This window comes from Lissotriton vulgaris, chromosome 2_1, assembly GCF_964263255.1.
Source record: "Lissotriton vulgaris chromosome 2_1, aLisVul1.2, whole genome shotgun sequence".
Lineage (NCBI taxonomy): Eukaryota > Metazoa > Chordata > Amphibia > Caudata > Salamandridae > Lissotriton > Lissotriton vulgaris.
The window spans coordinates 1,502,064,505-1,502,136,593 of record NC_141687.1 but is presented as its reverse complement, the minus strand read 5'-3'; positions in this window follow the sequence as shown (position 1 = coordinate 1,502,136,593).

Sequence of the window (72,089 nt, the reverse complement as noted above, 5' to 3'; positions counted from 1 at the left end):
TCTTTTCCAAAACTCTCCTTTTTATTAGGAACAAAAGGAGGCTTCTTAAAACTATGAGAATCTTTTACCAGAGCTACTTCAGGAACAAATTCTTTACTTTTAGTATCTTTTCCTCTAATTTCATTTACAAAGATTTCAGATTGCTCAATCCCTTTAGCAATATTTAATACTGCACTAAGGGAAGATTCTGTGCCCATCCATAAACGTTCTTGGATTTTTTTACTCTTAGTCTTCATCATAATTTGATCCCTCAACACTTGTTCAAAATTAATGGTTTCAAACGCACATGAACCAGCTAAAGTACGAAGAGCAGCTACATAATTTTCAATAGATTCATCTTCTTTTTGAGCTCGGGAATAAAACTTAAATCTTTCCATCACTGTATTAATTTTCCTACCAAATCTAGTACTCATTTGTTTAATTACTACTTCAAATATATTAAAATCACCCCTACCTTCTATTGCAGGTAAATTTTCTAATTCTTTTAAACAAGCTCCCCCCAAACAATTTTTAAGTAGAGCTAATTTCCTTCTAGGAGAACACCCATCTTCTTCAATTACATCGACATAAGCCAAAAACATGGGATACCATAAATCCCATTCCATTTTAGGCTCTCCTGCAGAGGGTAGAAAGTGAGGAGGACTATTTATATTATTAGACATCTTAGTACAATGCTTAATACAATTCTGTGGTAAGTAAAACAATAAAAAAAATGTCTAATGGAAGAAAAAGAATGAATTAAAATAATAAAGGTAGTCACCGATGTCTGTAGCAGGCAGGCGTTTCTTGAGTAATGTAGATAAATAACACAGTTTGTTTAAAAAGAAATGAAGTTCCTTGGCACCGGTAAAAGTAAGCACACTGTTTCTTTAAAAGATTCCAAAGCAATGATGAAATGTCTGTCGTGCGTTTGACATCACACAAACGTAACGTGGAGACGCAGTGTTGAGAACGTCAACACGCGATGCTGTCAGAAGGGTCAGAATCGAGCACGAGTGAAGAGCGCGAGTGAAGAGTGCAAGTGAAGAGAAGGAACATTCGTGGCACGCTCCTCTCATAGCACGCTCCGACAACAGGTAGAAATTAAAAAATGCAGCGAAAATTCTTTTGTTGATGTAACGCCTCAAATGCTTTGAAATGAAGTGATCGATTTCCTCATAAACTCCGCAGAAGTAAGTACACGGTTCACCAAAGGCATACACAGATACCTGCGCTCAAACTTAAACACAGCGCAGAGAAACAGCCATGGATTTAAACAGGCTCCCTGCGCTCAAACTTAAACACAGCGCAGAGAGACAGCCATGGATTTAAACGGGCTCTTAAGCATTTAGTAGTAAAGGAACTCTCGCTGGTGCAGTCCACGCACATATGAAACAATCAGCCGCGGGTGCAATCAACACACAATAAATACCTTTTACCAAGTGAACGCTGTCTTGAGAAACTGGATTAAAAAAAATAATTCTTCTCCACCTTTTGGGTTCTTCAAAGTAGTAGATCCCAATCGTCGCCAAATTGTAAAGTAATCCAGTAGATCTGTGACCAGTAGAAAGTAGTTTATTCAGATCAGACAGCTTGAACATCCACAACATTCAGTAGTCAAGGTCTCTCTAACTAACCACCACTGTTAGAACACTCAGTGGCATAGAAACCATAACAATTCCAGAATGGTGTTCTAAGAGGGAATACTACAGTCCTGGCATTACTTTTCTAATTATTTTATGTTATTGTATAGTGTGTGATGTGTGACTAGAGTTGTTTTAGTTTCATCCCTGATTGCTGATCCAGTTGAAGTTGTAGTCATATGATGTAAGCTTGGAGCCAGTGCCTGTGTTACACATGACTAAGTAAATGTTGAATGGATGTCTATGTAGGATGAACTCCAATTGTAACTGACATCGGTGCTTAATTTGTAAAATAAGAAGTGCAGGTGCTAAAATGTTTTCTCAGTAGGCCACCACCCACTTTCCTGGCCCCATCCACATCCTCCATTGGCTCCACCCACTTCCACCATTGACTTCAGTGACATCTACCCCATCAAATATTCCCACTTGGCCCCCGTCTCGGCGATGGGTTTAGGTCCCACAATGTAAAGCTGCAAAAATAAAAACAATTAAAGTGGTACTCAAACAGAAGAAGCTAGCTGATTACAAGTCATGAGGGACAGGCCTTTTTGCCTGCACCGCAGTGAGCATAAGGACTGTAATAAGGGCTCATGTACCTTCATACTTTATTGTTGGACATGCGTTCCTCTTGTTGCAAGTAGCATCAGCCTGAGCAGAAGGGCAATTGTGCCCTCACCAGTGTATCTTCCATCCCCCCTCTCCTCCAGCACTGTGATGTATACGTGTTCCCTGAAGCTCACACAGAAGGCAGGGGAAGGGGGTGTGCTGGTACCGACGGGACCCGGACAGTTCACTTTTCCCTTCCATCATGATTCCCGTGAGCCACCACCCCTGAATGAAACATGAAACTGTAAACTATGCTCAACAGAAACAGACACTGTGCGCTGTCAATATCCTCTGTGCTGGAATTGTAACTTAATTTGTCTTTAAGGGAAAAAAACAGAAATAGTTACACAACACCCACAGAACGTATCCAAGAGTAGTTATTTATGCAACAAGTGCTATGCCCTGCCTAGTGCCACGTTGAACATTGTGATACATTCTGTTCTGTTCTAGAACGCTATGATGTCACTGTAAGAGTGGAATGTTAGTAGTTAAACCGGGGACATTTCAGGAGGCTTCACAGTCTCAAGCTTAGTCCTTGATGAAAGGACCTAGTTACCTTCTGCGGTCTGCCATATTAAAGATGTTATTCTTGCCTCTTGCCTCTGTGGTCCCTGTGTCATCCCTAAAGTGAATTTAATAAACAAAAATGATACCTGTATTGATTGTAGGCGCCATCGCTCATATATATTCAGTATTTCACTCATGCTGGACAGGACGTTGTATATTTTTAAGTGTCTTTTGGCAGTGTGGCAGTCCTGCTGCACACTTCCAGCTGGACGTGCCCCCAGCGCAGCCAAAAGCCCGCTCTCAAGCAGTCTTCAACACAAATGAAATAACAATCCGTGAAAGGCAGGCGTGATCTGCTCACGATGTTACATCACTAACGTGATGAGGACACTCTTCAACTATGCCTGGACAAGGGTGGGACTTCCTATGAGACATACCAGGCAGCAGCCATAGAAGGAGAGCCGCACAGCAAATTATTTTAAGTGCTGATGCTGGGCACCGGAAAGCTCTGGCTCAAATAAAGCACTGGCTGACATTGCATTGGGTGGTATTTGATATGTAATGTGATATAATGTAAATATGCTTTTATATAGTGCATCTATCACTCCAAGGAGCATCTTGGCGCTAGAAGAAAAACAGATTTGATGGAAGATCTGGTCAACTGCTCTTATCAGCAAGGCCGAGCATTCAAATTAAGGCTTTACACAGAGTATCGGGAGAACTGTAAATCCAGGTGTTAAGTATTTTCCTGAAAACTGATTCGGAGGCAATTTGGCGAAGATGGAGGGGAAGTTGATTCCAAGCCTTAGATCCTATGACTGCCAAAGATTTCCATCCCTTTGAGATCAGTCTAAAGGTAGGGATGGACAGCAAGTTTACATTGGAAGATCTTAAGTTACGGGATGGAAGATAACGCATGAAGCTCTTTTGAAGATATTTAGGACCTCAAGAGTGGAAGGCCCTAAACATGATGATTAGGACCTTAAACAGCACACGTTTATGAATTGGCAGCCAGTGGAGGACATCCAATGCAGCTGAGGCAGAGTATTTCCTGGGCCACCTCAGCACCAGCTGGGCAGCTGCGTGCTGGACCATCTGCAACTTATGCATGACTGCTTTGTTGCTTTGTGATAAGGGGGGGGGGGTTGTAGTATATGACACGGCAAACTACATAACGAAAATGGAAGAAATGTTAGACGACACAAGGTTTTTTTTACACATTATCAAGGACACTACATCTCAAACGTTGACTAAGATTAAGAAACTAACTGACAAGGCGTTAAGAGATGGGGAAATCTGCAAAAAAGAACACGAGTATCTGAACGTAAAAAATCCTAAGTTAGCAAGTATCTATGGGATACCAAAAGTTCATAAAAATGCCCTAAATCCTCCACTGAGGCCTATAGTTACAACAATAGGCTCAGTAACTGAACCTTTGGCTAAATATATAGATGCCATTCTTTGTCCGCACATCTCTCGTATACCAGTACATGTCAAAGATACCAGACATATTATAAATTTAGTAGAAAATGTTAGTTTTTGTGACACCTCTCAGCTATTAGTAACAATGGACATAGAGGCCTTATATAGTAACATCCCAATCATGGGGGCCTTAGAAGCGGTCCATTGGTTTATGCAAAAATATAACATAAGATGCCCAACTGTATTTATTCTAGAATGTCTAAAAATTGTCCTTTGTGACAATATATTTGAGTTCAACGGTAAACAATTCAAACAGCAACAGGGAGTAAGTATGGGGGCATCGGGTGCGCCCCCCATAGCTAATATTTATATGTCCCAGTTTGAGAACCGTTTGGTCTTTAATAAAGTTGTGCCGTTCTATGAGTCAGTGACCTCCTGGTCATGATACATAGACGATGTTTTCTTCATCTGGAATGATAACATAGACAACCTCCACCAATTTCTTGAATGGATCAATTTATGTGATGCAAATATCAGATTTACTAACCACATTGATGACAAGCAAGTTGAGTATTTGGATGTCATTATTAAACATCAAAATGGTATTCTCGCAGTGGACTTATTCGTTAAGCCCACCGCGAGGAATAAGCATGTGCGGAAAATCCGTTCCGCTCGTGGATTTTGCGGATTTTTGGTAAATTCGCAATCAGAGAATTTACCGAAAATTCTCACGCAGCGGATTTTTTTGCTTGGTTATACAATATTGCGGCGTGCAGTGTTCACTTAAAGTCATTCAGCGTTTGCCGAGTTGTTTTTCTCGATATTTTGCAAGTGCTGTACCATTTTGGATCTTGCTGTGGGATCCTGCGGGAGTTTGGCGACGCATCGCGAGAGTTCGCAATTGCGAACATGTAGATGCGGCAGGCAAAAACAATCTCGCACTCGCGAAATTACAAAATTTGCAATTCTGCACAAGAAATCCACCAGCAAGCAGCATAAACCTTGTGAAAATGATGATTTTTATCAGAAGAACTCCTCAGGTTGACATTTGCCTGCACTTTTTGGGATTTGAGGCCTTTTTGACTTTCTTTGGATCACTTTTGGATTAGAAATCAACTTTCACAAGTAAGTTTGTTTGGGGTATTACAGTTGCTGTTCTGCAGAAAAACTAGTTTTGCAAAACTGAAAGCACTCAGCAGATGCAAAAGTTCACTCATCATTAGTAACCATTCCCTGTAGTGCTTCCTGAGGGGCCCCTCCAGAGTTCAGTTGCCTACGTACAGTTGCTGTTCTGCAGAAAAACGAGTTTTGCAAAACTGAAAGCACTCAGCAGGTACAAAAGTTCAAACTCATCATTAGTAACCATTCCCTGTAGTGCTTCCTGAGGGGCCCCTCCAGAGTTCAGTTGCCTACTTGCAACTATTCTATGACCCTGCTTTGACCCTCCCAACAGGCTCATAGAATAGCTACAAGTAGGCCACAAAGGTCCTGGGAAAAAAATTGCACTTCAACAGAAAGCAAATTACAGATAAGGAAGCAGGTGCCAGACAGGAAATTTAAATTCAGTGACACATTAATCAACCCCAAATTAATTCATGTCAGTTGAAGCAGGGCAGGTGTGCTTTCTTTCCCCCCCCATAATCTACAGTGATGAATCAGAGGGTGCCAGTGATGTACCAGAGGGTGGCATGGGTGAATCAGAGGGCGGCAGTGGTGAAACAGAGGGTGCTGTGAACCTGTGATGATGAACCAGACGTAGAAACAACAAAGTCGCGACTGTTGCGAGCCGACAAGTAAGTTCACAATTGCGAACTGGTACAAAACCCTCGCGAACTGGCAGAAACTCTTGCAAACACACAAAAAAATAAAAAAACCGCAAATTTGCGAGTGTTTGCAGATTTTGCGGATTGCGAGTTCGCAAATACGCAAATTCGCGAATGCCAGATTCGCAAAATTCGCCCATGCTTAGCGAGGAATACGTTGCTGCATTATGACAGCTTTCACCCCACCATGCAAAAAAATAGTGTCCCATTCGGGGAGTTCTTACGTCTACGACGTAATTACACAAGTATTGGCGACTACGATGAGAAATCAGCAATGATGAAAGCAAAATTCCTTACACGAGGATATCTGAAAAAAATAGTGCGCGACTCATACAAGCGGGCTCGCTTCTATGACCGGCAGCACCTCCTGGAAGCCATGAAAGACAAGAAAGATCCAGGTCTGGTCTTCATCACTAAGCATTCAGTCCTGAATGAAAGAATCAGACAAACTGTATGTGCCAATTGGCACATACTGAATGTAAATATGCCCAGAGAAACCCAGTTGCTGAAGCCTATGTTTGCTTATCGGCGGAATAAATCACTAAAAGATCATATTGTAAGATCAAGAATGACCCAACAAACGGTATCCGTCCAACACACGCTCACTAATACACAGCCAGTGCTAGGAACATATAAATGTTTAAATTGTAAATCGTGTGACACAGCAATACAGGGTCAATCCCTGGAATTTAATAAGCAGACAATTAAACCTAAGGATCTAAACAATTGTATAGGTACTAATGTGATATATCTGATCATATACCCCTGCCAAAAAGGGTATGTTGGTCAAACAGGAAGTGCAATGAATGTCAGACTGACCGAACATCGTTCAGCCATTAGGACACGCAAAATGACGGCCCCTTTGATCTGCCATTTCACAGAACTAAATCACGCACCAGAAGACTTTATATTTTAGAACGTATAAAGCACAACGAGGACTAGACCAAGAAAAAATTAAAAAGATGCGTGAAGTATACTGGATATTCATTCTGGACACAGCAATCAGTGGCCTGAACATGGAAATTTCATGGAACCAGGCAATACTTTAATCCATATATGTTTTCCCTAATTAGTCCAAGCGGACTCTGAGCAAAAAGGGATAAGTAATAATCATGAGAGACATTATAGCAGTGTTCTTCCTTTATAGTAAAGCATTATGCGAACTATAGTCACACATAACAGATAGTTATTATTTGCCTCTAGTATATTATCTGGCTCAAGTATTAGGCTCTAGGATACATGATATGACCAACAGGGTTGCCTAAAACATGTTTCCCACATTGTTTGAAATGTTTGATCAGTTATTATCTGGAAACAGACATCTAATCATATAATCGAAAAAAACAAAGAAATACACCAAATATAATTCACCTTGGGTGTAATCAAATAACAAATCTTGATGGGGACTTATTAACACATTACACTGTCGGATGGCTGGGCCATGAGTCCCAATTGATACTATACCATTACGGGATATTAGCGAAACCTGATAGAGTGCCTTAATAAATGATTTAACACAAGTAAGAGGCTCTAAAATATAAGATATGACCCATGTGGTTACCTGGCTCATATTTCCCACAGTATCATCTCATTATTAAACACATAACGCTAGTGAACAACAGCCTAAAAATGTTATGTATATTTGAAAGATTTGAAAAATTAATACTGGAAAATAAGCTTTCCACTATATATTGGAACGTATGAAGTAACATAGTAAAATAGACAAAAAACCCTTGATTTTGGATATAAATAAAATAAGCGATCCGGAAAGCTATGAGGAAACTTCAATGTGGACTGAATGACTCACACCATCCCAAGATGGCGAAGCCGTTAGTCCTAATGACATTACGCCTTTGTTGAGCCTTAAATATCGCGAGACTTGGATATAATGGCGCGCAAAAGATTAGACTTAAAAAGCTCGACTAGTTATGAACGCCACAAACGAGGTGGGATTAGACAGGGCGACTACAGTACGCTATCTACCGAGAATCAAGTAAGTGATGAAGACACTCTCCGGGACTGAGGAAGTTAGAATCGTGACGTGAATAGGCGTTGGGGATTGCCGTACGTTTAAGTTCCCACTCTGTTACCGAATTAGATTAGGCACCGCATCTGTGAGCACATAAGTGTCATTATGAGCATATTAAGTTAAGCACGTTGATAGAAAACAGGAGCTTTAGTTATAACGACAACTATTTGCGTGCTTTACCGTTATGGATAGTTGCAAGTAGAACTTACTGTATGGGCACATTATCAGATTAGGCACGTACGAGACTGCACAGAAATAACATCATCGGTAATTGTTTGGATGAATATTGGATTGAAGCAGCCTTCTATCACAGAAGTCGATAGCGGGCATAGTAAAAGACACAGTTGGGAGGATAAACGTAGGGATTATGTTCTATAGTTAAGTTACCTCTAGCAACAAACAATGCTTAGAAGACGAGTGCATATTTAAGATAGGGTTAAAACTCAGAGTTTATGAGAGTGTCTATAGCATATACCCATTATATATTTCCCCGCAGGTGCATGACGTCTCTTTAGAGTGACAGGCTGCGATCTTGGATCATCCCTACATCTTTGGATTGCTGGCCTTCTCTACATAAACTATCAGGTAAGATGCATACAAAACATGGGGGCATAGGAAAGAACTTAAACTACTAGGAAAGATCTGATTAACTATTGCGATCCATCTTGCCTTGTAGATGGAATTTTTTCAAAGTGACAGGCTACAATTTTAGAACAGCAATATACCCCGGGATTTCTGACCTTGACCACAGATACTAACAGGTATGAGGCAAAATAAATATGGGGACATAGGAAAGGGTTTAAATAACTATGAAGCACCTGATAAATACTGTAATCTACCTTTGTCTTGTAGATTAAATAATGGAACAAAGGCAACAGGAAATTTAAAATATCTGCCCTTGGTTTTGTCAATCCATACGTCATATAGAGGAATCTATACGTACAAACATTAGGTATGTACAGAGGAGGTCATTGAATAAATTCTATCACTGTGTCGATCAAATGTCATATCTAAATAGGACCCCATCTTTTGCTTTACTCATTAGATTTGGGTATGTTTTTATTTTGTTTGGGGACCCTCATGGAAGAAGGCTGAGTGTTATAGAAAGACATAATTTGCATGTAATTCAACCCGCCTCTGGTTCCGGTCTCCTTGAATCCAATACAGGTAATACTATATGAAGGGACACATAAATTAACCGATAGTGTTAAGCTAGTGATGCTGCTGATTTATAATCCCGGCCTCACACAGTTATAGCTTAATCACTTTAAGTATACATAAACCCCAGTAAACCCATGTATAGAAGAGCTATTTATTGAGTTTAATATGAGGCAAATATTAAAACATAAAACTCTCTAACTAATGTGGTGAGGCGTAAGTGGAAATAATCGCTCTACACTATTTGTATGAAAGATATAAAACTCACAATAGGAAATACATGATAAGATCTAGGATATGGATAAAGTAAGCATTAGGTACCTTAAAGACCTAAGGGATTGCTTAATGCTGCATGAACATCTTTAGCTACAACCATAGGCTCTCCGGAATACCTATGTCTATGTATAGGCCCATTTGTAAATATGTATAGTTTGTAAATATGAAATGAAATGTATATATATATAATGTAAAAAGGTAGGAATGTTTTTATAGTAATGTATTAGGAATAAGGGTGAGCTAAGTAACCGTCCCCAGCCCTGTAAGTGTGTTTTAATGTCTTGTGGGATAATGTAGTATAAATGGTTTAGAAATAAATGAGAGTAATCAATTAGACGCTGATAAACTGTGAGAAATCAATAAACTAATTGCAATAATTTCTTATTTCATAGTCATCACCTATGAAAAATATACAGAATTCCTGAAGAAGGCATAGCCAAAATGCGTTGAATGGATTTATTCTGTATACGATCATGAAAAACAGTATTGTATCTTATGAATTTTGTATCATCAATGTACTGTTAGAAGCAATTTAAAAAAATTGAATTGAAATTAGATTTATTGTATATATATATATATTATAAAAGGAAGGAAGTGTTTCCTCATCTAAAGAAGAAAAAATAACATAAAAAGAAAAAAATATAAAAAGAATTTAATAATAAAGAAATTTGAATCACAAGCAATAGTGTTATCTGAGTTACATTAGCTATTGTTAAAGCATCTATTTAATGTTTAAAAGCATGCACAAAGCCCAGTGCTAATTCTACTTTTTCTAAAAACAGTTGTTTCCTTGCCAGGGTTTATCCTTTAAGGCAGCGGCCCCTAATCTTTCTAAAACATGCTTTGTTGGTTCTGGCATAAAGGCTGTTGCAGTAGTCCAGCCGAGATGTTATAAGGGCAACCGCTACCATTTTTCTGGCGGAGAGTGGTAATAGGTCAAAGAATTTTCTCAGAGATTTTATTATGTTAAAGCAGGTGCCTGCCACTACCAGAGCCTGTTATTTAAACAACAGAGTAGTATCAAACTTGAGTCCTAATTTCCTGGCAGCATTTATTGTGTTAGGGGGTGTGGTGGCATCTTCAGGCCACCACCATTTAGGAATGAAGAGATTTTGTTGTCCAAAAGGCAAAATTTCAGTTTTTTCCGAATTGCACCTCAGGTGGTTGTTGCTCATCCATTCAAAGGTGGCTGAAAGGCAGTTTTTGAGATTTTCTTCTGCATCTGTCGTATCATTGTCCAGGACCAGAATAAGCTGCGTATCGTCTGCATAAGACATCGGTATCTCACAATTTACTATATGGTCAATTTATGGATCAAATGTGGATGAAGCAGATGTTTTGGAGAGCTTGAATATTAAATTAGCAGCTTGGGCTACACCCTTGATAGTATGTGGGGATATGAATATCAATTTGAATACCAAGGAGCTAATAGGAGGACCGGAAAACTATAGGGGGCGCAAGCCCCGTGTGTTTAAAGCTCTTTATAATCAAATAACAGATCACGGCTTAGTTGATACATGGAGTAATTTGAATTCGGCGTTACCAGGGTATACTTACTATTCGTTTCCCCATAAGAAAATGGCCCGATTAGATTGATTACTTTTTTGCTTCTCTATTGTTATTAACTGGTGCCAATGTACAACTATTCCCAAAAATAACATCTGATCATGCCCCAATCTTAATAGAAATACCTGATCTAAAGATTAATCATACACGTAGAAGCTTCACCTTTGATAGAAAACTTTGTTTAGATGATCAATTTAAAACGTATATGTCAAACTGGATATTGGAATTCTTAATTTCAATTTGCACTCTGCCAGTATTGACATAGTATGGGAATCATTTAAAGCATGTTTCAGAGGTGAGGTGCTGAGTTATGGCAATTACCATCAGAAAAAGTTAAGGGCTGAAATACGAGATCTTTATACTGTACCAAAGATTGCGGAGGAGAATTTAATGAAGGAAATACAAAAAGTTAATAATCAAGGGAACATTGTAGAAGCTGAGGACTTAGTGGCCCGATGTCGGGCTAGGATATCAGGGATTTGGAGTAAAGAGATTGCTAGAAAGTCTTTGGTACATAAGCGACAATCTCATGAATATTGGAAGTCAATTGGGAGATCTTTGGCTTTACGTTTAAAGATGCAGGAAATGTCAATATCCATTGTTAATTTGAAGGATCAGTTTGGTAATTTACATCATGATCCAAATAAAATTCTTGATATTTTGCATCAATTTTATACAGAATTATACACGCAACAGAAAGCTGCGGGAGTAGATTCTTCATTAGATCTAGGGAATTTTATACAACTATGTGAAAGTGACAAGGAGTGGCTGGATCGCCCTTTTACTATGGAAGAATTAGAACAGGCTATAAAATGTTTGGCAAATGGTAAGGCTGCAGGGCCAGACTATATTCCTGGAGAAGTTTATAAACTCTTTTTTGACCAACTAAAATATATAATGCTTGATACCTTTAGAGCAGCACAACTTGGTAAAACCCAAAATGATGGGATGACGCCACTATTGTTGTCTTTAGTAAAAAGGGTAAGCCTCCATACCGCCCGATTTCCCTACTCAACTGTGATAGCAAACTTTACTCAAAAATCTTAGCTAATCGTATCTCTAAAGTCATTACTCCGCTAATTTCTTTAAATCAACACGGATTCATTCCTAATAGAGGCACTGTTACACATATGAATAAAGTCATTAGCCTATTTGATATCGCTCAAGCTGAAAAACGAGAATTAGCATTAATCTTACTAGACGCTGAGAAAGCGTTTGACCACGTAGAATGGCATTATTTATGGGAGATCATGCATAGAGCAGGTTTTGGGAAAACTTTTTAACTGCAATCCAGGTGCTATACTCCGCTCCGAATGCAAGAATAGCAGCAATGGGTATTAAATCGGCAATGATTAAAATTACAAGAGGGACTAGGCAAGGATGCCCTTGCTCCCCGTTGCTTTTTGCTTTGTTTATTAATCCCTTCTTAAATAGATTATCTAATAGTCCACATATTAAACCATTTATTGTCCAAAATATTTCACATACAGTATTCGTCTATGCGGATGATGTTGCGGTGGCGACGGTGAATCCAGTTGAGGCTTTAGTGGAGATTGAGCGGTTAGCCCATGAATTTCGTTTAGTATCATGATAAAAATTAAACTCTTCAAAAACCCAAGTCTTGTGTACTGGTAATATTCAAATCACTGACCCTAGAGTTGTATCGGAAGTAACGTACTTGAATATTATAATAAAGACATGAACGATATAGTTGATGCCAACTGGGCTTCCACACTACAACATATTAAGCAATCGCTAGACAGATGGGGACGTTTACAATTAACAATATTTGGAAGAGGGAACATCATTAAAATGAGCATTTTATCAAAAGCCTTATATTTGTTTAGAGCCATACCTCTGGAGATTCCTTTAAACTACTTGTAACAGTTACAATCTATATGTGCGAGATTTCTTTGGGCACCGGGGAAATCGTGCCGTGCGATGAGATTGATGACACTTCCTGTCAAAAGAGGTGGTCATGCTATTCAAGATTTTTTGCTATATTTTTATGTATGCTTTTTGCAAAGTGTGCGTTTATTACTAACTGGCGTGCAGGTAGAGGATGTGGATGAGCCACCATCTATATTTTACTTGGTTTTGGGGATTCAAGCTAGGCGTAGTCTATTTAAAGAACTTGAAGGCAATTACTATAAAAGAACACATTTTAAAGTTTTGGAATCAGCCTTTAAAGTGTGGAGGAAGGTATCCAGAATGATAAAAATAGGGAAGTTTACATATTATACACCATTTAACGCGGATAAAATACACCCTACTGTGTTATGGGACTGGGTGGCTAGAGATTGGTTGCATAGAGGTATAACGCAAACTGGAGATTTGTTTGAATCAAATGGGCTTATAGCAACATATGAAAGGTTAGTACTAAAATATCAATTGACCAACACTTCCTTTTTCAAATATCTTCAAGTTCAGGATTTTTTAACCCAAAGGCACATTCAGCCAGTTCCTTATTCATTAGTCGAAGCAATCCGATCTCGGAAAAATATTGATCGGTTATAGACCTGATGATGTACAGAAGCACAATATATATTGCCAGGCTCAGCTGGGGGAACTGGATTTGTCAATAGAGGATGCGATTTTGTTGTCCAAAGAAGCTTTTCTGCCTGCTAACTTAAAGGTTCAATTCTTTAAGACTTTATTTAGATTATATTACACTCCAGAGCAGATGATTAAATGGGGCACACAATATGATGGTAAATGCTTCCGATGTGGGAGTGATAGTGCTGACAGCATTCATATATTTTTTAGTTGTACTAAATTGCATCAATTTTTGACTAATATAGAAAAGTTTCTTACTATGATTACTCACACTACTGTGAAGATTTCCCCAGCACTAATGGTATTAGGTAAAGGGAAAAATGTGGGCAATGGAACTGCTTTATATAAATACAGGTATTTTTTATTTGTAGCTATGACTGCAGCTCGTCCGTGTATCGCATCAGATTGGTAACAAGAGGAACCTCCAGCTTTTGAATTCTGGCGAGCCAAATTATATAATCTCTATGAATTAGAATGGAGTCTTTATGCTTTAAAAGGGGTTAAAAAGCGGAGACTTGGCATGTTAATCTGGGGTGTAATTAATGAAGATTTAGAGTCTTGATACATTGAATTGTTACTAGCACAAATTGTGTTAATTTCAATCATATGATTTGTTGAATATTTGTTCTGTTTGTGTTGTCAACTTGCTTCAACTGTAGAATAACAAATAAAAAAAATTAAAAAAAGAGATTGTATTAATCTTAGAGGACGATATTAATTGAATCAAGGGGGACATATATACATTGAAAAGAGTCGGGCTCAGGCTGGATCCCTGAGGGACCCCTGACGTAAACGCTTTATCTTCCGAGCTGAACTACCCTAGAGTGATCACTTGGCGCCTGTTTTGCAGAAAGTTCTTGATCCACTCCAGTACGTTTCCCGCTATGCCAGATGTTGCTAGACGGTCTATGAGGATGGCATGTGAGACCGTATCAAAGGCGGTGGACAGGTCTAGTAATTCCAGAACTGCCTTCTTGCCCTGATCCATAGCGGTACGCAGGGTTTCCACGGTGAACAGGAGGGCAGATTCTGTGGAGTGTTGGGCTCTAAAACCCGATTCATTGGGGTGCCAGACATTTTTGTCCTCTAAAAAAGTAGTGAGTTGCCTGTTGAAAAATATTTCAGTAAGCCTGCAGAGGGCGGGTAAGAGCGAAATAGACCGTAGATTGGAAAGGGTTGTGGGATCAGCCAATTGCTTCTTCTGGAGTGGCTTTACGGCCGCGAGTTTCCATTCTATAGAAATCTTTGCTGTGCAGAGTGAGGAGTTTATTGTATTATTAATGATGGCGTTGACAATGTCAACAAGGGCTTGTAATAAAATGGGGGGTAGGGATCAGAAGGAGAACCTGATGTAATGGACATTATGGCCTGGCGAGTTTCCTCCAGGTTGATGGGCAGGAAGGTGGTCATGCAGGCTGTATTAGTGCCTGCAGAGATCCCATCATCTGAGATCGATGGGACCGGATGGGGAAAATCTTTGATAAGAGTCAGCACTTTTTCTTCAAAAAAGTCAGCTATGGTGTTACAAAGGCTTTAGGAGGGGGGATTTCTTGCAGCAGATTTTTAGGGTTCCTAAATAGATTTACTATCTTGAAAATCTCTTTCAGCTAGATTCTTCAAGCATTTTTGCGGGTGCAAACGGTGCAAATCGCTAAATTCGTCCGTTTGCGCCCGCAAAAATGGCATTTGGAATTCATCAATGGGTCATGAACTCGCAATTTGAAAAATCGGAAATAATTGCGATTTTTCAAATTGCGATCGCATTTAAGGAATCTCAATTTGAGATTCCTTAAATGCTATTCATGAACCTTTGAAAAATTGCAATTTCGCTATTTTTTGCCGCTATTTACAGCGAAGTCTGACTTCGTGGTAAATAGCGAAAACTGAGAAAAATGCACTTTTGTGCATTTTTCTCAGTTGTATGTTACACACACACATGTCCTTTGGACTTGTGTGTGCGCAACATCAGTCTACATTTTCATTTCAGGGGTGCTACAGGGTGTCCTTTGGACACCCCTGGCACCCTTGAAATCGCATCCTTATTTGCGATTAGCAAATTGCTAATCGCAAATAAGGAATAACTCCCCATTCATTCCTATGGGCCTTTAGGCCCATAGGAATGAATGGGGAGTTATTCCTTATTTGCAATTAGCAATTTGCTAATCGCAAATAAGGAATGTGTAGGAATCGCAATTTATTTAGCAATTCCTACATGAATCCAGTTTTGCAAGTCCTTAATAGTGATTCCTTAATAATCGCTATTAAGGACTCGCAAAACGGGACTATGATGAATCTGGCTGCTTCTGTTTATTATTAGTGGTTTTTATGGCTTCCGTATAATAGTTTATTTTAGCGGTCTTGATCAGGGCATGATATTTTCTCTGTGTGGATTTATAGATGCTAAGATCATTGCTTTAATAATTTTGCCGCCACCTACGTTCCAGTGCCCTTAAATCACCTTGCTTTTCTTTTAAAAGCTGTGAAAACCAAGGTGCGGACCGTTTCTTTTTAAGTGGCCTATGACTAGAAACTGTGGGACCCGACTGATTACTTAATCCAAGCATCCAGTCCCCGAAAAGTTGGTTATCCGTTATCGGATTTCCCGTCGTATTGGGTCTGCTTTCGAGGGCTTTGGTAATAAGATCAGGGAGTCCAATGATTGTTTTGCAGCAGGGTTTAACCTGCTGGGAAATTGTCACTTTTTCTTTGCCTGTAAGACTATCTTTAATCAAAAGTTCAAAGGGGATTAATTTATGATCCAACCATGTTTGCGTACGTGCGAGCTTTACTTTGAGAGTTTCCAGATTAGAGCAGATGCAGTCCAGAATATGGCCTGCCCTGTGTGTGATATCCAGGATGAGTCGTGGTAGGCCAAGAACATTCATTATATTCTTGAAACAGGTTGCACCCGGATCTGTGGGAGAGTCAAGGTGAAGATTTAAATCACCTAATAGCGAAAAATTAGAGAACCTGAGAGCCAGGTTGCTGACCTCCTCCCCAAGGCTATCTAGGAATTCATTGTGCTGTCCTGGAGGCCTGTAGACTAATGCCACTGCAAAGGTGAAAGAATCGTGGACCTGAAAGCAAAGACAATACTTTTAGCTCCTTTAAGATCAGGAAGCTGATTTATTGTGCATTATAGGGTATCAGGATAAATTATTGAGAGGCCACCTCCACGTTGTTCTAATCTATCTGCCCTTTGAAATAAATAACCGGGGGGAGGGTGTTCACAATATCTGGGTTACACCAGGTTTGTAACCATGTCTCAGTTATAAAGAAACAGTCTAGTTCACCCTCAATTATTAGATCAAAGATATGCAGTGAATGTTTGCACATTGATCTAGCATTAATGAGCTCCTCCCCATGTAGGCCTTTGAAGGCACCCTTTTCCAGTGGTTCTTGAGTAAAATTGAAAGGCCTTTTGCAGTGGTTACAGCTAATCGGCCCATCCCAGGTGGCCACATTGAAGGCCTGATGGCATTTATTTGGACCGTTAGTTAAAGATAATATAAGGTCCCTAGAGAGGGATTATTTTGGGCCTGGAGAGGCAGCATGCTTGGCCCTAGGCCCGGCCGTGGCGTGGACAGGCTTGCCTTTGGCGCGCCTTCGTCGCACCAGCGGTGCGCCTGCTGCACGCCTCGGCGCCATCAGTGCTTTAAATAGGATGCTGAGATTGGTCCTACCGTCACCTCAGCCAAAATGGCCTCCTCTAATGAACCCAAGGAAGTGAGTATTATTCACTCACAGTGGATCGCGCTTTCAGCCTCCCTCTACGCAAACAGCACAAGCTGCGGTTTTTCAAATTGGCCTCTCAACAATCACCATAATTTAGGTTGCACTTCTCCCTAGGATGTAGGTTGGATATGTGTTTGATGTGTTCAAATTAGATATTTGTTCATCCACACATGGAGGATTTATTTTTTCATACCTTTGTTGATATTTATATGAACATGAATCCATTTTCCTGTGAGTACCGTACACCTACTTTAGTGAGATGTATGACAAATGCTGTGTGTGCTTTCATGGCTTGCAATAACACATTACCTACACATGCATAGCATCTGCTTATTTTATTGGTTTTCCCTGATAGACTTCAATCCACAGTCCTGTGCACATTGAGGTTTTCAGGCATGTGCCAAATGGACTGGACCCCAGTGCCCCAGACTTTTAGAGATCCCCCTGGCAGAGGCATATCTATTCTGCAGAGAGAGTTTACATTGTGCCCTTTTAATGCTTCTCACATTCATTATTTGTATGCTCATTACTGACATTAACTTAATATGCGTGATGGTGAGAGTCGAATGCAGAGTTGTAGCAGAGCAGGTGTGTTTGACACATCCATACAGCTGTCTATTTGAAATCAGAAAATAACCTAGGATGCAGGGTAAGGGTGTTAGGGAGGTTGATACGTGTGATATTGAAGAAGAGGTGCTGTTGTGTGATATAATTATATGCACACATAAATTATAAACACATATCCATTTGTGTACAGTGTGCCTGTGCATTGTCAGTAACTTGGCCAAGGAGGGCATCATACAGATGAATTTAGGTTACACATTTCAAACATTTCCAAACTGAATCCCACATAATGTTTCACGAAGGGAACCCAATCCCCTTGCCAAGTCCATGATGTAGCATTGATTTGCTGAAGGGGCTATGGAAACAGGTAAGAGTATGACTTACCACAAGGTGTGTCTCTGACAGTGTCAGTTTTTAATGTGATCAAGCAGGTACAACAGCAGCAGTACATGTACGATCAGCTCCATGGCAGCACAGGACATGTAGAGGTGAGTACAGGTGAATTTCGGCCTTATATCCCTCCCTTTCTGCCAGCTCAGATGTGGTGGGTGGACTGTCATGTTCACGCCTGCTGTAAGGCAGCTTGCAATTAGGCTGGCGGTTAGACTGGTAGTCCACACTCCTATGGACTCATTGGCCTATTCTGATGCTGCTACAGTTAGGATTTCATAGTTGGCGGTGGGACGTGGTGGTCTTTGATCTATATATAAACTCTTATCTCATAGTATAGCGTAGGGACTGCCAGCGGTGCGGTGGAAGATCCGACATCGGCGCCACGGCAGTCCTAAGACCACTAAACATGTAATCAGATCCTAAGTTTACAAAGAAAATGTTAAAATAATTGCTCTTTTTCATTGCCTTTCTGAATTCTTTGTATTTACTATTGATGTTTGAATTACTCACTTTTGTCTTAGTGATTTTCTTTTAGTGATAGTTGATGAATTTTCAGTTTTTCTTTTTGGTTTATAGTAATTTTTCACGCTTAAGTTGCTTTGGAGTTTGTTTTTATGCACTAAGGACAAAAAAAGGTAAGTATGTTTTGGAATAGTCATTTTGCCCCACTGCCACTGTCCAGCACCTTCCCTGAGGCAAGTACTTGGCGGAGTCTGAATAGTAATTTTGCCCCTCAGTCACTGTCCAGCGCCTTCCCTGAGGCAAGTACTTGTTGGTGTTGAATTGTATTTTTGCCCCCACCCGTCACTGTCCATCACCTTCCCTGAGTAGATTTCACGTTTTCATTTATTTAAATATTCCTATCAATTATTTTGCACAAAAAAGGCTGTTTTTTAACTCACAGTAATGTAAAATTTGAATACCTTCTCAAACTTTGACTGGTCATAAACTTGACAATGTGTAAACACTATAAACGTTTGTGCTACTGTTATCAATTTTTGAATGTGTTAAATCTTTAGTTTATCCTTACTTTACTAGTTAGATGGCAGTATTTTGAAATGCCTCTGATTCACTCTCTTGGTTTGTCTGGTGCATATGGTCACATCAGAAGGCAGTGTACCAATGGCTGCAAAATTGTGACCCCTGTTTTATATGTTTTTAAAGTCTATTCAGAAAAATAGAATAAGAGTTGAAAACAACTTTTTTACTGGATTTTAATGTGATTAGTCACATTAAAATCAAGAAAAAAATATTTTTGTAGAGAAAAATAACATGTTTTTGACCTTCTCAGAATGGGACAGCCACCTGGGTTGGGGACAAGTGTGTTTGCATATGTAGAAATGAAAGAAAGACTTATGTTTATTCTGTTTACCTACTCTATACAATATTTGTACCATGTTGAGATATGTTGGTTTATTTTTTTACGTTTGGGAATGCAAATTATTTTGTTTGAGGTTTGCCATATTTTGCATTGCGTGATTTCATTTTCAAAAGATGTATACAAAATGTGTCTACTGGTGCGCATTTTTGAGTTGAGTTGCGCGCTAACATCATGTTGATAAAATGTGACTGCGTGGTAAAGGCATGCATGTTAAAGGCATGCGTTGCAACATTATACATCCAGCTAGAGAAGCCACTAGGGCCATGGACCTCTGCCCACAGCCACCAACATTTTAAGTTGTTGGGTGCCCCAACTGGGATTGTGGCACCCACATATAAAAATAGGTTGTTATTTTAAAGCTGTGAAATTAGTGCAGTGTTCCCTCATTTCACAATCCCTGCCCCTGCTAAGGAGTGTCCCATAATGCCCTGTGAGGGGTGAATGTTTAATTAATTTGATCCTCTTGGTGCCCCTAAAAAGGGGTAGGGACACCCCTGACTTATGTTTAAATGTTGTGGGGAGCTGTAGGCAGTGCAGCAGCCCTACAGAAACATATATAAAGCTACAGTAAGAATCCTCAGTCATTAAAAACATGACCCCAGGAGATTTGACCATATAGTTTAAAGCATTCCTAGCTGGAGCTGTATATTCTTCAGCTTAAATGCAGGGACTCCTTGTGGATAGTTCTGTGGCTCCAAACTTTCTTCTGCAGCGTGAGAATCACTGGATTAAGGTTTTGCAATCTTTCAAGCCTTTTGGTTTAAATGATCAGATGGAATTTTCTTGTTATTTATGATGAACAGTTTTTATTTCACTGAATCTGATTGTTGTTACTTCAATGCCGATTTTTTATTTGGATACATTTTTTTCTCACTTTATATTTTGTTTACTCAAGAGTTTGTTGCAATTCTCGTTGCACTTCACCTCAAAACTAAAAACACTGTATTTACGTTTCTCGCACCATACACCACTTTAATATGGCCGCCACACTTTGTCCTCTTTCTATGCGCATGTTTTACTTATCTTTTTTCCTCACACGCGACACTAACACTTACGCGTAGCGATGGACGCACGATGCAATTGGGTTACTCTATGTTGAATAACTAGTAAGTTTTTTATTGAATGCTGACACTTCGCTTTGGGCATTAATTTCACCACGTTATTGTTAAACTCACCGTGGCTATCTAGTTTTTGGCAATTTCGTCAACGTAATGTTGGGCAGCGTGATTTCTTTCGGTATTTGGGATTTTTTCATTGACTACTTAAGCGCCTATACGCTCACAGTTACTTTGAGTCTCTTGTTGCTTTACAACCGCAATGGCACCCTCTCGCTCTTGACTTACTCACTCTATACGTTCATTTTCATTTTGGCACCCTTTTTGTTTTTACATTTCCTTCTGTCATGAATGTCGAGTTTGATGTTAATGATTTTGTGATGTAGACACTTCGGCAGTTCTGACAAAGACTATATTTGTATTGTTTGCAGACTACCCCTGATGAAGGACTTTGTCCGAAATGCATTGGGTGATGTGATCGGTTAAATATGAACTGAATGCATTGTATCTGGGAATATTACTTGGTTTAAATCAACCATGATTCTATGAACTTTCAAATACATGTGAAGAATACCATGGAATAAATCACTGTGATAATCAAGGATATCATCGATTGAACTAAACTTATTGAATTAATTTCTGTCAAAACGTTTTGTTCGTTTCTATTGGTTGTGCCTAGAGAGTCGACACTTACCCTAAGTGTCGCGGACTGCATATTGATGACTACACCTTTGTCGGGGAGTGATATCTCTGGTGCACGCCACAAATTATACAATTTGTTTATCAGCGGTGTGTGTAATCTAAATATTTTCCATGTATGTTGTGGCATGAACAGTGTTATGAAAAGACTCAGAGACAAGTTTATGGCTTTTTTTGTAAAAAATGTTTTCTTTAAATTGGTTTTGTAATAATACCTGTTTTTAATCATTGTCTTGGTAGGCAAATACATTTGATGATAGCTGATAATACATTATTGTGGTAATTTAATGACAAAGGGAATAGGCCTGGTTTATATATGTTGACGTAATGACTGCCTGATAAAGCCAACATTCCAGACTTTTAGATTTCGGAATGATTACCATTTAACAAAGTCAGTAAGTCTGTCTTACTTAAAATTACAGTCTTGATATTGCTACTTTAAATTAAAAAAACTCAGAAATACACCAAAAAACTAAAGTTGGAGGGCCAGATGTAGGTAGGCAAATACCGATCGTGAACGACCGAAATTCGGTAATTTTGTCCGTTTCCGAACGGTATTTCGAATTGGAGATGTAGGTGCCAAAAATTGTCCGATTTGGTAAATAAGAGTTGGTAATTTTCCGAATCTGAATTCTCCGATTCCTTATTTACCGAGTTCTTATTTACCGAATCGGTAAATAAGAAATGGTAAAAAAGGCCCATCGAGATGTAGCAATGGGAAAAAATACCGAACTCAATGAAATTCGGTATTTAAGAGTCAGTATTTACCATGGATTTAAAGCAGGTGGTAACCAGTTGCAGCCTTTAAAAAAGGGCCCAAAATGCAACAGTTTTTCAAGAAAGGCGGCATTCTATGTGATTGCGAGGCGGCAACGGCTACAGGCAGCAGGAGAGAGGGTTTGGAGAAGGGAGGAGCAGGTCTACAGGCAGAGGATCACCATATTCAAACTGACTGAGCCAGAGATTCTGCAGAGGTACAGGCTACACCCCAGAACCATCCTGGACTTGATTAGGGACCTCCACCCATACATGGATCACCCAACACCCAGGGCTCACGCCATCCCACCCCATGTGCAGGTGCTCTGTAGCCTACACCTGCTTGCCTCTTGGAGCTACCAGAGTGTGATTGCTGCAGTTGGTGGTGTGTCTCAGAGCTGCCTATCAAGATTCTTCCGGAAGTTCCTGGAGGCCATGACGCAGAGAATGGAGCATTACATCCAGTTCCCTGACACACCTGTAGAACTTGCTAAAACAAAAACTGATTTCTATCAACTGGCACACTTCCCTCACGTGATAGGCTGCATAGATGGCACCCACATTCCACTCTGTCCACCTGCAGCGACTGAACACATCTACAGAAACCGTAAGTCAACGCACTCCATCAATGTACAGGTGATATGCAATGCTGCCAACATCATCACAGACATAGTGGCCAAATTTCCAGGTAGTTCCCATGCCTCCTACATCTTCCAGAATAGTGGGATATACATACGTCTTGTTGCTGGAGATTTTGGCGATGGATATCTGCTAGGTAAATAACAGTGACACACCCTGATAGTCATGGCAGATGTATGTGTGATGCATATGTAACTAATGGCGCTCTCTTTTTCCCCATAGGCAATAGTGCATATGCCCTTCGTTCCTTTGTGCTCACACCCTACCTCAATCCAACTACCATGAGTGAGAGGCTTTATAATGTGGCTCACAGGTCAACTCGCAACGTAGTGGAGCGCACATTTGGACTACTCAAAAGCAGGGTCCGCTGCCTTCACAAGAGTGGAGGTGCACGGCAGTACACCCCCATCCTGTGTTGCAAGATAATAGTGACCTGTGCCACGTTGCACAATCTTGCCACCAAAGAAGGCACAGAGGTGGAGGTGACACATCACGAGGACATTGAAGATGACCAAGAACAGGCAGAGCCGCAAGCAACAGGAGCAGCAGCAACAGATGGTAGATTGAGACGGCAGAGATCACACGTCGTTATTTCTAAGCCTAGGCGAAGAACTACGCTCTGTTCGCGGAGTTTGCGGAGTTTCGGCAACTCCGCGCTCCACGGTGAATGCCTAGTTGTCGAATACACCACAATCGGCAGCAGACCATAGTTCTCGCGAGCTAAATAGCGTTCTCGCGCGCGCGACAATGTCTTACCTTGGCTCTGCGTTCGCTTTCTCTATGTTCTTTCCCGGTTGCGTGTGCCACGATGTTTGTAAACCCTGCCGCACAATCGAGTGCGACTGTGCAAACGCAATAACGTCATTTGGATGCGCGATCAGGTCATTAGGACGCGCAAGGATGCTTGTCGGTAAGATCGAGTTGCAGAACACGCAGAACTGCAATCTGGCACAGAATAACTTGCGAGCATGGGCGGGACAATTGAAAAAACAAGATGGCCGCGCCCATAGCCCGCCTCATGGGTAACTTCGCACGCTACACATCCCGAGCATGCAGGCAGCGCCCCGAACACGCGCACCGCGCTCCCGAAGAAGAAAAACTGCTCGCGAACGGGTCGAGCAAGCTACTAGGCAAGCTCGCGGAGCTACGCGTAGCTCGGGGAGTGCAAGAGCAACTTCGTGTAGCTCCGCGGAGTGCGGCTACATGAACTACACCCACCCTTAGTTATTTCTAGGTAATTAATGAGACACAGACAGGTGTAGTGTATGAAGAATGTGGTTTAAATTTCAGTACAGCATGCAAATTAACAAACGCCATTTTCCTACAATGTCTGTGTCCATGACTGCGTGTGCACAGTTACCCTCACTGTGAGCAGTCCTGTTGGGTTAAGGCATTGTTTAATGTTTACGGCCAAGCACTACATTGCGGGATTTACGAGGCTGGGTATCCATATGTTGGCTGGGGGCTGACTCAGCATTGCTTTGCCTGACGCTCCTGCGCATCTCTGGTAAGCATGGGGAAAATTTGAGAATTTGCGATCCGCGAATTGGTGCGAAAGCGAATTCGCAATTCGCAAAATTCACGAATTCGTGCAAATTAGCGAATTTGCTGTTTTTGCCAGTTCGCAAGGGTTTTGCACAAGTTCGGGAACGCAAACTTACTTGTGTGGTCGCAACGGTCGTGACCATGTTGTTTCTATGTGTCCAGCCTGTTTGCGACCCTGTGGTTCATCGCGGCCACCCTCCGGTTCATCACTGCCACCCTCTGGTTCACCAATGCCACCCTCTGGATCATCACTGTCCCCCTCTGGTTTATCACAGCACCCTCTGGTTCATCACTGTCCCCCTCTGGTTTATCACAGCACCCTCTGGTTCATCACTGTCACCCTCTGGTTGATCACTGCCATCCTCTGGTTCATCCCTGCCACCCTCTGGTTCATTCCTGCCACCCTCTGGTTCATCCCAGCCACCCTCTGGTTCGTCCCTGCCACCCTCTGGTTCATCACTGCCACCCTCTGGTTTGCTACTGCCACCCTCCGGTTCATCACTGTCCCCCTCTGGTTTATCACAGCACCCTCTGGTTCATCACTGCCACCCTCTGGTTGGTCTCTGCCATCCTCTGTTCATCCCTGCCACAACCTGGGTCATCACTGCCACCCCCTGCTTCACCAGTGCCACCCTCTGGTTCATCGCTGTCACCCTCTGGTTGATCACTGACACCCTCTGGTTCAAGGCTGTGGATTGGGGCAGGGAGGGCTGAATGAAACTAGACACTGCCTGGGGCACACAAGGTGTCCCATTCAAGGTCCAGTTCAAACTGGTGCTGCGGCTCTCCAGCCCCAGCTCTGGTGTGAAACTGGACAAAGGGAAAGGGGTATAACCACCCCCTTCCTCGGTCCTACCCATAGGAGGGACCTAGCAGGAGATACAGCCCCTAGATTTGGAATAATGGTAGGAGCTGTGCCAATACAAACCAGATCATCCTGACTGAAACTTTGAAATTAAACTCTGGACCCTTCGACATCCCACTCGACGTGGAAGACTGAAGAATCTCCTTTGTGGTCAAGGAGTGGCCACCCTGTGCAAGCAGGCACCATCAGCGCATCAAGACTTTCTTTGCCATTGCTCCCGCCAGAGATCGAACAACAGAGATCAACAAGACCCAGACTCCCAGACATCCAACAGTCCTGGCAAAGCTGAGACCCGTGGAGGCGACGAGAGATGTGGGACCGGCCATCTTGAAGAGTCGACAAAGTGCTTCCTGTGCAGATCCCGAGGCACCTTAGATGCTGTGCTTTGGGGTTTGAGAAGCCCCAGCCCCAAGCAGCCTGTGCCTCAAAGATCACCCATTCACACTCACCGAGTGCTGCGTGGGGCCCTTTTGCACTTTTCCTGCTTGCCGCATTGTCCGGTTGGTTGCCCGTTGGCTAGTGGCCTCTGTGAAAATGATCCATCAAAATTACACTGCTGGTCTGGTTGCTCCAGACTGGCCCTTGCTCCCCTGAAAAGGAGCCATCGATCTGACCTTCCCGGTCCGATCCAGAAGACACCTTCGAGTCCTGCTTGGGTTGCATTTGCCAAGGTTTGGTGACTCCAATTCGAGAACCGACACCGCCGATAGCAAGAACCTTTGTGGGACAGCTTGTGTCCACAATCTGGTCATCTTCGATCCTTCCTGGTCCACGTGGCAGCAGAGACAACTACTCAACAGCACCTGATCGCAACCCGACACTGCCTGGTTCCGTCCTGGTTCCATCCTGGTCACTGGCTAGTGACCTAGACTCTGTCCCCTTTCCTTTCAGGTACTCTACATCTTCGATCCATCCTTGGCTCCAACCGGACTCTTCTCTCCTGGCCGCATGCAGCATCTTTACCTCCAGGCTCCATAGAACTCCACGAAGAAACCCGACGCACTATGGCACCTATGCAGCCGCTTCCTATGGGTGAGGTAACGAGATTACACCGGTGCTCCTATAGTGATTTACACCTCTAGTGTCCTACCTTTTAGTGGCTAAGTTCTAGTCCAGTCGGAAGACTCCTAAACCTATAACTTTCAGATTTTTACGCACCATTGACTTGTATGGTAAACACGTTTGCCTATAGACACTGCACCCGCATCCTGTGGGCATCCTATGTCCTAACCTTCATTAGTCCAGTGTAGGCCCAGCGATTCCCTAGGCCCTAGGCCTGTTCATTGTTTGTGACGTGGTACTTATACCACTTTCTTAATATATGGTTTGAGTGGCCACCCTGCCTATCCATAATTGTGCATCTTATTGTATGTTATACTGTGTTCTTTGTTTAACGCTTGTGCTCCTGTGCTCATAAAGAGTCAAGGGGATTATTCTAGAAATAAATACATATACTTTATAATATATAATTTGTGTGGTGTTCTTTCATTTGGGATTTAAAGGATTGCATATGGTAAAAAGCTGGCTTCACATGCCCTCTTGAGTTTAGCCTAAGACTGCTTTTGTCCATACTACCACTAGGATAGCTGGTCTATAAGGTTGACTTACAACCAATCACCATAAGGGTCGTTTGGACTGGTGCAAGGTGCTCACTAGAATAGTGATCATCATATACCAGGCCAACTTCTCAGACACAGCACCCTCTAGTTCGCCACTGCCACCCTCTGGTTGATCACTGCCATCCTCTGGTTCATCCCTGCCACCCTCTGGTTTGCCGCTGCCACCCTCTGGTTTGCCACTGCCACCCTCTGGATCATCACTGTCCCCCTCTGGTTTATCACAGCACCCTCTGGTTCATCACTGCCACCCTCTGCTTGATCACTGACATCCTCTGGTTCATCCCTGCCACCCTCTGGTTCATCACTGCCACCCTCTGGTTTGCCACTGCCAACCTCTGGATCATCACTGTCCCCCTCTGGTTTATCACAGCACCCTCTGGTTCTTTACTGTCACCCTCTGGTTGATCACAGTAGATTATGGGGGGAAAGCAAAGCACACCTTCTCAGCCTCAACTGAGATGAATGAACTTGGGGCTGGTTAATGTGTCACTGAATTTGTGCTTCAAATCTGGCACCTGCTTCCTTAGCTGTAAGACATTCCTGTTGCAGTTATTTTTTTTACAGGAGCATTGTGCTATACTTGTAACTATTCTCTGACCTTGCTTTGAGGGTCAGAGAATAGTTGAAAGTAGGCAACTGAACTCTGGAGGGGGCCCTCAGGAATCACTACAGGGAATGGTTACAAATTAGCTTTAACTTTTACACCTGCTAAGTGCTTTCAGTTTTCCAAAATTTTAACTTTTTTTTCTTTGCTTATTATCTCTCTCTTCAATTTCCTAGATCTATATTTTGTGTTTTTTTAAACTTTTTGTATCTTTATTACCTACTTTATTTCTTTCGCTCTCTCTCTTATTTTTTTTTCACACCTATTCTTCTTTCCTTCTTCTTGTGCCCAGGACCATGGCTAAGGGAGGCAACAAGGGCAAGGGGAAGGGCCCAGCACCACGTACCCGGATCCCTTGCGGGCGTTGGAGGGGGGAGGAAGGGCAGCCCAGGGAGATCTTCTCTGCGGTGGAGGTGGCCGCCCTGATGGTTTTTGTCCAGGTCCACCTCCCTAAGACCGTGGCAGCAGGTGGGCGGATTGCTTCCGGTTACATCCTCCGGGAGCATCGCCAGCTGTGGGAGAAGGTGTGCCGACGCATGTGTAAGGAGTCTGGGGTCCGGCGCACCTACCACCAAGTGACGCACCGGTGGAGTGACATTTTGCACCAGGAGCATGACGTGCTCGACCTGCTCGGTGTGGAGATCCCTGGGCTTGGTAAGTAGCTATTTAATAACTACTTTTTTTCCTTCTGCTCTGTTATATTGCTTATCTATTTTTTTCCTGAAGAGTACGAATGCTGATGATTAGATTACATTGCAGGTAAATTCATGTTTAAATAGCTTCTGTCATTGCAGGTGCTCGCCTGGTTATTGGCGTTGCTACTATGCTTACTTGTTTGCAACTTTTTAGTCATTTGAGAGCATTACCACGTAATGCTAGAGACAGTAGACTCAAGTCTAGTCCTTCTTTGTACTCCTGCTGCTGCCACTTTGAAGAGATAGTGGTGGATTGATACGTTGAGTATATTATTTATTACTTGTTCTAGGACATTTGTTAGTGGTCTGCAATCATGATGACGGACTGTGTCTGTCACGCGACGTCTCGTGCTGCTGAGTGATGGCAGTCATAGTAGAACCTTTTTGTTGTTGATGTAGTTAGTGAATTACATAACTTTCCTATTAGACGGTCTGCGAATCCTGCAATACTGTACTGCTATCCTCTTAGTGGACCAGATCAGATGCAATTGATGTTAATTTGTTTCCCCGACATAATTTTAGATTGAGTACAAAGAAATCAAATATTTCCCAAAAAACAATCATCCATGTTGTGTTTCTTTTTATGACTTTTAACATACCTCAGTCCGAACAGAAGTTGAACCCTCAATCCCCTGACCGATTATCTAGAATGTCTGACCAATGATTTTACGACCCAGAAGAACAGAAGAAGACTACCTCCAAGTCCCGGTCTATCTGAGTCACTGAAACATGACTGCCAAGTGCAGTAGTTCAAACCTTTCCGCTCACTCACTCGTAAACAAAAACCACACAGTGTTTGTTAGTTTTAAAGTTTTATTTTCAATTAAGAAATGAAAACACTATTTCTTTATTTTTAATAGCGTAGTATTCGGATGGATGAAGATGACGTTAAAGTTGCAACAACATTCCCATGAATGAAATTAGTATGACTCAAAATTAATAATAGTTAACAGACACATGAAATTATTAGAATAACTGTGCGGGAGCCCCCACCTTCTTTAAAGTACTTAAAGTACTGCTGGTGATGGCTTAGCAGTAGTTGGTGAATTGTCTGGCAAAAGGGCAATGGAATCTTCTTTCTGTAATGAGAAAATTGGTGCCTGTTAAGCAAGCATTCATCAGTTGTCATAAGAAGAAGTGTAGCATTTAATGGAATAAGCATATAAAAGGTTAACACCCTCCCCAAAACCGTTACTTTTTTCAATCCCAGTAATAAAAAAATTGTTTTGTAACATTTTCTTCCGTTACGAGACAAAATAGGGGGTTGTGTATGGCATCTGAAAATATGACATGTTTTTCCTAGACGTCACAACATCTGATGCGGCACAGATGACCACCGGTGCCGGGGCCAGCAGTGCGGAGGGGTCCACTCAGGATGCGGCGGCGCCAACAGGAGGAGCTGGGGGAAGACTCAGCGGCGGCGGACGGTGGTAAGTTATCATACTCCTTACTTATTGAAATTTTTTTGAGTAGCCTCGCAAAGGAGTGTATGATGTACTGTACAGTAGTACACAGTACACTAGTATAAGTACACTGTACTGTCAAGAAAATTTACTAATTTAGAACTACTTTTTGGGCTATCACGGAGAAGGCAGTCAACCTTGACTTTTAATAGCATTAGCGGCGGTACTTCTCTGATAACCAATGGCCCCCTCTATTTCACTTCAACTCAGCTGGCAAATTTTTATTGTGAAGCCAAGTCATATCAGATGAAGTTTAGGGATGTGAAGAACGAAAAGTTAAAGAAGGGTGAAACGAAGGACGAGCGAGTCTTAATATTTATGACTGTAAAGAATGGTGTTAGTTGGTTTTTGACAAAAATAAATTTTGGTACATTTGAGACATTAAGAAGAATCATAGACGTACTTTCGAAGCCTGGATGTTATCTTCTTTATCCTCCTCATCGATTGCAGAGGTGTATGATGAAGTAGAGCTGACGCTGAGTGGAAGAAGTATGGCCAGTGGCAGTGCCACCCCTATAGAAAATTAAGACATTCAGATCCCCACTTGCATGTACTGCTTAAAGTACTGCGAGTCTGCATCATCATGGCCTGTGTCTGTATTTCTTGGGTGAAAGCTGAGTGAGCTGCCATTATGGCGGCTAGCACAAGTTAACGTACCAGTGATTTCTTTTGCAACCCAAGAGAAAAAAAGTAAAAAAAGGCCTTTTTTTAGGACTCTCTGACTATGTATGTAGTAGTGAGCCCATTCATAGTGCTGCTAGTCGTCCGTGTGATGGTTAATACCAAAGATGCAACACACCATAAGAGTATCCGTGTGAGCGGCAGGTTAAGCCGTACTGCTTTCCAGCGTCTCCGCGTGTAAATGCGGAAGTCATTTACAGTTTACACGCGGAGACGCTGGAAAGCTGAGACGGCTGAGATGAATCAGCAAGAACCTCCACAGTACCCGGTAGCCGGGTTGGAATTGGAAGCGGCTGAGAGCACCTAGCCATTGTGGCAATAGCTTTGGAACCGCTGCCCGCGGGAGCCCTGATGAAGTCGTGGGCTACGAGCCCTGATGAAACACGTGTTGGCTGGGCGTGGTGGATAAAAATAAAATCTGAATTGAAGAAAAACTTCCTATCAAGACTACTTCCACATTGTTTGTTTATTGGTTGTGTTGTTTGATTACCTACAGCATTTACTCTGTAAAAGGCGACGTGTGCACAGATACCTGTTGTATCAAATATGTTTGGATCTTGGTCCTAATTGGAGGTTTAGGTTCTTCCTCCTAACTGGGGCACCCTCAAAATAGTGGTTAGAAATGATAAATAACGTCACATAAGGGAGGCGCCAGTTGTATATCGACAATCAAAAAAAACCTGGCCTGTTATCTTCAAAATGTTATACTGTGTTGGCTACTTGCTAGTGTTATTGATGCTGGTGTTACTGAGTGTCAACTTTCTGTTGAATTATTTTGACTTTATATTGACTATTGGCTACAGTATTTTTCTTTCTTTTTTCATAGATGCTACTCCAAAAAAGCTCACCCGTAAGGAGATGGCTGTCCGGGCCAGGGCCCGTAAGTTGGAGGCTATTTGTGTCGAGTATCGACGGTTGTGGGTTGAGGAGGACACTACAAAAACCACCAGTACATCCTCCTCCACTGCCCCGGGTCCACCAGCCACAAGCCTCCAGCCAAACGGAGCCGTGGCCCGACAGCCTTCCGCCGCCGCCACACAGCAGAAAAAACAACAGCTGCCCCCCCCCGAGCCTGGATGGTACGTCAGCACCACCTCCGAAAGCGAGTGAACTACCTGGAGCGGTTGGCCGAAAAACATCAGCGCCAGCTCCGGTACCTCCGCAAAGAGCTGCGGGACGTGCAGCACCAGTTGTCCACACTACGCCACCGAAGGACGTGACTGTCCCTTGCCCCTTTTTTAAAGACTAATGGGGGGGTGGGAATTGGGTTTTTGGGAAAGGGTACTTTTTGATTTTTGGACATTGGTTTGGTTAGGGAGGGGGGTGAGTTGGGGTAATTTATTTTATTTTTGTGACAACAACATCCATAATTTATATTTCTTAATAATTATATTTTTCATTCCAAAACACAGTATACGCGCTCATATTATTTTGTGTGGGGTTTGACGGTGGTTACTGGATGTTTGGTTTTTCAAACTTACCAGCATGAATGAAACATCTTGTCCTGAAATGTACCAAAATGCAAGTAACCGAGTTAGTCAATTCAGTAGCCCTACTACTGTACTTTACTAGTAGTACTGTCAGTCTCTGCTCTCCTCCCAACTTAGTCCTAGCCCATTATTCTACTACCTCTCCAATATGCTTATCTTACCTGTGATTTGTGAATCACGGTTGGTAAATAAGGTTGGTTGTTGACTTGAATCCTCGACGAATGCAATATCATTGTTGTGCTCGTAGCAGTAGTGGTACACACTGGCAATATCACCATATGAAAAAAAGAGGAAATTAAACATTGAGTGTCCTGAGCGTAGCATTAGAAACAGTACAATAGATAGTACGGTACAGAACAGTGCCCTAAATTGTAGCCGAAGCAGTGCCAACGTAAGGTAAGCATTAATCATTTCATTGTTCACGTCGTGTAGGAGGAGGATGTTCTTATCAATCCACGATGGCGCACATGAACGTCTGGTTGCTTTGACCTTATCCTCCCCAGCAAGTGTGTGGAATGTATTGTTGTTGTCAGTCACACCTCAATGAAATACCACACAGCCCGGGAGAAGAGGGTTAGGGTTTGAAAATTGGATGGGAATGGGGTTTTTTGGGAAAGTTTTGTAGAGAGGAAAAAAAACATAGCATGGACAGTCAAACAAAAAATGAAGAGAAACAAATTTTTGGATTAGAAGATATTGATAAATCTTCAAAGGGACATAAAGGAAGTGCACTACTGCATGCCAGAAGTACTAAATGGATGGTTAGGTTACTGAAAAGTAGTACTACTACTTACTGCAACTTACTAGTAACTACGAAGAAACAAGTTGACAGTACAGGGCTGCAGTCCTTGTACCATCACTTAGGATCATCACTTAAGATGGAACGCAACAGCCCTCAGTTACTAGTCCTAGTATGCTGGTTACAATTCTCATGTATTGTAGGCACCTGCACTTTCATGGTTTTTATTTCATGCCTTATTCTTTTATGAAACTTGGACTTTTACATCAAGCAGCTGACCTTTTTTATATGAATCAAGGAAAGCACAACTGAGGCACCGGACGCAGGGGACTCCAAATACTGGCACTACTTGTGGCAAAGCGCTCCCAGTGCGACTTCCTGTTTGTGCCTGGAGGAGCATAAGAGGGCTCGGGGCCTCCCGCAGAGCGGGAAAGCACAACTGAGGCTCCGGAAACTGGGGACTCCAAATCCCGGCATCACTTACAACCAAGCGCTGCCGACGTGACTTCGGGTTTGCACCCGGAGGCGCATAAGAGTGCTTGTGGCGTCCCGCAGTTCAGGAAAGCACAACTGAGGCACCAGACACAGAGTACTCCAAATCCTGGCACCACTTGTGGCCAACCGCTCCCAATGCGACTTCCTGTTTGTACCCGGAGGCGCATAAGAGGGCTCGGGGCCTCCAAAAGCGCGGGAAAGCACAACTGAGGCACCTGACACCGGGGATTCCAAATCCCGGCATCACTTGCGGCCGAGCGCCGCCAATGCAACTTCCTGTTTGTGTCCAGAGGTGCATGAGAGAGCTCGCGCCTCCCGCAGCATGGGAAAGCACAACTGAGGCAACCGACACCAGTTTATCCAAACACCAGCACCACTTGCGGCCGAGCACCACCAACGCGAATTCCAGTTTGCACCCAGTGGCCCATAAGAGGGCTCGGGCCTTCTGCAGTGTTGTAAATCACAACTGAGGCACTGGACACTAGGGACACCAAATCCCTGCACCATTTGCGGCCAACTGCTACCAACGCAATTTCCTGTTTCCACCTGTCGGCACATAAGAGCGCTCGGCCTCCCACAGCGTGGGATGCACACAGGCATGCCCATGTTGCACGTGGACAAAGTCCGGGCCAAGGGTGGGCCCGTCTGCACCTATCGGCACCTGACAGAGGCTGGGCTGGGCCACCCCTCTTTCTTCCACAAGTTATCATGGGTAAGAGCAAACTTCCATGTAGTACTGATTTGGACAAAGTGAAGGCAAATGTATGACATAAATGTGCTTCCATCATATCTTATCTGACAACAGTGGTAGGGGCACTAACAGATGCAACGCATAATGTAGAGGAGCAGCTGGGCTTGAGGTCTGAGGCAGCATCCACAAATACCCTATCTATAGCAGTCCCACAACATGTAATCTCAGGCGTAGACACTGACATAGTTGCTGAGGAGAGTGCTCCCACACAGGTCGAGCCAAACGCCTTGACGCTATCACAGGATTTACAGACTAAAGAAGGAGGTGGACTTGCCAGGAATACATCTCCTATTTCGACCATGGCCCCTAATAAAAAAAGGAGGAAAAGAGGGATAAAGTTGGGTACTGTCACAGCCGAACTTCCAACTCAGGAGGGGGGGGGGAGGTGAAAGAACTTTGACCCAGTCAGATCGTTTGTTTTCCCACCTCAATACAACTGTGGGAGTCCTTATTCAATCACATTTAGAGACATTCTGTGGAACATTCCGGGAGGACTTAGTCACACATGTTAAGAAATGGTCACAAATAGAGACACAACTGGCTGAACTAGCGGTCTTTAGTCCCAGGGTTAATGACAAGAATGTTACGTATAACCGGCCTGATAGCATCCAAAATACCCAACACACACAAAAAGTGATGTCCCCGAGGGGATATCAATATATTATCCTACACCAGGTGGCTTCTAAGCCTGATAAGGATATTTTGGGGAAAAACAAAAAAGCTAGACAGGCGGTTACAACAAATCTTTAATAGCGATTCCTTATTTCTCACTATTTCAGAATTGCTTAATCTTATTTTGATGCATGTGGGCCATAGTGCCTTATTATAAATACTGAAAGGTCGCAAGGAACTAAAGACTAGTTCTTCCAAATTACAAGGATTGTCTTCCCTATTAGAGAGCTATTCAGATAACTGTCTCGTAGGGAAAGAAAGGTTGTAGTCATATAAATTAGGGAATGCAAAACCACACACTTTTCAATCCATTTTAGTATTTTGGGCTGAGAGGAGAAGGATGACACTAAGAGGAGAAGAAGAGAATGGGAAGAGGAAGTGAGGCTGAGAGAAGCGGGAGACACTGACAGGAGGGCGAGACATTGAGACGCTGAGAAGAAGGAGATGCTGAGACATCAAAGTGCTGACATGAGCAGCCGATTGCCAATCACTAACTGCAGAGTTATAGTCAGGGACAATACCCGGCACCAGTCACTTGACCCTGCACCTTCCTACACTGCTGGGCGTTTGACCGGGCCCTTTTTGCAGGGGTTGCCTTCACCCTCCTGTTTTCAGAATCCATTTTTGTTTTAATTTTTATCACTCTGCACACTTTACCAGCGGCGGCTCCTTCCCTATGGCAGAGGATCATCGCTTTGAAGAATGGCCTATAGACTCCACATTTTCTTTGTGATCTCTTTTTAAGGTGCTCAAAGGCAATGTTTGGTGTACTGGGCTCGGCTTGTGCTGTGTCCATAAGCACATATGAATATACCATAAACCAAAAGCTCTGTGATGAGCGCAACAATTCCGACCACACAACCTGTGGTGTATATTAAATTTGAACTAGGTAATTCATTGTAATCAACTGCATTCACTTTTGTCAGTCTTTTCAAAATCCACCACCAATTCTGTACACTTCTGGACCTGTGGATACTCTGCCAGGTAGTAGGACTCTGAATAGTTTGCTTCAGGTGCACAGTCCTATCTCAAATTAAAGTTTCAAAAAGTTCCAAAAAGTTAAATCAAATATTTTAAGGTGCTCCACGGGTGGATAACATAAAGATGTGCTTCTAATGATCCATTAGTCGCATCCCCATGGGCACACTAGCATGTCTCCTCTATTGGAAAAAATGAGGATTCCACTCAATTTCGTCTTTAATTAATCATTCTTTAATTCATTCCTCTTTTATGAATTTGTTTCATTCAATAGTTCATTGTTCTTAATATCGCTTTTAATAATCTGATAACATTGCTATGTTAACTCCTATCCATTTCGGGCATGATGAGGCCCTTCCTCAGGGAGTAGCACTAAAAAATCAGAAAATGATGTGTATTACAAACCAAAAAATAATAACTGTACACAATTTAAATAAAACATAATTCCCAAGTGTTGGTCACACGTGTACTGAGTGTAAAAAACATGACTTTGGCGCAGTGTGATTACGAGTGCAGTGAACTCATGCTGAATGAATCTACACACACAGCCTAAGCAGTTACATGAGATCCATTATTGTCTTCCAACAAACACCTTTCTGAAATGAACATAATAATAGAAAAAGGTAAACGATCGGATACACAAATATAACACAATTCAGCAACCAAGTATTCCGAGTTACTCCGACCAACCTGCTTTTCAACCAGTATTCTCGTTCAAAAGACGTAATCACAATTCAATTGCAAGGTTCCCAAAAACAGTACGCCGATCACGCTTCCGTGTTATTTAGCACACTAGCTGTCATTGGTTTATAGCCCGATCATGTGATCCGTGAGACATCATGGAAAAAAAGAAATACTATGTGCCGGTAACCCGACCTACGCTCCTCAAATATCAAACACTATGCACCATAGTCCAAAAATTTTAATTACTCAATGATAGAAATAACGTATTAAATAACAGATTCAGATCCAGGGAGACTAATTAAACTGGCGATTTAGAAAAAACCATCCCGAAAAGGGAATGTGAATAAACAGTAACAAAAAAGAAAACCATATTTGTGTTGTGACCAATAAAGATAGATGATATTGAAAAAATAAAAACACAGTAATTAACAGTAATAGGATTCACAAATCAGTTCAAGGATACAGAAACCAGTTCATTATAGTTCATTAAAGATAGCATGCCAGTTCAATGCGATCATTAAGACCATTTGGTTTACTAGAATACAGTCTTTGGATTCAAACATTTTCTCGTTGTAATAGATACTTATTGTTGTCTCTTCCTTCTATCTTGTCCACACATTCCAGTATACAAAATTTTAATTGAGATATATTGTGATGTTCTTCATGGAAATGAGCAGCAATCGATGATTTCATGTTGTGTGTACGAATATTCAACTTAAGCTCCGTCACTCAGATTTTTATTTTCCTTTCTGTCTTGCCGACATAAACTTTCCCGCAGGGGCATTTAAGTAAATATATCACATTTGATGTGTCACAGGTTGCAGTGACTTTTAGTTTGATTACATGCCCCTTCATTGGGTGATTAATGGTATTGCCTTTTATAATGTGCTGCTTTTATATCTGAATTACATAAAAAGTCTGACTTTCAAGCCTCAAAAAATGGTAGTGTATCTCAAACTGAGTGTAATTATTTAAAACAATTACAGAAGTCAGGTATAATCATCAAGGGCTGGAGGACCAGTTGCCTGCAGTATGTTGTAAATCTAATCCATGTTGATAGGAAGATGTCCTTAGCTCTTTTTTCTCAAATGGTTCTCATGAAGTGCGTCTATCCCAGAGTCTTGGCTAACGTCAGTAATAAAGCTCATTTACAAGAAAATTGCCCAAAGTAATTCTACCGGCTAATCTCCTTCTTTTATGTTTCATCTCCAATCAACACTCAAACCATATTGATATCCCTTGAGGTCTGGGCTTTTGGGTCCAGGATAATTCACAAAGAGCAGGGTGGTTTCAGACTAAAATACTCCACGATTGACCACTGTTTTGTACCTTGGGGAACTGCTAGGAGGGCAGTTTCACTGACTTCCGGGCAGCATTTGTCTGGATCAATCATGGTATTTTATGGGAAAATTGGCTAAATGGAATATCAAACACGATTTGTTGTTTATGATATAACTGCATGATAAAAACTGGGTTGAGGTAGATTTGCACTGGTAAAGCCCCAAGCCTCGTTTTCAGCGTGACACGCCCAACCCGAACTCAGCGAGGCACGCCCAACCCGGAATCGAGCGCGTAAACACAGCGCTCTTAAACTCATTCACCGGCCCCGCTCTCCATCGTCGGGGTCCGGTCTAGAGGGTTCCAACAGGTTGACAAGCGGGCTGTGAGCGCTGAGGGCGTGAGTCTGCACCCACAGCGGAACGATTACTACGATTGACAAAAGCTAAGTGCCTGTGTGTTGTATGGGTTATGCTGACATTTTCATTCCGTTTTTTTCTTAGGATGTGCCAAGCGCGCTCCAACCCCCCTCCCGAGACCCATGGTGCAAGTAGCGCCCAATTTTAAAGTGAGATGTTCTCCATATTTCACCATCTTGTGGGGGTCACTGACCATTTGGTCAAATTGATCCCTTCTCATGGAGAGTTCACATCGCGTTTTTATCTCCTTCACTACAACAGTAGTTTTTAACCACCTCTAGCACTTCACCTCCTAGCAAGTACTTATATCCCTAAGGGCTACTTGGATGGTGCATAAGTTATCTGTTATTGTGTGCACACATAGGTTTGCCACCATCTTAGGAGCACTATGATAAGTCTACGCTGGCATATACTAATTGTATGTATGTCTATATCTGTTTGTCTGTATATCTTTTCTTACAGGTGCTGATATACCCCTAATTTGGGTTTTTTGGATTGAGCAAATTGCTCTCCCAATTTTTTAAGCACTTTTTTCACTTTTCCTTTTCACTTTCACGCCCCCAGGTTAGGGTGGACTATTAGAGTGTCCATACCGCCGGGGTTATAGTCCTGAAGAATGCCATGGTGAATATATACCACATAGAAGGCAGAAACATGTTGACTGATTAATTTTAACAAATTTGTGGTATTTAGCTGAATTTAAACAAAATCCTAATAACCTTGGCTTTTAAATTCAGACACATATACCACTTACACGTGTCTTAGGGATCACTCATTAAAGTTTTTTTGATACCCTGTTAGTCACTTTTAATTTGAGAATTTTCACAACACATCCTCCCCACACAACCAGCTCCGCAGTCTTTCTGGCGTCGTAGCACACCGAAGAGACACTCGGTCTCTTCGGTGGGGCCCGATGATGAAGCATGACACTGACTAGGTCGGTGTGTGAGGGCTTTCCTACTCAAATAGAGTGACTGTGATCCCACTCAACTAGAGTGACTGTGATCAATACCATTCACTTATCCTTTTGCTCCACATTTCTGGTAGCCGTGTGCTTGACCAGATTAGACCTCTCTCTTTTTTTGTTGTTTGACATTTAACCGGGGACTAAGAGAGTGTCTTTGAATTTCCCTACCTCTCTCCTTGTTGATATATATCATAGCAGCGCACAGCTGTGAGAGCTTTCTTTTATTGTGAGCAAGACAACAATAGTTTACTTTTGTTGCTTGTTCTTTTAACCTACATCTCACTATGGCGAACCTGGGTCTGACATACTCTGAGGCAGAAATCGAGGAGTTGATGTCAGATGCTGCAGTCTTTGCAGACCCTCACATATCACAGGCAATAGCCAACACGGCTGAATTGGATAGTCTGTCAGAAAAAAAGAAAGAGCACATACGTACCGTCCTTCATGGTACAATCATGAAGGGCTATTTAACAACCAACACAGCACCGAAAGGCCTTCTGGTGACCAATGCCCCACGCATCTTTTTGAATGATGCTGCCTTCCGTAAGGACTGGGCCGCAATCGCATGGCACTGCACACGCGATTGGATGGTCCTAATAATCAAAACAGCCTTAAGACTCTCGGAATCCATTATGATAGAAATCAGGGAAACAGAGACTCACTTCAAAGCCACTATCACCGGCTACAAAAAACGACTAGATGAACTTAACAAGGAGATGAACGAATACAAAGACAACCTAATGCAATCAAAGGTGACAAAACTTCAAAAAGACCAAAAGAAATTTGAGTTTGAGAAAGTATATCCCTACTCTGCGGCTTCATTCACTCCACCAGCACGTAATACCAACAACCCAGACTACTCAGATGATGATTCATCGAATAGCAGCGGTTCTAGTAACAACTCATTCAAACAAACCAAAAGAAGGGGTAACCGTGGCAATAGAACGAACAGAAGTGGACACGGAAATCAAGGCAATCACCAACAGTGGTACCCCCCACAAATGGGGATGGGTACCCACCCCTATGCTTTTCAACAGCCACCCTACCCTTTTATGGGCTGGAACCCAGGCTTCTTGCCTCCGGCCAACTACCAACAACAGTATAGACAGCCTTTTTTAGAGAGCGGCCGGAGAGGCCGAGGCAAGAGGAGAGGGAACACCAGAGTAACCTGGCAGGAAGACGACTCAGTAGCGAACCACACCCGGAGCAACCAGCAGCCGGGTCCGAGCGGAGTCTAAGTCTAGTGACAAATCTATCCACCAGAATACTTACTCCTGTGGAGATCAAAGTTTTGGAGAAGGGGCTGGGTTTTGTCCCCACAGCCAAACCCGATAAATTCAAAATGCACTGCGAATTAGCAGGGTTTTTTCGCAAATTGAAACTGAAAGCTTTTTTTGATGGAAAAATAGACCCACTGGAATCAGTCAGGAAAGGTGACACAGGCTTAAGACCTAACTCCACCTTCATCCCGCCCTCACACACAATACCAGCAGCCATAACTGCTTTTGAGCAAGCGGTATTTAAGGACCTAGAACATTGCCAAAACCCGCGAACATTCGGGAATTTTAGTACTGCTGAATTCGAGGCATTGCAACAATTAAAAAACGACACCTCCATAACCATAAAACCCGCGGACAAGGGCGGAGGGATCGTCATACAAGACACTACTGCATATGAGACCACCTGCAAAAATCTACTCAGTGACGTTAGAAATTACACGCCACTGGTATTGGATCCAACCCCAGACCTCACAAAAAGAATTAGCTCCATGGTAAAACAAGCAGAGGACCAAGACCAGATTTCCAAGAATGAAGCTGCATTTTTGAATAATACAAGTAGTGTAATACCCTACTTCTACACTTTGCCGAAAATGCATAAGAACAAACTCCCTCCACCTGGACGCCCAATCGTCTCAGGAATTGGGTCACTTCTGGAACCACTATCACAATTTTGTGATCATTTTTTAAAACCATTAGTCCAGTCTACACCGACTTACCTGAAGGACACCAAGAGCCTGTTACGACTTTTGACAGAAATCAACTTTCCTGAAAACTCTATCACCCTGGTAACACTAGACGTGGAAAGCCTCTATACTAGCATTCCGCAGGATGACACAATTGAGGTCCTTAAAAAGGCCCTAGACTCAACCAATTGGGAATTCCAGACCCCAAAAAAATTCATCATCGATTGTGCCACTATAGCACTAAAAGAAAACTTTTTCTCATTTAAAAACAAATTGTACCTACAATGCTCTGGGACATCCATGGGCAGCACCTTCGCGCCGAGCGTGGCGGGGCTGTATGTGGCAGATTTTGAGGCTAAACATATCCTACCACCAACTGCCACCTTTTTTTCGTCAATGCTTTTGTGGAAACGCTACATTGACGACATCCTACTCATTTGGAATGGTAGTGATAATGACTTGAAAGATTTCCTTTCATGGGTCAATACCTTAGACCCTAATCTAAGATTCACTAACAACACAAGCAAAAAAGAAATCGTGTTCTTAGATGTGGTCATCTCAATCAGTGGAACGACACTGGCCACAAAAACCCACAACAAACCTACTGCAAAAAATAATCTCCTGCAATTTAACAGCTTCCACCCGCGTCCGCTAAAAGAAAATCTCCCTTACGGGCAATATCTCAGGCTGCGGAGGAATTGCAGCACAACCATAGACTTCAAAAATCAATCAGCTAATCTGACCGAAAAATTGAAAAATAGAGGCTATCCTAACTCCACCCTAAACAAAGGATTCAAAAGAGCTAAAAATCAACCAAGGGAAGCTCTTCTTGAAGAAAGAACAAATAATTCAGATCAGATTCCACTCACCTGTGTCACGACATACAGCAGCCTCTCCAACATCATGAAAAAGAGTATAAACAAACACTGGAGTATTGTGAGAACCTTTAAAAAGGATTGGGAAAAACCCCTCTTTTCCTTTAAAAAGGGACGCAGTCTAAGAGATACGCTGGTCCACACACGCCCAAAAGAGAATCCACTGAATATAACACCTTCAGTGACAACGTCGTGGGGACTCCCTAAAATCACCGGGCATTACCCCTGCTCGGACTGTAGTGTTTGCCACTTAACACAACCTACAAAAACCTTGGCATTGGAAGAAGGGAAAGTGTGGACGCAACGTGATCATACTAATTGCAACTCATGCAATGTGGTCTATCTGATCACATGTTCCTGTAACCTTCGGTACGTGGGCATGACCACTAGAAAAGTGAAACAACGGATCTGCGAGCACCGAAGTAATATAAGGTGCAAGAAAGTAACAACAAAGCTGAGCCGCCATTTCCTAGAAAAGAATCATACCACTAATGACATGAAGTGGACTGTCATTGAAACAATTGATGGTGCCAGGAATATACAAAATAGACTGTTCGAAAAAGAACAGCGTTGGGTGTACCGTCTGGGGACAAATATCAATGGGCTCAACGACGATATCCCCTGGAACACAGTCCTAACATGAACTCCATAACTTCAGAAGGCTGTTAGACATTATACAGAACTGATCTGTTTTAAACATGCAACATTAGACATGTCTTTCATAAAAACTCTGTGCACTTTAATATCTTGTCCACAGATCAATCCATGTGTATAAAATCCCAATCCTTTTGAAAGTATGTGTTTTTTCGCTCTGTCCCTCTGCATTTTTTTACCTACTGGTTTATAGCAGTAGCAATTTCCTGAAAGTAAAGGAAAAACTTGCCGATCAAAAGAGCTAATCCCTCGATCTATTTTCCGACAAACAACAATTTCCCTTGGTCGTCATAACAACCATGAGCGTGTAAACACCTCCCTCAGGCTTAGCGCAGGGATAGGCTTTTTAATCCAAGCCTCGGTCTGATTATTAACGCGCTCCGCCCAAGTGGGCGGGTGCGCCCCAAGCCTCGTTTTCAGCGTGACACGCCCAACCCGAACTCAGCGAGGCACGCCCAACCCGGAATCGAGCGCGTAAACACAGCGCTCTTAAACTCATTCACCGGCCCCGCTCTCCATCGTCGGGGTCCGGTCTAGAGGGTTCCAACAGGTTGACAAGCGGGCTGTGAGCGCTGAGGGCGTGAGTCTGCACCCACAGCGGAACGATTACTACGATTGACAAAAGCTAAGTGCCTGTGTGTTGTATGGGTTATGCTGACATTTTCATTCCGTTTTTTTCTTAGGATGTGCCAAGCGCGCTCCAACCCCCCTCCCGAGACCCATGGTGCAAGTAGCGCCCAATTTTAAAGTGAGATGTTCTCCATATTTCACCATCTTGTGGGGGTCACTGACCATTTGGTCAAATTGATCCCTTCTCATGGAGAGTTCACATCGCGTTTTTATCTCCTTCACTACAACAGTAGTTTTTAACCACCTCTAGCACTTCACCTCCTAGCAAGTACTTATATCCCTAAGGGCTACTTGGATGGTGCATAAGTTATCTGTTATTGTGTGCACACATAGGTTTGCCACCATCTTAGGAGCACTATGATAAGTCTACGCTGGCATATACTAATTGTATGTATGTCTATATCTGTTTGTCTGTATATCTTTTCTTACAGGTGCTGATATACCCCTAATTTGGGTTTTTTGGATTGAGCAAATTGCTCTCCCAATTTTTTAAGCACTTTTTTCACTTTTCCTTTTCACTTTCACGCCCCCAGGTTAGGGTGGACTATTAGAGTGTCCATACCGCCGGGGTTATAGTCCTGAAGAATGCCATGGTGAATATATACCACATAGAAGGCAGAAACATGTTGACTGATTAATTTTAACAAATTTGTGGTATTTAGCTGAATTTAAACAAAATCCTAATAACCTTGGCTTTTAAATTCAGACACATATACCACTTACACGTGTCTTAGGGATCACTCATTAAAGTTTTTTTGATACCCTGTTAGTCACTTTTAATTTGAGAATTTTCACAACACATCCTCCCCACACAACCAGCTCCGCAGTCTTTCTGGCGTCGTAGCACACCGAAGAGACACTCGGTCTCTTCGGTGGGGCCCGATGATGAAGCATGACACTGACTAGGTCGGTGTGTGAGGGCTTTCCTACTCAAATAGAGTGACTGTGATCCCACTCAACTAGAGTGACTGTGATCAATACCATTCACTTATCCTTTTGCTCCACATTTCTGGTAGCCGTGTGCTTGACCAGATTAGACCTCTCTCTTTTTTTGTTGTTTGACATTTAACCGGGGACTAAGAGAGTGTCTTTGAATTTCCCTACCTCTCTCCTTGTTGATATATATTTCTCTAGTAAAGCATCCAACAAGAAGAAGCTTTTGTAGGAAACTAGATGCATACGTTTGAAAAGTGGCACATACACACAAGAAATTATGCAATGGCTCAGAAATGCTGCTAACTTAGAAATGTGAAGAATCTTTCACTTTAACTAACTGTTGTTTTGTCTGTGCTGGCTAGTGGAGGTCTTTGTTGTTTGGTGGAGAGTTAGGTGCTGTTTCCTGGTCATCTTGGTGTCTACCCTGTCCATGCACTGTACCTACCTTGTCACATTTGTCCGGCAATTGTATTTTTTGTTGTTTTGTATATTGTATTGTAGGCTATTTGTCTCAATAGGAGTCGATATATATATGCGTAGGGGGAAGAGATAGTGGTTTTTGTATTTGGGGTTAGGGTGGCTAGTGAATGTAGGGAGATGTCTGGCAGGGACAGGACCAAGAACCTGACGGAGGACAATTTTGGGGGCCTGCTGTGGCTGATGGTAAAATATTTGCCCAACATGATGGGATGTGGAGGCAGGGTAATTCTGGGCTATCAAACCCATGAGAGGCGGAGTTTTTGGGGGAAGGTGCACTTTCAGATGAGCTAAATATGCTGAGTGGAACTTTTCTCAATACATGCACAGGTGGGACGATATCATAAGCCGGGAGCAGAATCTTCTGTATCACCTGGGGATGGAAGTTGGTGGGGCTCTTGGTAAGTTCATATATACCATGAGTTTGTAGCTGTTTGGCCATAGCCAAATACTCTAAATGGTTTTGTTATTGTAAGGGCCAGATATGTATAGAGGTTATTATGGCATTATATGGGCTAACTCACTTACATACACTGAACATGACATACAAGCCTGTTCACAGGGGCATTCAAATAGACAAAACAGACCATCCAGTATAGGGGAGGCCCATAGCTGATGTGGGACGCCTCCCGAACGGTGCAGGGAGTCTTGTCACCCCACCTGCTAGGTCATTACCAACGCTGAACTATATGGGCAACCCGCCATATATGTTGCAGGGGAGAGGATTCTCATGTCATCAGGCCATAGGTTTGACAGGGTGGTTCTGTCCCCCCCAAATGGTCAAACATATGTCTCTGTTACATAATGAAAGCATCATACCTTTCTGATCCTGTATGGGCCTTGAGTGGTCATTGTTCATTTACAGTGCACTGGTCACATGTAAGGAGCTAAGTGAAGGAGACAAACAAGCATGTTTATTGTCTGATGTATGTAGCATGGTAAAGTACAAGTGTGAACTTAAGAAGCCCCCAGCATTGTCATAAAATGCAGATTGTGATCAATCAATTTGGACTGTTCACGTAGGCATCAACGCCTGGCACCTTTGCAGCATGTTGCTCCACTGAAAGACGCAACAATCCACTGATGGAAAAGAGGAATCAATTATCCTAGGCTGGTGAACTAAATTAGAAAAGACTGTGGTTCCCAAATGTCAATTTGTGGTTTGATTTCAAACCAATTCGGAGGAAGAATGGAACCAACAATGCATTTGTGACATTAGATGTACAAATATTTCTGGGAAAGGCCAAAAGTGACCATAATTGTGTTTGTGTTTTGCGGAAAAGGTCAATTTTTGTATGTGGATGATTGTTTGTTAAAAATGATATATGAAAAAATTAGCAAAAGAAAAGAAAATAACACCAATGACTAGGCTTGGAAATGTATGGTTTCATAATTATTTAAAAATATTTGTCACCTTAACTAATTTAGATGGCTCCTCATACACATTTAATGTGTTTGTTTTAAGAAATATTGATTAAAAATGACTCCTGCACTCATGTCTTTCTGTAATATATGGTTTGTTAAACCTAGAGTGACAGTGATGATTGGGCATCCCTCTCTTATTTAGTACCAGGTTACACACTGGACTGGTCTGGTACGTTGTCTGCACTCTGTGCACCTCATATGTGATGTGCCTGCTATCATCTTTATACACTGCAAAAAGACATACTTAAGCCCATCATGAGGGCATTCCTACTGTGCCTTTCAAGGTATTTGTGAAGATATTGCTCTGCGCTGCATATGCACACAGTGTACATGTTCAACATTCACAGAACTATGTACAATGTTTTTTTTGTCTTGTAGTGGACCAAACCCATTCAGCGCGGCTGAGGTGGCGACATTCTGAGATCCCAATGCTAGCAGTGAGTGTCACCTCATAGTTTCTGTGATCTGTAAGGACTGTGTGTGTTTGCTGAAATGGTTTGCAGTGAGATGTGTAGGGGGCATCATTACTCCATGGAAACAAGCTGCACCTTGCATGTAGATTTACTACATGTAGGACAAGGTGCATATGCAAATGTCAGGGCCCAATTGCCTTTTGACTGAATATTAATGTATACATGTTTGATGCCTCTTAACATGCTGTCCTACTGTTGTGTCAGCTATGGTGTAGATACTATGGCACATGTACCATCACCTGCCCCAAAACGTACTGATGGTAATATGTTATAACGTCTCTCACCCATATGATGGACCAAAATTGCCAACATGTTACGTCACATAAGTGACCGACATGTTGCATGTTATAGGCTGTGAACTCCCTGACACGTAGGGCCCGATTCACAGAACTTACTTAAGACAAAATCCTAAACTTACTACCATTTTGGTATTCACAGAAGGCACTTACTCATTTTGGTATTCACAGACGGCACTTACTCATTTCAGTATTCACAGAAGTTAGGAGTCCTAACTTTAGGACTCCCAAATACCTTCTGTGAATACCAAAAGTCTTAAAGTTAGGATTTTTTTCAGTTTAGGAGTAGTAAAGTTAGGACTCCTAACTTTAGGGTTCCTAAATGCCTACTGTGAATACCGAAAGTCTCAAAGGTGGATTTTTCTCCGTTTAGGAGTAGTAAAGTTAAGAGTCCTAACTTCAGGACTCCTAAATGCCTTCTGTGAATACCGAAAGTCTTAAAGTTAGGATTTCTCTCAGTTTAGGAGTCCTGAAGTTAGAAGTCCTAAGTTTAGGACTCCTAAATGCCTTCTGTGAATAGCGAAAGTCTTTAAAGTTAGGATGTTTCTCAGTTTAGCAGTCCTTAAGTCAGGATCCCTAACTTCTGTGAATACCGAAATGAGTAAGTGCCTTCTGAGAATACCAAAAGGAGTAAGTGCCTTCTGTGAATACCAAAATGGTAGTAAGTTTAGGATTTTGTCTTAAGTTAGTTCTGTGAATCGGGCCCAGTATGTTTGCCCAGGTCATATTTTTTGCAGGACACAGGTGTGGTTGGGGTGTAACACATATCCCAGACCAAACGTCTAATAGTCAATAGCACATCAATTGTTGGCATGCACACAATGGACATGTTACCAATATATGTGTACTCATATTGTTTGTTCACATCATACCAAGCACATACCTGCTGATTATTTGTCTCTACCCTACCAACATTGGTACAGGATAAATGATTGAAAGCATGTTGAGCATTCATGTCACTCATACAGCATATTGTTTTGACGTCCATACATGAACCTGTAGTACAGAGTCTACAAAAAGTGTGGACCCCAGTGGACGAGCATGTGAGCAGACTACCCATACCAAAACATGATTCCATTCTTGTATAGAATAGTGTATATGTATTTGTGAGGGGGCATAATTAACAGTATTACTCCATAAAGTGTGACCAGTCGGCGAGTCAGATATCCCCATTTGTTGCTGTATTATAGTGTTACAGGCATATCCATGTGTCAATCTTTGAAAATTATCCAACAGGTCTATTACATGGGAGGTAGTTAGCTACACTCTATGTTTTAACTACCTGGTACAGAGTACATCTATGCTGCTATGTGTGTGGCCTTGTGTATATGCCATAACAGTGAAGCATTGCTGATTGCAGAATGTGTACGTGCTACACATCACTCATTTCACATAGATGATTTGTCATAGATTGTACCCTCTGGCATGTTGCATGTCAGTCCCCAGGAAGTTCATAGATGGAGCATGTATACCAGGGATCTACAAACTGAACGCGGGCCCCCATGGGGGAACCTCCAGTGATTCCAGGGGAGGCACCAGGCTCTGGCCAAAAGAAGAATTATGCCATCAGCAGTGCTTGGTTTTAAGTGGGGAAAAAGTGAGCATCAGTAAGCCGCTCTGTAATGTGCCATCACTAACATCTTTTGTAAGTCATACACTAAATGGGAGTATGTGTCAAAAGGGAAGGGTCTTCAAATATTCTTCTAAGCCCCTACCCTCATTTCTAATAATCACACTGTGGTTACATTTAGAGGCTAATAAGGCCTGCATGACCAGAATACTATTTTTGGCAATCATGTATTTGGTTGCATTTTTAAAACGGTAACAGAATTTAACTTCAATGTTTTAATAGATCTTGTGTTTACATAAGTCAAGACATATTTAAACATTGTCAACTTAATAGACTAATTTGTGAAAAACCTGAGGGGGGGGCCGATGAATTTCATCTCTTTAATCGGGGTGAAGCATAAAAAAAATGTAAAACCACTATTGTGTTCCGTACCATATATGCATAACAGCATGAATGCAATTCTTTTCTTTATGTGCACATGGGTTCAAGGTGATAAGGACAGACACTGCCATTTCCTCTACCTACAAGACCAACACCTTGGTTATTTATCATTGTTATCTTAGGGGTAGTACATGCTTCTCATGATGGTTGGTCATTATACATTACATAGATGTAATTGTTGTTGGCAGGCCATGTCATTTGTGCTACTAAAGCAATTGATTCATGTAAATGGTGTCAATTAGGACAACTAATCTTGGTCTGATTCATGTGTCCTGTCCAGAGGAGGAGAAGCCTTATTGGAGCTGCCTGGAGGGTTACAGGCACATCTACAATGCTGCAACGCCCTACATGCACATAGGGCACAATTATGATTGAGTTAGCACAGCAGGGACCTAGAAGTCACCAACGTATGAACAGGGCTTGCAGCAGCCAACTAGTGGAGGTTTCAGAACTCTTCTCAGCCTCAGTTGCAGGAACCTCCACTGCCCCAGTTGCAGGACCCTCATCAGCCCCAGTTCCAACATCCTCCACAGGCCCACCTGCAGTGGCACCACAGCTGGTTGCCACAACCTCACAGCAGCCAACGGCAATCGAGAGACAGTTGCTGAAGGGCCAACAAGATAATGCCTTGAAGTTGGCAGGTCTGTAGTTGCAGGTGACAACACTGATTAAAATGGTGGCGACCTTACAGAAGACTGTGAACCGGATTGAGTACAAGATGTAAACCCTCTCTCCAACTTTCCGGCCCTCCCATGGTCTTAAGGTATTAATTAAATGTAGCACTGTGTGAGTATACGTGATGCTACTTGTATTGTATGTATGATAGAGTCAAACCAATGTGACTAACCGAGAATTTGTTTGGTGCCACACCAATGGCAGCCTCTTACACACTCTTCCTAGCACTATTTAGTAGTTGCATCTTTGTTGGTTGCTAGCTAGCATAAAAGTATCACTCACTTGTACAGAATAACCTTCTGTCTTAGCATCGAGTGATTGCCGTTTGTTGCCCTTCATGTATGTGCCATTGGATGGGACTTGCTAGTTAAGAAGGAGTTAGGGAGCACATAAACTATTTAGCACACACTCTGCATATTTACCCCTGGGTGACACACACACCATTCCCTTTAGATTTTATATGGTGTTTTAGGAATCTGCACATCCACCATGGCCTTACTTCAATCATGACCAGGAACATAATATGCTGATTCTGGAAATCCGTTTTATTCACATATCAAGCAAGGAGCAAGGAGCAAGTGACAGTACTTGGGACAACAAACCCAGTATGGCTAGTGAGTCACTGGATGTTCAGACAGAGTCATTGGGGATACATGTCGTTAAATATGTTGAGGAGGAGGATTAAATTGGCATTAGGAAAAAAAACACATAGACTAACCACAGATGGATGAGATCAACAGGGGGACACGCAAATGGGGGGCAACACCTGATAAGAGGTTACACTGGCATGGGCATAAGCACAGGGCATTAGAGAAACTGGCTATGTGGTATAGAGATATGCTACTGGGCAGATTTACTTTGCAAAGAGCTGCAGTAGACATCTTCGTCCTCTGATTTGTGTTGTGCTTCAGTTGAGGGTGGTGTTGAAGTTCCTGTAGCCAACAGAGGCACTCAGACCAGTGGCTGAACATGTGATCCCCCAATTCCCAACAGATTTTCCTGCACCAGCAAGTAAAGCAGCAAAGCACTGAGAAGGACGTGCTGGTTTGCCAGAACAGCAGCAACATTGCTGTGGGAGGCATCCATTGTTGCAATGAAGGCGTCCTGCTTCCACTCCATGGACTCCAGGATGTTGCATATTGCCCCCAGCTGGTTGGAAACCTCACTGGTGCCACTTTGGCAGGGCTTTTTTACTCATTCCTTTGCTTCATGACACCAGCGATGTCAGCCAGGGACCGGTCCAAGCCATGGACTTCCTCTAGGGGGCCCACCATGGCCTCCATCCCCAACTGCACCTAATCTACCAGCTACTGCTGGACCCTACTGCCCGACATTAGTAGACTGTTTGAGGTTCCTCTGAGTCCTGGGCTGGGGCAGGGATGGCAGGTAGTATTTGATTGGTTAGAGGCAGATCATCTGGAAACCCTGCAATTCTGTCAGCCCTTCCCGTAACTGGAGATGGTGCTTGGATGGTGTTCGGGATTTGCTGGAGGGTGCCTTGGTCAAGAGTTGACAGTCTATGATACTCTGAAGGATCCACTTCCGTGACATGCTGCTGGTCGGGAGTTTGTGTTTAATTCTCTGAAATGGAATAGATTTATGTTGATGGTGATCAATGTCAGTTGCTCTAGTGAGTCAAAAAGTTGAGATTCAGGGTCTCATTTACAAGTTTACTGCATAGGGCAGCGTGCAAGCCTTCCTGCTGCGCCTGTCGTACATCAAAAGAAAAGGGCATGCATGCCTGTATATATGAGATACTGTGCATTCCTGTCCTCTTCCACAGTGCTGGGGCACAAATGACTGCCACGTACCAATGGAGGCATCATTGCACCATGGTGCAAGGGTGCTTGAGTTGTAGGGATGAATGCTTTTGTGCAGGAAAGGGCACCTTCCTGTCCAAAACACAAGATATGGAGACGATTTTCCCTTTCTGTTTCTGCTGCTGAATGCAGCACCCACAGGAAGAGGAAAGATTGTGGAGAAAGGATGTTATTTATCCTTGTTGCATCTCCCCTACGCCATCTACCCTACACCTCCCCTGGAGAGTCGTCAGATATTGACGCACTCCTGGTTCTCCAGCTTGTTGTAAATCTAGGAATGTGTCAAATGACACAGGTGTTACTCTGGAACATCCACCGTGAGGCGTATGGCACGCCTTCCCATCGTAGTGTCAGGCAACACAGCAACTTGTGCTGCGCTGCCTCTCTCCATATCTATAAGGCCATGAAAAGACATATAGGGTGACTTTATGTGTCTTTTGAGATATGAGTACTCCCAGGGTGCAGCCACAACATCATTAAAAGTGAAGTTCTGGCAGTGCACTTTGCTTCTAAGTATGCCCCCATGTATTTGTATGTATTGACTTCACTTCTATGCACATTGCACCTAATCCTCAGGAAGCCTGCATGGCCTGCGACCAGTACTCAGCCCTTCACTCCTGTCAAAGTGGTGTGGCTTGGGACATTAATTAGTTATGTGCCTCCAGTTTGCCCTTCACACAGTACACCATGTCACTCTACCTTGTTGTGCTGTCTTGCATGCATATTGTGCATGAATGCAGCCAGGGGTTCTGTATTTCACAGATATCTTGCACACCTATACACACCTCCTAACCTTGACACACTGCAGGAATGTATGAAGGCATAGTGTTATGATGGTTTTTTCGAGTGGCAGAACCCGATGTGAGTTAATTACACACTCAGTTGATACCTTATTAGTGGACCATAACCACAGTGTAGCAACTCTGAGAGGATAGGCCCAGTGAAAATGTGTCGATTGCTAGCACAGACATTTACTCCATTGCATTATTGCAAGACTAGTTTATCTTCAGAGTATCGCACATTGTTTGACTCAGGCCCCCTCACTTGTACATATCTCCTATGACAATTCTTTATTTGGACCAGGGACACAAGTTACTTCAACACTCTGATGGAACCCTATTCCTTTTTTGAGTCTCATTTGCCTAAACACAAACAATATGCATGAATATATCCAATAGAATAACATGGTCCTCTGTTTTTGAGGGCTCTGGTCAACCTGACCCCCATATGGTAGTAGTGCTGGAATTGGTGACATGTACCTACCCAGGTTTGCCACACAGCTGGACCCATACACCTCAGCCTCTTACCATCCCTGACTCAAGAGCTTTGTGGTGGCAAACTAGTTATTCCTATACCTTGACTAATCCCTGTTTCACATCCTACAACTTTGACATATGTGGCATGGTGAGACACTTTGCCTCCAGACTCCGTCCTGCCATATGCTGCATCTTCATTCAGGACAACATCACATGTAGGATGTAGTGCCTCAATAGGCTAATCTCTGGAGCTACGACACAAGTGTGACACTGTCAGACACAACAGTGCTTGTGTATTTGTCAGATTGTCTTGCTGAACACATATACCTTCTCACCTCCTTCCTATGCAAAGTCTCCACATTAACACACACTGGAAGTTGTACATGCTCAGCACTGCATTACCAGAGGCCCACCAGGGGCACACACAATTTTTAGTTTCAAAACACATGGACCTCTGGTGTGCCTCCCTTGCATTCACCCCCACAACCCATTGATGATTTGTAAGCGCAGTGTGCCCCCAGAACGTCACTTTTCTTGAGGTTCCAGAGCTCACAGTGCAGACTCATCACTGGGCGGCCAGGCTAAGCCATGTGAATGTAGAGTAAGGCAAGTTAGTGCTTTGCACTGCCTTGCATTAATCCATACTCATGAGGCCATGCTAAGCCATGCAGGGTGGCTTAGCGTTGCATTAATAATATGATTGAGAGGCCTGCACCACCAGAGTTTAATTAAATGTGAGGGCCCAGCAGCACAGGTCTCTTGTAAATGAGGCTTCATGCTTTTTGTATGGTATTATGGGACTTGTAGTTCTGGTGACTCATGTTGTACATATGACTACAAGTGATAGTTTATAGAGGTGACCTTAGACTAGTGCAGCACTTCACACATGTATAGCAGAAACATGACAGAGCTTGAGTGAGATGTGCTACATATAATTAGGCATTGTGACTTATATTTATGTAATGCTTAAAGGTACATGACACACATACCTGTCCTTGGCCCTGCACACAGTGCATTGGAGCACTGGTACTTAGCTAGCTACACTGCACAACATGACCTTTTTTGCCCATACTGCCCCTTGTTGTGACTTACCCTGTATGTTTTGTTCTTTCTCATCGGCTGCAATGTCCTGTCTTGGAACTCCTGCCACCAACTGCTCGGGGATGAGAGCTCCGACCAGCTCTTCCAAGACACCCAGCTCCGGTTGCCCTGGAAGTCTCCAATCTGCATTGTTGCCTTCAGGTTGTTGTCCAGTTTCTCCTTCATCCTGTGCTTTATGTCATGCCAAGGTTTATTCAAGTCAGTTACTGCCCTTGTTGCTTGTCCCACACTGTTAACCTTGGACAATATGGACAGCCAAAGGGCCTCTTTCTATCCTAATGGCAATTATGAGGTGACAAAAGCTAATGTTGGTGGTCTGTCAACTCAATGACGAGGATCTCTTTCTCCTCCTTACTGACGATTCACTTCCAATTCTGACGATTCACTACCTCTCCCTCTGCCACTTCCCATGAGAGTCTGTCTGTACATCCTGGCTGGTGCTGGGGCTATTGGGGTTGTTGTCCTGGTGTCTGTTCTGGTTCCCCTGCTCCAATGCTCCTTTCTGTGAAGTATAGCATTTTTGAAATATGTTGCGCCATTTTTTATACTTTGTTCACGTTACACGCTGTGAAAAGTGATGCGAAGGATGGCTTGGGTTGCATTACGTGATGCAAATCTGCCTCACAACACTTCGCTGGACGATACGTCAATTTTTGTTGTGCCATAATGCTTGCACCAATGTAATTTATTTTTCACATAGCCCGCAGCTTACGTCATGGTTCATCATGTCGTAAATATGGCGCATCCTTGCATTGAAAAATTATATAGCATTTCACGAGTGATTTTGAAGCATTGCTGATGCAGTAATGTGCCACTTCTGGTAAAAGAGGCCATAAGTCTGAGTGGTATGGCCAGATGTGGCTCCTATGCACACTGTGCCACTGAACTCAGCAGGACCAAGACTGATGTGCATCTTGCTTGCCTCTTTCTAAAGTTGGATCGTGAGCCAAACAATGGACTGGAATGTAGCCCCAATTGATCGCCAGAGGCATGCATTACTTCCATCACTTTGTGCTTTTTTCTGCAAATACAAAAGTAGAAAGAATTGCCCTCACGGAGAAATGTTGGCCTTGCTGGATTCCTTTATTAGGGGATTTGGCAGTCTGAGAAACTTCAAAAACTTTTAAAAAAAATCTTTGACTTTACGAAAAAATATTGCCCTGTAATATTTGTATTTTGTCATTGTTTGAAGGGGCGACTACTCAATGTGGGTGGAGGAGTGTCGCCTCAATGTTTTCTCGCAGTGCAAGAAGCAGAAACATAAAATGGTATTATAAATACCATTTTATGTTTCAAGCAGAAGGTCTTGCGGGCAGTGGGCGGCCCTGCGTTAGGACATGTGAGGAGTGGCTTGCCCACTCTGAGGGCCCTGTTTGGTTGGCCTCAAGGCTGACCAAACCAGTCATGCACACTCTGCCTTTTCTCCATGTAGGCTGCATGCCTGCATGACCCTCCAGCCCCCCACCCATGAGTCCCCCCACACTCCCACCCGTGAGTCATGACGGTCGCAACTGAATAATTAGCTAATTATGAAACCCTAGCTCAGTTTTGGTTTATTGTTTCTGTTGCACGTGTACATTTTTACTTAAACTTGGCATGGACATTTAACTTTCTTACTCCGCTGATTTCACTCAAGGTTGCCCTATCTCTGATGCCAAGCCAAGAAATTTGAGCTAACGTTGCACTTTATGAATTTTTTTAAATTCAGGAGCCAGTCAAACTGAGGGCGCACGCACCAATCTTCCATGAAAACGACAAACACATGTTCTATGGGTATGGAGGGTAAACTATGTCAGTCTATTTTTGTAAAACATACATTTTTTTCTGTGAAACACTTTCGCATCACACATATCCCTACTCAGAAGCTGCTTCATTCGTATAAAGATAACTGATTATTCATCGTGCATAATTTAGATTGCTCTCCTGAGAACAGTAAAACTATCTGCATTAAAATCGTAATTATTTTTGCAGTGGTATATTTCTCATGGGGACAACCTGTCTACAGTGGATGATGTTTCTCTGTAATTAAACAGCGGTGAAAAATTACCAGTTTGATCTCAAGATCAAAAAGACTTTAAAAAACATACACTTTTGTTGTTTGTTAAGTGGAAAACCTGTCTGGAATTTGTTTGTTTTCTTTTCATGCAGCGATTCCTGGTCATTGTACACGATGCCATCTCCAGTGGTCAGAATGTATTTCCAGATGCCTCATTGAATGCTGCTATTATTCCACCTCTACACCTCTACAGAGAACACAAATAAATAATTGAAGCGTGTGAGTAAATCTTAAGCAAAAAAGCTGCATTTATCAAATAAAGGTGGCAAATGTACAAGTACAAGTACAGGTTTCTTTTTATGATAAGGAACTCCCATGGAGGTCAAATAATTATTCCGTAAACATAAAACAAAAAATACATTTCCTACAATAAATAGTTTTTCTTTATACAAAACTATCTCTTTAAATATATTACCATGTATACCAAGCAGAATACCGAATAGAATAAAGCATTCTTGTAAGGTAACAAAGTGCAAAGTGCAATTTACAAAGTGCAAGTGGAAATAAAACATTCCTAAAATATTGCAGTACACTTAAATCTAAGTGAGGAACAATTAAAAATATTACATTGTAAGAAGTCACATTAAAAATTCCTAATAAATTTCCAGAAAAGTTAAAAAAATATATAAATCCTATTACAAACCATTTCATTGGGGGGAACGAAATAAATAAACAGACCTCGACGACAGAGTGAATGCTTAATTTGAGTTAAAAAGGCCGTAAAGAATAGCGCCTAGCCTTTTGTGACTCCGGACAAATAAATAACACATGATTGTAAATGTAAATGTACATGTATTTATATAGCGCAAACCACCGACCCGGTATCTAAGCGCTTGCTTAGGGAACCCGTCCTGGTATTCCCCTGTGAGATAACCCCGACAGGGTATCCACAAGGTGAAAGCCAGGCATCCCACCGCGAGGTGCCATTGTGGAGATTAAGTAAGCTATTGCCCAGAGTCGCAGAGTGTGAACCCATGAATCGAGTAGGCACCGGAGCGAAAATTGTCGAGTCCGTGGACATTTTCGGACTCAAGACCCGCCGAGACGGGAATTGAACCCTGGTCCCTGGCTGACATCTGCTTCCAGGTCTGCCTCCTCTAACCGGTGAGCCACACTTCTCCATCTTGAGGTTGTAGATGACACATCGCAAAGATTCTCTTCTTTTTTGGTATTTTGTCCCAAATGCAGGTAAGATCTTAAGGGCAGCAAATGCAGTCTCAACAAGAGCAACAGCTTCTGATCCCATGGGGTAGATTCCGAGTTAAGTAGGGCTATGGTTTATTACCTAAAGCACTCCCACATAGCACCTCATTGTGTGACTTGACTGACTTAAGGCAATATCTCTGGCCAAGTTAATGGAGGAAACAGACCTCTTTATAAATAACTTCAACACAGACTTTAGCATGGGAGAATCAGTAATCAAGCTAAGCCAGAGTAAATCATTTGCTCACTCAAAGGACCTAAAGAATGTGGACTGTTGCATCAGCCTAAAAATAATATAGACTCTCAGGACAGCCCTACGTGTCCCCACATCCTCCTGAAGGAGGGAATTGCCCCACCTCAAAACCGCTGCTGAGGGGGAGATATTCGAGGAGACTAAGCCAAATCGAAGACGCAAAACATAGGGGCAGCCAAAGAATTTAAGTTGCAGATTTGATGCGGCCTTCAGCCTTGTCAAAGGAAAGCCAGTAGCTCATATCCAGCACCTCAGCTGCATAGTACAAGGAAGGAGGAATTTTGACCCTAAATACTGATAAAACATGCCTAAAATGGTGTTTCCCATAGATTCCGTAGATTATGTGCAGTGCACTAGCCTGGGAAGGAGCCCTACTTACCCAGAACTTAATATGTTCTGTGTCCCACCCAGTTTTTGAAAAGACCTTCCAAGCCATAGATACGACTCAACTAGTTCAAGTTTTATTGAACCCAGCAGCCACTGTAACACCTGCTTATTCTAAACCCTTTCTTACGGAAGACCAAGATCTTACTTTTGGTGATGATGATTTTCAAGTAATGAGCTTCTGCATATTTGGTCAGGGCTTCCAAATGACGATGCAAGCTTTACAGCATCCAATCAAGGATGGTCACATCATCAGCATATAATGGAGAGCCAACTGACATTGCACCAATTCTAGGGGCATCTCCCCTTACAGAATTTAGGGCGCCTAGGTGATCATATATATATAAAGAAAAGAAGAGGGGGGCCAGCAAGCAACCCTGCTTAAGCCCATTATGTGTTCTAATCCTACTGGATAATCCCTGCAATCCTCCCATTAAAACGTGGCACCAAGTATCTGAGTGTACCTCCATAATGAGACCCAAAAGATGAAGTGGGAATCCCAAAATAGGTCTTTCACCACAGCGTTTGATGGTCCACTCTATCAAACGCTTTGGAGAAGTCAAAAAAGGCAGTGTAAACTGGCATGTCTTGAAGGAAAAATATTTCTCTACAATAGTCTGGAGGACAGCAATATTATCTAGTATACTATGCTTCTTTCTGAAACCAACCTGTTCTGGGAGTACAATGTTCAGGTCATGAGCCGATTATTGTAAATGGTGGAGGCAGCTCTTAGCAAATAGTTTGCCTGAGGCATCCAGCAAATTAATCTGTCTAAAGCTAGATGGAGAGGTTTTAGGACCCTTCATGTACAGAGGGAATACAACACTACCCTCCCAAGAAGGGAGAATTTTCCCAGATCAAAAACATGAATTAAACAACGGGGTAAGAAAGGCTCCCCAGGCAACATACTCCTTTCTGATTATTGCAATGGGAATTCCATCAGGGTCCTGCTCACCAGCATTCTTTATAAACCCCACTAATTCCTCCCCTGACGGAGGGCTATATGCCTAGAGAGAGTTCTGTCTTGAATCACAATATTTTGCGATCAGGTGCCAGTACTTCCTGAAATCTTTGGCCCTTGCCGTTTCTCTCAAACTGAGCCACTTCAAGTTGCAATGCCTTTTCCTTCCACCGAGTTTGCGGTGACTTCTTACTCATTTGTGATGGTTAATATCCTGCTGGCGACCCATTGAAAACTGTGAATACTGTTTTAGTATTAGTTGATTTATATCTTGAGTTAGTATTTTCAGAAAGAATATGCCCTGTTTAGGCTTTTGAGGGACATCAATATGGTGCCTAATTTGTGGATCTCTTCAATTTGCGCCTCAAAACATTGAATAGGATTTTAGGGCACATGTCCCAACTGACCTGCATTAAACCCTCTTAATTTTGAGATTGATCATGGCCATATTTTTTAATATCCAAATGGAGCAGCCATTTTATTTATTAAAGCCAGCCATACCCAGGCAAGAGTGCCTCCAATTCAATGCCGGTAAATTAGAGGCAGCTGTCATGCCTACTATACTATGGTCACTCAATACCGATAGGAGAACAAAAAGATTTTCACAGACCCCAAACATTTGATAAGGGTCTCTGTCCGTTCTTATTTTTTCCAGGCATAAGATCTTAGGTACAGACTAAGGGCCAGATGTAGGAAGCCTAGTTCCAGTCGGTAACAGCCGAAATTACCAAATTTCGGCCGTTACCGACCGGAATTAGGCATTTGAAATGTAGGTGGCTACATTTCAGATTCGGTAATTTACCGATTCAGTAATTTAAGGAATCAGTAAATTACCAAATTCTCAAATACCGATTCGGTAAATTACTGAATCTGAAATGTAGGAAGCACTCAAGTGAGTGCTTTTCACCTGTAAGGATTCGTTATTTACCACCAACTACAAGTTGGTGGTAAATAACGAAAACTGTTAATGCAATTTTGTGGTTTTTTAACAGTGCCATGTGGCAGATATACAAGCCCTTAGGGCATATATGTGTGCCATATGTGCACCCATGCACTAGTCAGGGGTGCAACAGGGTGTCAATGTGACACCCTGCCACCCTTGCAGGTCTTGCCCCCTTACCGATTCGGTATTTACCGAATCAGTATTCCCCATTCATTCCTATGGGCCTGGAGGCCCATAGGAATGAATGGGAAATACCGATTCGGTAAATAACGAATCGGTATTTACCGAATTTGACCGATTCGGTAAAAAATACCGAATGAATACCTACATACCATTTACCCATTCTAAAATACCGAATCGGTAAAATTCGGTATTTTAGAATCGGTAAATGGTATTTACCTACATCTGGCCCCAGATTTCTTATTCATCAGGGTTAGCGTATATTTCAGGGGCCGATTTGTAGACTTTCACGTTTATGTCTTCCATGATTATTATATGGGGACATTTTTCCCTGATAGCCATATCATAAACAAAAGGAAAAGAGTGCACTCACAAAATAATCGAAGTGTCTCCCGGGTGGTATATACATATTTGCCAAGAGGAAAAAAGAGGATCAACCATTATCTCCCAAGGATGCTAACTTCAAGCATAAGTACAGATTCGAGGGATAAATAAAAACTATCAGCCTGATTTCTGAAGCAAAATTGCGCTCGCAATAGCTGCGAAAATGCTATCGCGAGCGCAATTCCCATAATCGGAATTCACCATGAAATTTGCGAATTCGCAAACACAGATTTGCGAATTCGCAAAAATATTCGCAGAATCCCGGCAGGAGACCATTTGCGAATCGGAAATAGCGAGAATTCACGGACCCTGCGAAAATAATAGCGAAATCGCACATTACTCGCAATCGGTATTCATAAAAAATCGCAAATAGCGAAAAAACCCAAAATCGCATTTTGCGAGGCGCAATTTAAGGACAACTCAAAGCAGGTGGTAACCATCAAACCCATAGTAAAAAAAAAATTGAAAAACCGTTGGCCAATCAGTAACTGGTGCAGGCCTGACCAAACACACTTAAGGAGAAGCAGCATCAGCAGAAGGAGTCTCACAATGCCAGGAATGTACATGGTGGTCAGGCGGCGAAGGCTGCAGCGAGCAGCAAGGAGGAGACGCAGAATCCAGGCACAGGATATTTCGCCAGCGGGTCACCCTGCTGGGCCAAACCAGAGAGCAAATATACGCGAAGTACCGGCTGAATGGGGCTATGATCATCAAGCTAATACAGGACCTTGACCCCCTGATGCAGCACCCAACAAGGCGGACCAATGCCGTCCCAACACATGTCCAGGTATTGTGTAGCCTGCACCTCCTGGCCTCTGGGAGCTTCCAGGGGATAGTTGCGGTAGCTGGGGGGATATCCCTGCCCACCATGTCCCGCTGCCTATGTAGTTTCCTTGACACAATGCTCACCCAGCTACACCACCACATCAAATTTACCACCAGCCAACAGGAATTGGATGAGACCAAGCTACAATTCTACAATGTCGCCCGTTTCCCACACGTGATAGGATGCATTGACTGTACCCACGTCCACATTTGCCCACCTGCTGCTACGGAGTACATGTACCGCAATCGCAAGTCCTACCACTCCCTCAACATCCAGATGGTCTGCAATGCAAAGACATACATCACGGACATAGTGGCACAGTACCCGGGGAGTACACATGACTCATTCATATTCCGGCACAGCGGCCTCCACACACCACTGGTCAGGGGAGACTTAGGGGAAGGACACCTACTTGGTAAGTACACTTTGCCCACAATGTCACATTGCGATTAAGTAGCTGCGCTGCACAGGCACTCGCCCTCTGCTCCTCTCATTCAGGTGACAGTGGCTACGCCCTGCGTGAATACCTCCTCACCCCATACCTCAACCCTGCTACACCACAGCAACGGCGTTAAGACGTATCACACATACGCACAAGGAATTGCATTGAGAGAACTTTTGGCCTACTGAAGAGCAGATTCCGCATACTTCACAAGACAGGTGGGGCCATGTACTACAGTCCTGAAGTCTGCTGCCGCATTGTGGCTGTGTGTGCTATCCTACACAACATTGCTACCAAGCGCCGGATACCTGTCGACATCTCTGGCAGTGAATCGGAAGGGGACGACCGGCCACCTGCACATGCGCATCATGCACGCAGGGAGAACCCAGCTGAAGGCTGTATGGTCATGGCCATTCATAGGGAACAGGGTCGCAGTCGCATGCCACTTACCTTGGATGTCTTGGGTGGGGCGGGATGAGTCCAGACGGGTCACTCCGATGCACGCCTCAGCCTCCAGCGCGTCTTCTACTTGATCCTCCAAGGTGGTGTTTGGAGGGACTGTAGGTCCTCCCCCTCCAGTGCCCAGGGACTCTCCAAGCCTCTCAGCTACCATCTCTTTGGCACGACCTCGGAGGTCGTAACAGCGTTTCTTAAGTTCGTCCAGTGACCTGTCGGCCACACCCACAGAGTTCACCGCGGACGCTATGCCCACCCAGATCCTGCGTTTCTCCTGCTCGGCCACCCTCCTTGAGTCCTTCCCGAACAGTTTGGAGTCGTTCGCCACCACCCCTTCAATTAAGTGCTCCAGCTCCTGCTCGAAGAACTTTAACTTTCTTTTCCGCCCAGTGGTGTTGCTGGGCCCAGGAACTGCCTCCTCAGACATAGCTGCAGTGTAGTTTGAAAGTAGTAATCCAAGCAGAATTGCAGGAGCTCTCCCAGTTGCTGACTCGAGGTCTGCCTCACTGTGGTGAATGGGGGTGGGAACTGGCTGCTTCCTGGTTGTGATGTCATCACTGTGCTCAAAATGCGACTTCCCGTTTTCCCGATCTCGCGATTTTGTGATCTCGCTTTTTGCGATCTCGCAATTAGCGATATCGCTATTTGCGATATCGCAAATACGACACGGATGTAGCAGGAAATAGCGATTTTTCTGCGATTATCGATAATCGCTAAAGGCTTTTGCGGCCGCGTGCGAATCGCTTTTTTTATCGCAAAACATCATGAATTCCGTTCTGCGATTTCTCAATTGCGATTCGCAGTTAATCGCTAATTGAGAATCGCAGAATCCGGTTTTCATGAATCAAGCTGTATATGGTTCCAATTGATCGAATTCTTAAGCATGATTCACCCCACCACGAGCATGGCCAATTTCTAAGTGCTTAGCCTAGCTAGACAACACAAAAAAACACTACAATCAAATGCTTTACAAGGCCAGGTTTCTAGCAAACATAATTTGAGGGTTCAGAGTTTTGAAAAAAATATATTTTTTCCTTGTTGTGACCCAGGTCAGACATGTTCCAAGACAGGAGTAACCCCACTGAGCTACCTCAAGGGATGACTTTTTTCTGCTGAGGGGTCGGCATTATTCAAGGCTCCCTCAAGGCTCCCTCCACCCACCTCCTTTGGGCGAAGTTGTCTTCCAAATCTGGAACCTGAGGTTCTGCTGCCAGGCAACTCACCACTTTTATTGTTCATCCCCTTTGGTCCAAAGACACCACAATAGCTTTGGGGTTACCAGGCAAGACCCCTAAATCGGTACCCATCGCATGGGATAACACTGATTAGGAGGTCAATAAAGATGCCAAATTTAAAAGGAAAAAATGATGGATGGAATGCTGAACAATGCACACATTCACCCCTAGTCACAAGGATCTGGGTTTAATCCATTGTTCTTTTGCACACTGCGTCACCCCAGTTTGGACCCAGACATATGCAAATCAGTCTTGACCCTGCCCCTCATGGGAAAAAGTCCTGCCTGAACTGTCAAACCAGCTCCTCCCTGGACCAGAAACAAGCATCCTGGGGCCAGTTTTGAGGCATCAACCCTCATCAGCCAAGCTTACTTGAATCCAGTGGCACAGTGAGCACGGGGCCCGCGTCCTGGCATACCATTCCCACTTAGGGCGACAATAGCAAAAGGAACAAATGATATCCACCGTAGGTCCAGGGATGCTAGCATTTGGCCTGATTTTCAAGTTAACCCTAACTATGTAAGTGCATTTAATTTACATTCTTTTCTTTGAAAATGTATCTCATTATGGTTCCTTGAAAATGTGGCATGAATCACTGTTAATGATTTTCTGGTCACATTAATTAACATATTTCTCTTACAGTTTACAAACACCAATTATTTATCTTTCCTTGACATTGTGAAATATGCCAAATGTATTCATATACTCCTGGGAAAAATCCTCACAAGGCCAGACTACTGAAAAGCCATTAAAAATAGGAAACAAATAGCCAATGTGGAGAAATAAAAACCTGGGAAAGAGAGTCCAGTCAGATGCATAAGACTAACATTCTTTGATCAATCACATTTTGAGGTAGATTTAGATAAAATCCTATTTGAAAAGTTCAGTTTTCCGAGGTTTCCTGACTTGAAGGTAATGAATTTGCCAGATTGCCCATATAGGCCAGTATGGCACTGCATGTATGTAATTCCTTGGCCTTCTAGTGCAACAAGATAGGAAGGGTATTGGTAGTAGATGAAGTATTGGACAAACATTTTAACAAAACAGAATGGGAAGTGAAAGTAAAAGAAATTGATGACTGGATGAAGCATTTATTATTGTCCAGGATAAGCATTTATAGGCATTTGGATCTGATAAAGGTGCATCCTATAGTTCTGCCTATGACACAAAATGTCTCGCTCAAGAGGAGTTACTAAGCATATTTATGACCAAAGAGAGCAGAGGTATATATTTGGAACTGGTGAGCCATGAGAGGTAGTTCGACATTTTTTGCCATGCGCTAATAGTGACATGATCAATAAAAATAAAGTGTGACTGATCAAGTTTCTTAGAGTGCAGCTCCTAAATACTTTTAGCGCTCAATGTAAGATGGTGTCAAGCTTGGGTGTTTTTAAGTCGTTGGGTAGGGTCTGCCTAATTCAGACACTCTGTTCATCACCACCCCCTTTTCTTAATCATTTTTGTCCACCATAAGCGTGGAAGGGTATACTCGGATGTGAGTCCCTTGCTCATTGCGCCATCAGGATTCAAGCAAGCCGGGCCGAAGACGGCTGAAATGCCAGAAACCGGTCCCCGGAAGCTTGTTTCCTTACCAGTATAAGAATTGGCTTGGTAGTTTGGTCTGCCCTGTTCCCATGATGCACTGGGCCAGGGTCAGACTAATTTGCATATAGTCAAGTTCTGAGCTGGGATGGTGCAGTGAGCTAAAAAACGGTGATGGATCAAGCCCTGATCTTTGGACTGGGTAAGAGTGGTCTGCTTAATTCAGACACTCTGTTCATCACCACCTCCTTTGCTGAAGCATTCTACAGCATGCATTGAAGGAGGAAAATGCCTGTAGTGATTGTTTTTGTGCAGGAAGATGCCTCTTCCTGCACAAAAACAATGTCCCACGACGCAGGCATCCATGCACCATGGTGCAAGGTTGCCTATGCCAGTGCATGGGTGCAGTTTGTGCACCAGCACAGGGCTCAGAGATGCAACATATTGTTGTAAATCTTTTGCATCCTTGTGCTTTGAAAGTTACTCGCAGCCAAATGGCTTGAGGTATGCACTGAGTCACTTTCATTGTAAATCTGCCCCAAATTACAAGTGTGCACTAAAAGTACATAAGTCGATAATTTAGAGAGTTGGCAACCTATTATTGAAGTTCTCGCCACATTAATAAACATTGGGAAAGATAATAGAGCGGGATTTAATGTGTGTAAAAGGCATTTCCAAATGCTGCTCACATATGTGACATGCACAAATGCTGTTTATCACTATAAATCTTGCACTGTTAGTTTGCCAATGCAGGAAAAAAGTAGAATAGAGATTACTTTCTGTAAATTCTGTAAAAAATGTATATAGAAGATAAAGAAGGTGACACACAGCTTGACGACCGAGTTTACTTTTCAAATGTTAGACAGTCCCTCGTGAATTCCAATGTAAACACGTTCTAGCAGGTGGAATGGAACTCTAAATAGAGAACAGCTTGATGTGTGAGTTGATTACTCTATGTATATTTATTAAAAAAGAATCACAGTATGTCATGCAGACAGCTGCACTGTCAACACAGACCTAAAATAGCTTTTCCTTGATTTATTTTTAGATTCAACTGTAAATGTTGAGAACGTGTCGACCCTATAGCAGGTTCGGGTCATCACCAGGATGGACAATTTCAAGCATAAGGTTATTTATTGTGTAGTAGGAAAAACCTAAGAAATTAATTATAAAACCTTGGGGCATATTTACAAATAGAAATAGCGAAACCACACTCAGTTACTTTAGAAATGCAGGGCTGCATCATATTTACAAGAATATGGTGCAGCCCTGCTTTCCCCCCTGCGCTGGTGCTAAATTTAGCAGCTGTCATTATAAAGAGGGGTAGGACCCAAGCAGTCACGGGGACCTGGGCGTCAATTGGTAAATGTATAGAGGGGTCCCCGTGGGAGGGGAATAATTTCTGCACAAACAATAAAGAGTTTTTCGAAAGAACTAAGATATTACTCAAAGGTCATGGATGTTGTCATTTATTCAACAACAACACGTTAAACAATTCAGAGCAAAGTTTATAGTCATTTACAAATAGAAACGTAAAATCGAAAATTTGAAAGGGCCCCAAGGGGGGAAGGGGAGGAGGGGTGTGCTCAAAAGGTATGTGAAAGATTATAAGGATAGTACATAGATTTAGACACACTGTATAATTACACAATCAACAGAGAATTCGCAAATTATTTCAAAAAACCAAAACGGCCTATGTCAATTAAGGCAAGTATTGGACAAGTTTAACAAAAAGGTGGGACATTCAACGGTCACATGTACAAATCAATCGAGTACTGGAAAAGTGCCGGATTTCCCGTGGTAAAGAGGCGTCGACGTTTCGACCCCTGTTTCTAGGATCAATTTATTCCTTTGCCGGGGTCTTCATCAGGACCGTAGTAGTAGGGAAAGGGACGAGAAGGGGCCGTCCTATTTGAAAAATGAAACCCATGTCAGGGGATGGAATATCAATTGATAACAACCAAAACAGTCTTAGTACTGTACACCAAGAGGTGACATTAGTTAAAAACAAAGTGAAAGCCATGGAGTCCGGGTCGTGGGACCTCTAGACAAAGGGATCAAAAAGCTGAATATGCAATTAATCCATAGACACGCTTGTGAAATTAATTAGTACAGAACATCAGGGGCACATCAGCCAAAAATCAATGGTGTCCACTCGAAATTGGGGACCCATGAACAGTACGTGTAGTGATACAGGCTTCAAATGAGCACTTAATCACCAGTGAGCAATTAATCAAGGAAACTAAATGCGTTAGGTGATGCAAGGACAACTACATGCAATTTACCTGTGTTGGAATGGAACAAAACACACTCTGGAAAAATCAAAGGTGTAGGCTGCCTGTTTCAAACAGTTAACCTGCTGGGCACGTCTGACTACAACCAAAAGATTCGCATTAGTCTCACTAACCACAAACCAAACTATTTGCTAAAACCAGTTTAGAAAAAGGGGGGGGGGGGTGTTTTTTACCTCGATATATCGAGCCGCACTATTGCAGAAATGCTTAGGCGTTGTGCTATGTTCAATCAACTGTAAAAAATAAAAAAATAAAAAGGTACATTTAATTAAGACATAACCGCAGTGCGGATGTCTGAAAAGTGGACTCAACAGTCACCTATCTCCATACCTTAAACGGGTCCGAAGATCTGGGGACCTAGAAGGCAGTTTGGCACTAATTCCGATCGGCTCCGTGCAGTCACGAAACGAACCTGAAATAATCATGGGCGCACGTAAGTAAATCCGTGTGGAAGCCCCAGGCAGCCGAGATAGGCGAGACTTCTAAGAATCCCTACTTACGTCTAAACACAAAGAGCGAGGCAGCAGAGCGTCTTGCTGCATTCGTATCCACGTCTGCTGTCCACCACTACGCGAAGCAGCTGGGCATCTCGCGTTAGGACACAAACTCCGCAAAACACTACGCGGAGTTTGGGGGCGGGGCTAGCGAAGTGACACGAGTCGAAAGGGTAATGGAAAAAAGACTTAGGTGTATTGGGAACCTCGGTAGCTTGTAAATAATAAACAGACCTTTTTCACAGAAAATGTTGAAATGTTAGCTCACTAATAAAAGTAAGGAAATACTTAAGGAATTAATTCTCAAACAAAGTATTAGCATCCATTCCATTTAAACCAGTGAAAATTTGTAATGGACTCGCGCACAGCCCATGCAAGGGAGTGAAGGCGAGTGGTCACCAAGATCATACTATTTTAACGAGTTATTGAGGAGACATTATACAAGCACTACATATAAACATTAGATATGCTGTCTGCCCTTATGAAAAAGTACTCGTGCACATGTCTCGCAGGATAGTGTAAACGAGTTGCACGCATGTATAAAATACTTAAAGATGGAGAAGGCCCGTAGGGTACCTGGAAAGTATCAGTGTGGGTTATGGCAATGAGTGAGTTATTCATCTCAGAGCGGCCAGCTGTGCAAAGCTGCCGTCCTGTTCATTTAGGCCGTTTTTAATGGAGTCCAGGAGAGACATCCATTTACATTCTCGTACATTTAGCACCACAGCTAAATTTCCACCTCGCCTTCCTAAGGATACTTTCTCAATTACAAGCCACCGTAGATCATTCACAGTGTGTCCAGCGGTCTGCCAGTGGTCTACCAGGGGAGCACCTGGGACCTTGCAACGTAATCTACTGCAGTGTGCAGAGATCCGGGTTTAGCAGCTGAGCGCCAACGCTGTGTTGATGGGAAGATTGTTTATGTGCAGGAAGGTCTACCTTCCTGCACATTAAGAATCTTTAAATGTCATTTTGTAACTTTTATGTGTGATGCCTAATGCACCACACATAGAAGTTGCAAAACATCTTTTATTGGATTATTTATGTGCAGGAAGGATCACCTTCCTGCACAAAACAATCAATGGCGCAATTGCTGTTTTTATATCTGCTGCACAACGTAGCACACCTGGAAACAGCAAAAACGTTTTCCCGGGTCTTAATTTTAGCGCTGCCTCCTATTTATGCTGCTCTTGTAAATAGGGTGCAGTGCCAAAATCAATTGGTGTTGACGTGGGACACACATCGCAATACCCATTGCCCTCCCCTTTATTTACAAGTCAGGGCTGAGCCATGTTAAGTGGCTTAACGCTGACTTGTAAATAAAGCAAAGCCCCTATTGCCAACACAAAGTAACTAAAAGTGATCTGGTGGTGATGATAGGGGCTTGTAAATATGCCCCCTAGTTACAAAAAACTGCATGTATACTGTTTCAGATCGAGAAAAATTCACACAAAGGCCAAGAGGCCTCAGGAAACTGAAACAAAATTCAAACATGCTTAGGCATATAATCTCAAAATGTAGAAAAGTGGGTATGGAGAAAAGGGAATCATTTTTTTCATAATAATTTTATTTTATTTATGTCGCGTCTTGATGGCTTTAGGATTGAGCAAAGGTACTGCACCTGAGCTTTATTCAAAAGCATGTACTATGCATTCAATTGACCTAATTATATTATTTAACTTCTCCGTAAGACCATAGTGGGTGGCATAAAAATATGCACAAATGGACCATCAATTATATGTCATATATGGGATGCACTGTGTTCTTACACCACCCACATATATTTTCTCTGGGTACTTGGCACTGCAGAGTGTGAGCTGTAGTAGCGAAAGTGTCTCAAGCGCTGCATTCCACTCTCGGCTCCGCGCACCGTTGCGTTTTCGGAGACAGTTGGGACATGGACCTCGGTCCTCCAGCAGAGATGCTGTGGGAGTGGTGTGCCTTGCTGACCCTGCGAGCTTTCCAGGCAGGAGATGACTGTGGTACCAGCCATATCGGCCACTATTGAGGCCGTGCAGGAAGTTGTGGAGCGGACGCCACTAAGGATCTGAAGTTCCAGCTCCTGACCCGGGCATAGGCAGAGCTGACAATCAGGCTTGCACCGGAGTTATCCCTCCGACTTGCTGGCTGCCTTCCCCCACCATGTCGAAACACTCTCCAAGCCCCACGGTGAGCGCCCCTGGGTCTCTCCCACTCACATGTTGACCTGGAAACAACTCCGGTGAGTACCCGAGTAACATAGAGGAAGGGTCTACTCACCGGAGCCATAGAATAAATTGCTAAAGACGCACCGGCCTCAATAACAGAAGGCAGAGATCACGTAAATTGGATGCCTGTCCTCAAGATGGTGGCTCCCCTCCGGGTTTACTATCCAGACAGCTTATGTACACCAATATTAGCCAAGATCTAGTGGAATCAGCGCAGGTGTGCACTTGAAAACCCTAAAACAAGGGTCTACTCACCACCAACAATACTAACCACCTCAGGAGGCTGAGATCACGCAAACCGGATGCCTGTCCTTAAGATGGCGGCTCCCCTCCGGCTATAATATCCAGACGGATTATGCACAGTAATAACCAGACCTGCAATTAGCTCTGTGTGCACTCGAAAACCCTAAAATAATGGTCTACTCACCGCCAACATTACCAACCACCTCGAAGCACTGGCCCCAGCTACTGCGAGACACCTAAAACCAGACGTCTGACCCTATGATGGTGGCTTACGAGGTGAGACACCCCCAGCTTGCTTTCCCTAGCAAGGATACCTGACCCTAAGATGGAGGTTCAGTTAGTCTCAATGGAACCTCACTCTAGAGCAGTAGGAGGAGAGTAATGATATCTCTAAGATGGGGAACAACTAATGCTTTCTATTACTCTGGAGATCTGAAGGTAGACCGAGAGGGAAGGAGACCCTAGGCTCCCCGCCTGACTCCAAAATGGCGGCTTTCCCTCCCATTTTCAGGTATGGCACGGGAGCACCCCAAAGACACCCTGATGGGGAAAAGCAGTAACAGCAGGGCCCCAGGAAGGGTCCTAGCAATCCTTGAAAAGGACCTGGATGTGGGAACCCACAGGGATTTGCACTCCTTGCCTGACTTTAACATAGCCGCCAGGGGAGACTTTTCACCACGAGGAGCTCTGAACCTTGAGTCTGTCCTTTCCTCACCTCTCCTCTCATCATATTTGACCCAGTGGCCAGCTGGAGAACGTTGTGGAAGGCTGTCCCCAGTAACACCAGGACCGATGTGTCTCCTGACCTTACTTCTCTCCTCCCTACCCCTCTTGAGTCTTGACTTTGGATCACCTACTGTTCCTCTCTCTATTCTGGTGGAACCGGAAACACATACATGGCCGATTCCCGATGGAGCTGCACCGACAGCTATAGGGGAGATTGACTCCGGCACAACGCCAAGGACGTCACCTACCCAGCCGGACTTCTGACATTTGTCTTGTTTCTTCCCCACCTCTGCTTTTGCTGTTAAATTGTTTTACTGTTGAGACCTAGCTGTTTGGCTGATGCCCGGTAGAGCTACCTGATAGCTGAAGAGGAGATGGACTTTGGACTTCCCCCTTTGTTGTCACCTACCCAGTTGGACTTTGGGCAGACCCTCCTTCGTCTCTCCTTTCTATCTAACTCCTACCCCTTTACCCCACCCCCTTACCCTTCTAAACTCCATTTATTTTGTCTTCTACACTCTTGAAATGTTTTTCTACTAAATGATGTAACCTGTAACTGAAGTAATTATATAATTTCTGTGGAACCTTATGTAGCCAGCGCTATATAAAACTTTTTAAATAAAATAAATCAAAATAAATAAATATGGCATTAAATGTGCTTTGGCTTGGCTGCGATTTAAAAGCACTGCAATGACACATGGGAGGGAAAAGTGACTTTCAAAGGAGGGAAAACCTATCTTTAGATATTGGATAAATAATTTCTACTTCTTGCCTTGTAAAGCCATAAGGCTGCATTTAATATATAAACTGTGGCATACTACTTAAGGTTAATATATTTGCTTGTATGAACACTAACCCAAAAGACAATTTCACTGTGTAGGTAAGTTTAGATTTTTCATGAACAGACTTAGATGTAACTGAGATTCATATATAAAGCACTTTTCAACCTGAGGATACAATTTTAACTACATAGTTTAACCTACAAATTGCTCATCCCTCACAAAAAGTCATTACATGGAATGAAGGTGAGCCCACCCTCAGCTACATACTATAGGTAAAGAAACAACCTCTATGATGAAACCTGCAACCCAGTATGATTGAGGGGGTTGTATCCTCTTTTTTAAGAAAACAAAAACAAATGTAATTAGTTCTGAATAAAACCCTGTGAGGTTTACCTTCCATATTGTAAGACTACTATACCAGCATTAGGACGGCACTACATATTTTAATATTACATTTATATCGTAACATGTTATTGCATTCAGAGGGCCTCCTTAAATAGTTATTCATACGGACATCAAATTTACCTAAATTCTCATATCTAAATAACAGAAACAATTGTTATGGCATTGTACGAAAATGTCAAATCATGATGGACAATGATAAGGCAGTGTGCAAAATCCTGTATCTTTGATATATAACAATTGAACATAATATCTGTGGCATTGGTTTCTCCAACTTTTTGTCCTCAATACTCAGGATTTTACTAACTTTTTTTGTGGCCTTGAGACTCAGAGCACTTTACCACTATAAACCAGTGAGAAAATGCGTGTGCTCTTTCCCTAAAACAAAGTAACATTGGCTTCCAGCCACTTGGCACATTTAATTTACATGTAAGTCCCTGGTACAGTGGTACTGCCTGTACAAAGGGCCTATACATTGAATGCCACTAGTGGGACTGCAGGGCGTATTGAGCCACACTCTCAAGTAGCCTTTTTAAAGTTTCAACTGCCATTTCGATCTGGCAAAATAACCCTTTTGCCAGGCCTAAATTTCCTTTTTTAAAAACATAGAGGTCACCTCTAGTGTAGGTCTTAAACAGCCCATAGGGCAGGGTGCAGTGTATTTAATATGTTGGGCATACATTTTCAAGTTTTACATGTCCTGTTCGTGAAATGCCCCTAAAAGACTTTTTTACTACTGTGAGGCCTACCTC